This window comes from Myripristis murdjan, chromosome 13 (assembly GCF_902150065.1).
Source record: "Myripristis murdjan chromosome 13, fMyrMur1.1, whole genome shotgun sequence".
Classification (NCBI taxonomy): domain Eukaryota; kingdom Metazoa; phylum Chordata; class Actinopteri; order Holocentriformes; family Holocentridae; genus Myripristis; species Myripristis murdjan.
The window spans coordinates 7,357,204-7,415,779 of NC_043992.1; the positions used below are offsets into that span (position 1 = coordinate 7,357,204).

General features: G+C 41.2%; 1 protein-coding gene across 1 annotated transcript; it reads right to left on the minus strand.

The window, feature by feature from the left end:
* Positions 1-4,183: 4,183 nt before the first annotated feature.
* LOC115370476 (scavenger receptor cysteine-rich type 1 protein M160-like) lies at positions 4,184-51,894 on the minus strand. Its single transcript, XM_030067504.1, has 15 exons — positions 51,825-51,894; positions 44,121-44,153; positions 43,707-44,009; positions 41,611-41,916; positions 32,342-32,647; positions 31,277-31,582; positions 30,876-31,181; positions 27,984-28,289; positions 27,589-27,888; positions 25,430-25,735; positions 25,325-25,334; positions 13,226-13,376; positions 8,591-8,738; positions 8,193-8,495; positions 4,184-4,236 (listed from the first exon to the last, which is right to left on the minus strand). Exons 1-15 carry the CDS (start codon positions 51,865-51,867, stop codon positions 4,184-4,186), a joined length of 3,180 nt encoding a protein of 1,059 aa, XP_029923364.1. The 5' UTR covers positions 51,868-51,894.
* Positions 51,895-58,576: the final 6,682 nt, after the last annotated feature.

Sequence of the window (58,576 nt, forward strand, 5' to 3'; positions counted from 1 at the left end):
TGTTTTGTTTTTTCCTCTCTATTAAAAAGTTTTATTCCTCCTGAAACAACAGTAGGCTACCAGTGCTGCCAGACCTCTGAGGGAAGATCAATAGACGATCAATAGCAGATCAATCAGTGAACTCTGTCTGATCTGCTCCCTCATCAGCTCACATCATTAAAGCAGCACGTCCAGCTGCAGCTTCCCTCTGCAGAAAATTCAAACCGGTGCCTTTGATACACACAGAAAAATAATCCCTCTGAAGTGGCACCTTAAGGGTTCCACGAAGAACCGTCAACTACTGAAGAACAACCAGCTTTATCTGGCGGATGGTTCTTCATATCCACATCCCTTCAAAGAGCTCTACGGGTCTTTTGGTGATTCTCTGAAGAACCATCCATTTCCTCTAACAAATGAGAATTAACGTTCTGTGTACCTTTTCTCGTAAGGACTGTTTTTTTATGGCTGTTTGAAGCAACTTTGAGGTTCTTTTAGGGTGACCATACGTCCGGATTTAGGCCGGACAGTCCGGAATTTAAATGCCTTGTCCGGCGTCCGGCGCAGCCTCAAGCCGGACGCTTATTTGTCCTCCTTTTTGGAGTTGCACTTGAACGCAACGCTGGCCCGGACTATACATCGATATCAGTCATATTTTTCGTCATAGACTTTTAAATTACAATCCAGAAAGTGCATTAATTGGATGCGCGTTAGTTTTTCTCCTCCTGCGCTGCTGTGTGCTCATGCCGGAGTGCGTGTGTGTGGCGCTGTCTGAAGTCTGAAGTCACTGGCTAACAGCAGCACACTGGCTTAGCTTGTCTATTCAGAGAAGAGGTATCACTTCGGCTTATTTTTCAGTCTATGTTATCACATGCATACTACTGCTCATTCATTGGTAGCTGAATTGTTAGGTCTGTTTGATAAGTAATTTACATTTTTAAAATAATAATTTAAAATATTGTTAAATAAAAAAAGCCAACATGATGCAGGTGAAAGACTAAAAGAATATTGACTAAAACTATTGACTAAAACTAGACTAAAATACTTTGGATTTTCTTCGACTAAAACTAGACTAAAATGCCAAGACTTTTCGTCGACTAAAATGTGACTAAACAAATAAGAATTCAAGTTGACTAAATATGACTAAAAGTAAAAAGGGCATTTGACACTAGACTAAGACTAAAACTAAATTGTAAATAGCTGATGAAATTAACACTGGTGGACCTGACTCGACGCACCCCCCACCCCCACGGCCCGCATCGTCACCCCCCAAAGTGTCCTCCTTTTTGGTGTTGTGGAAATGGCCACCCTAGGTTCTTTTGAACCAGTAGCCTAAATGTTCTCCTAAGGCATCACTCTCAAGAGCCATTTCTGGTCCCAGTCTTTAATCTCAGTACTACTACTAGCCCACTAATTTTATTTAATTATGTATTTGTTTATTTTATTATTATTAGCCTATTCGAAGCGAGCGGCGGGAGATTTGAATGAAACGGCTGGTAGGCTATATTTAGTTTAAAACTTCATGATTCAGACATAATGACATGGCGCGGAACTAGCCTACTGTTAATTCATTTTATTTAAAATTTTCAGCTGTAAAGATGTTTGCTAGCTTGTGTTCGGTTTTAACATCAGCCGACATCATTGTAACTTTATGGGCGACAAAAAGCCAAAGAGGACCAGGATGGATGACATCGGGTCATTTTTTAAAGAAGAGTCTAAGTGTGGGCTAAGTATAAGTTTATCTAAGTTAATCATGTTCTGTAATTATAGGTGAGCCAACAGCTTCTTTGATGTTAATAACCTGTAAAGCCTTTATGTTTAGTCAACTAACGTCCCGCCCCCTGCTCTTCTCCGGCTGGAGTTATGTTATTATGGATGTATGGGTCATAATGTTAGGATGGCATGACCAGACGTGTTGTATTTCAGTGTGCAGCCTTTGTTATCCTGTCAATCCCAATTACAGGACGCTATTTGTCTCTTTCCACTAGATGGCAGTCATGCACCATAAAATAACTTTGATAAGGCTACTACTAAATTTAATCTCTGTATTTTGGAAATTAGCCACACCATGCTGATTTGTTTGTTTGTGAGATTAGGGAAATCCTGCAGCAGCAGCTGGACCAGCACAGAAAACCCACAGGCAGGTGGCGCTGCAAGGTCTCAGGTGAGCTATTATGCCACATTGAAAAGGGCCTAACCCTGGAAGGTCATGATTTATTCTGAAATACAAAGTAATAGGGGAAGTTTTGTGACAAAATATTTTAGATTTTAACAAAAATGACAATATTCCCAGTCTACACTTCCCCCCTTATGCCAGTCACTCGGGGTGTGATTTGTATCTGTGATGTTCGGTGTGGGAGACATTTCTGCTTGAAATTTGGGTATTTTGGCCTGTTGGTGGTGCTGTAGTGGGCAGGTCAGTTTCAAAACATCTTTTTGCTCAGAGATTTCTCTTTGTGAAAGGAGCAAAGTCCTGGCACTTCATACCTGGTCACTTCCAGGAGCTGTGTCACAGTTCACCCTTCGCTAAGTCCCACCCCCCTTGGTTACTGTTGCTACACCTGTCAAGCTTTCACACCCAGCATAGCCATCTATGGTGCCTTCAACGGTATCACTGAGAGATAGTCCAAAGGAAATAATAGAAAATTTCTGGAATAATAGTTCTGAAATATCAGAGAGAAGTAGACACAAAGGACTACAATATGAGATTGAGAGCTAAATTCACAATATAATTTGTGGGCGGGGCTTTGTGAATGAAGAGGAAATGAAAATTGAGGGAAAAGCTCACCGGTCCCAAAGCAAACATCAGGTAGCCCGCATCTTGACCATTCATGTCCAGGACAATCATTTACAGGAACAATGTTCTAGCACAGCAGGGAAAGTCCATATATTGTTTTATTTTAAGATAAGGTTTAGTTTATGATTCCCTGTTCATATGTTTTAGACCATCGCTTGAAAAAACTGTATTATCCTGTGCACCAGGATATTGCTCGCACATTGAGGGTTTGATCCATACACTGGATCCCATAAAAGCACAACAGGAATTCCCAAGGACAAAAGCATTCAGTCTGTAAATGTGGTTAAGTTTAGGCAGGGGTTTCCTCAGGTCATACCCCAGAGCTCCCACGGCATCAGAGACCATGTGTCGGCCTTCTTTTAACAGCTTTGTTTAAAATGGTGCAAAAAACAATGAGAACCAGAAGGCAGAGCGGTAAAGACTTTCTTCCTCACTGCAGAAATATAATGGACACTTGACTAATGTCTTCATTGAGTTTATTGAGTAATCAAGGACAAAACTAAGAAATAATCTGCTGTATAACAGTGAGTTCATTGAGAGTGAGGTCGACAGATTTTGGCCCAAGCTCTTTATGCAACTGACAGTGATTTTAAAATGTGTTTCTTGGGTCTGAGGTTCAACCAGATCAGACGAGCAAAATTTCAGTTCAAATTCAACCTTTCAGTGGAAAAAAAATAAAGTAGCATTATGCACTCACAGGTTAAACATGTTAAGCAATAAAATGAATAATAATAAAATAAACATACAGCCATGGCAGCATTTATCCACTGAGCTGTAACAACACCTTTTAATTTCCCAGAATTTAACATAAGCCTGGTTTGAGAAGATGATCATATTAAACCACGTTTGGTGGTCTTAACAGTGGATTACTGAATTATTTTTGTATTCCATTTAAAACAACATACCAAAACAGAAAACTGGTTTACACAAAATACAATCAAAATCCCTCCTGTTTCAAACCTGAATTTGTGGTTGACACACCCGCCATATGATGTTCTTCATCTGTGCCAAACAGTCATCAATATTCATAAACCACAGAATTGATAATGGAAAGCAAACATTTCCCCTGGGACTATTTTCTTCTGGAGGGACTGTTTCACTGGTGGAATACTGGTGTGAAGAAAGTTTGAAGTCTCTGAGTCTCATAGTGGAATGAATGGAAACCAACAGCTGGAGAAAAGGGAGGAAAAATTATATCGGAGTTCTAAAATACGACTGCTTGCTTTGGGAAAAGATTAGCAGCAACGCAAAGTTCATACAATTAGTAGATATTATGCTAAACATGCAGGATCACTGGCAGGGTCCTTTAAATTCTTGACTAAGGTGATTGTTGTGAAAGCTGAGTCATCTGGATGAGAGATGAGCTGCCTCTTCACCCGGCTCACCTTCAGCACCAGAGCCACCAAGGTTTCAGTCCAGCTCAGTGTTTTCTTCCATCTCGCTGTCTTCTGCCCCCTGGTGATCTGCAGAGAAATAGCAGCCATCTTTAAATCACTGTATCACACCTCTCCTCTAGATAAAACAAACTAAGTGTAACTGTAAACTAACTGTGTACTAACTGCTTCATTTAAAGCTACAGTCCCAGACTGATGTGTGCGACATCACTTCTCTGTGCTTGTTTTGTAGATGTGTTGGAAAGGGTGGGAGGACAAAGTGCGACAGTGCCGGCCTCAGGTGAGTGTGTGAATAATTGTTGATGTGTGTGCTGATACAGTGTGTAGTGCAGAGAAGAAATCTTTGCATTACTGTTCCCACCACTGCATCAGAGTCAGCTCAGCAACTGGAGAGCATTAAAAATCTCCAAAGCATTTCCTAGTGATGAGGAGCGAGCTACAGACTTTCTGAAATAGTTTTCATGAATCAAACAGCAAGCAGCACTGAAGCTCCCTTGATGGTTCCTTTATTCAGAGGAAGAGCAGGGAGCAAAACGTCACTTTTTGGATGCTACATGAAGAAAGCATCAAGGGAGCTACAGTGTGTGGACCTTTTCTTTGTTTCCTGTTATGTTTATCTGGGGCCTATTTCACGAAACCTAGATTAGGCTTTAAACCTGAATTTAGCAGCTATCCTGGCTTAATCTAGCCAGGATTAGGGTTTAATGGGTTTCATGAAAGGTGGATTATCTTGCGAGATTAACCTGGCCAGTAAACCTGGCTATAATTAGCCTGAACTCGGTTTCATGAAAGTAATCCCACCTTAATTACCATGGAAACTTAGCCTAAGCCTTAGCCTGCTCCGGACAAGGCTAGAAGTCAAGCTTAAATTAATCCAGTGCCCTGTTGTTCAACTTTGTGAAATTACTATTAGTCAGTGACTCCAATCGTAAACCAATGACTTTGTTAATTCAACACCTGTTAGTATATGGACTAATTATGCTCCATTCAAATAAAACATTAACATTAGCATTAACGTATAATCAATTGAATTATATTACTCTTATAGTGTGTGACCATGAATCATAGTTGTTTCACAATGGCTCATGTAATATAATCATTGTCACTCTCAGTCTCATTATTATGGAAGTACACATTTAAATGGTATTGCCATGCAATCGTGACATTGCACGCCACTGCAGATAGATAGAGTGATACATAGAGTGATAGATAGAGCGCATATAATAGGCCTATAGCATTGGAGATTAGTAGGTTGATAACTGCTTAGCCTATATATTTATGGACTAAATAATAATAATATAAATAATATATATATTTTTGGACGACTTATGCATTAAGTTTGTCGGCAACACTTTGTCACGCTTTCTCCCTTGCTTTAGTTGCCTTTACGTTTTTTTTTTTTTCTTTTCGCTTTTATTTGATCAAAGTCAAGTACATGAATTATAAAGGCAACACACATTTTTCAGTAGAGACATTGCTGTAAATACACTTCAGTATAAAAATAACAATTTTTATACTTTTTTAACAATTTTTAATTTATTAAGAAGGTATAAGATAAACAACTGTGGCATTTTTCATGGTACATAAATCAAAGATATAGGGAAAAAAGGCAAGGAAATATAAAATGAATGTTAGTGCAGAATCCCAAAGTACTTCAGTAAAAGGCAAGAGCAGATTGAATAAAATAAACAGTAAAATAGATAGGCTACACCGAAAAGAAAATGAAAAATAAAATGAATAAATTAATAAATAAAGGAATAAACTAATATAACAAGAGAATATAGATTTCATTGCCTTTACGGTTAATAAGCTCCTTTACTTCCTCATGTGTTTGTATTAGGCGCTGAGTCTCGTCCAGACTGAATGACGCAGCCCTCTGCTTCGCTCTGATTGGTCACGTTCAAGGAATCTACGATCGACCGGCATGGTCTTTGGAAGGGAGGCGTGATCGCGCACCAGCCTGGCTTTCACAATCCAGACTTTTGCTGAGTGTGTTTTTGTTTTGCTGGTACCTCAGCTGGGGCCTATTTCACGAAAGGTGGATTAAATAAGCCAGGATATAAGCCAAATCTAGGCTTGCTAAAGCCTGCCCCGCACAGCCTGGTTTATTCCGTTCCACTAAAGCCAAGTCAGGCTGAGAAGGAGCGACTTTAGCGAGTCTGGATTGTGAAAGCCAAGCTGGTGCGCGATCACATCTCCCTTCCAAAGACCATGCCGGTCGATCGTAGATTCCTTGAACGTGACCAATCAGAGCGAAGCAGAGGGCTGCGTCACTCAGTCTGGACGAGACTCAGCGCCTAATACAAGCATATGAGGAAGTAAACGAGGTTATTAACCGTAAAGGCAATGAAATCTATATTCACTTATTAATATATTTATTTATTTATTTATTCATTCATTCATTCATTTTATTTTTCATTTTCTTTTCGTTGTAGCCTACCTATTTGCTATCTGCTTCAATCTGCTCTTGCCTTTTACTGAAGTACTTTGGGATTCTGCACTAACATTCATTTTATATTTCCTTGCCTTTTTTTCCCTATATCTTTGATTTATGTATGATGGAAAAATGCCACAGTTGTTTATCTTATACCTTCTTAATAAATAAATAAAACTAGCTACAACATAATCTTTATGCATAAACTTTTATTTTTAAAAAAGATTTAAATCACATTTAACTACTGTTTAAAACTCAAAAATCACAAATCAGAAATTACTTAGACATCTCACATTTACAGACCCTGAAGTTTTTTGTTTCTTTTGTTCCTTTCTCCACATTATTTGTTGTTCACTGTAAATCATTGTAATTTCTTTTTTGTTATTTTTATACTTAAGTGTATTTACAGCAACGTCTCTACTGAAAAATGTGTGTTGCCTTTATAATTCATGTACTTGACTTTGATCTAATAAAAGCGAAAAAAAAAAAAAGTAAAGCAAGGGAGAGAGCGTGGCAAAGTGTTGGCGACAAACTTAATGCATAAGTCGTCCAAAAATATATATATTAGCCTATTTATATTTTTATTATTTAGTCCATAAATATACAGGCTAAGCAGTTGTCAACCTACTGATCTCCAATGCTATAGGCCTATTATATGCGCTCTATCTATCACTCTATCTATCTGCAGTGCCGTGCGATGTCACGATTGCATGGCAATACCATTTAAATGTGTACTTCCATAATAATGAGAGACTGAGAGTAACAATGATTATATCACATGAGCCATTGTGAAACAACTATGATTCATGGCCACACACTATTAGAATAATATAATTAAATTGATTATATCTCAATGCTTTTATTTTCATTTTATTTGAATGGAGCATAATTTGAAATTAGTCCATATACTAACAGGTGTTGAATTAACAAAGTCATTGGTTTACGATTGGAGTCACTGACTAATAGTAATTTCACAAAGTTGAACAACAGGGCACTGCATTAATTTAAGCTTGACTTCTAGCCTGGTCCGGAGCAGGCTAAGGCTTAGGCTAAGTTTCCATGGTAATTAAGGTGGGATTACTTTCATGAAACCGAGTTCAGGCTAATTATAGCCAGGATAGCTGCTAAATCCAGGTTTAAAGCCTAATCTAGGTTTCGTGAAATAGGCCCCTGGTCTGTGCCGAGCTGAGCGCAGCACGAGGCTGGCGCTGCCGCCCGTGCGCGCTGTGCCCAAGTTGAAAATTTTTAACTTAACCAGTCCTAGCCCTTACCCAGTGCAGAGCGCGGCCTAAACCGCGAGCTATGTGCAAGCCGCTTTAGTTTTTAAGGGGAGCAGCTCAGGCTAAGTGGTAAACCACCTGCGGTGGAAACACCCGAATAGCCTGGGGACAGAGTCCGGCGTCAGTGCAGGTGCGAGTGGAGGACGACAACAGCAAGTTAGCATATAGGATTTCATATCCAGAAAATGTGACAAGCCACGAAGCGAAGCAATTAACTTAATTGCGGTTGGACTGTGTTATTTGAATGGTGACAGTGCCCTCTAGCGGTTGTATTTTTTGTACGCATTCCCACCCCTAATTGATGAAATTACTTGAGCAGGTGATGTCCAGGCTGTAAGCAGAAGACACAGACCACGTCTCTACACACTCCCTCACTGTAGATCCAGACTGAGGACAGGAAGGTCTGACCTTCCACACAGGTTTTTCTAAGTATCTCTCTCTCCATCCTGCTTCTGTTGAAACAGCAGAGCCACAGTCCAGCTCTCTGCACACTACAGCTGCTGTCTTCAGATTCCAGTCGGACTCCCAGTCATCCACTGGTCTCCACTCTCCCAGGTGTTTCACCTCCAGTCTACCAGAACAGCGGCTGGCTCCTCCCACCAACCTGACAGGCTCTGATCAGAGACAAGACAGTAATTAGTAAAAGCATTAAAGTTCCTTTGAGGTGAACATGAATGAAGTCAGATGGGAGCTGCAGCTCCTCTTCTACCTGAGCAGGTGAGTCCAACAGCTTTGCCTGGTGAGCAGGTGTTTCTAGCTGAGCCTGAGCTTCCACAGTCCAGGAGAGAGGACTCACTGCCTTCACACTGGAACTCTTTGGTCCCCATTGGAGCCTCTGCTTCTCCATAGAGCGCCCCCTGGAGGAGTGAAGGAGGCCCACAGCCAAGCTCCCTACAGACCACCTCTGCATCCTGCTGGTCAAAGTCAGCTTCACACACTGAGGACCACGACTGGTCAGACTTCACCTCCACTCTGCCTGAGCACACACTATTCCCATTCACCAGCCTCACAGACTCTGGAGAGAGAGAGAGAGAGAGAGAGAGAGAGAGAGAGAGAGAGAGAGAGAGAGAGAGAGAGAGAGAGAGAGAGAGAGAGAGAGAGAGAGAGAGAGAGAGAGAGAGAGAGAGAGAGAGAGAGAGAGAGAGAGAGAGAGAGAGAGAGAGAGAGAGAGCAATTTCAATTCAATTTTATTTATTTATATAGCCCAGAATCACAAATTACAAATTTGTCTCAAGGGGCTTTACAGGAATACAACATCCTCTGTCCTTTGACCCTCACATCGGATGAGGAAGAACTCCCTAAAAAAGGGTTAGGGTTAGTTGTCAGCCCTTACAGGCAAATATAGCTGGGTATCATCAGCATAACAATGGAAATTAATTCCATGACTACGAATAATTTGTCCAAGTGGTGAAATGTACAGAAATGACTCAGCCCTGAGGTACACCATATTTGACACTGGAGAATTTAGATGTAATATTGCTGTAGAAGACACACTTTTCTTTCAGATAAGTATGACTTAAGCCATGAGTGAGCCAGGCCAGTGACACCAAAATTATAAGTTAGTCTGTCTAATAGAATGCAGTGATCAACAGTGTCAAAGGCTGCACTGAGGTCCAATAATAGAAGCACAGAGGTGGAGTCACACTGAATAGCCAATAGGAGATCATTGGCCACTCTAGTAAGTGCAGTTTCAGGCCCTGAAAGCCGACTGGAAAGGTTCATATAGATGATTTTCTTCTAATTGAGTGGAGAGTTGTTGAAACACAACTCTCTCAAGCACTTTAGAAATAAACAGAAGACTAGAGACCAGACGATAGCTATTTAAAGAACCTGGGTCAAGGTGCGGTCTCTTCAGTAGTGGTCTGACCACAGCTGTGTTAAAACTGCTGGGAACAATGCCAGTGGTAAGCAATAAATTAACAATATCTAGCATTGTAGAGCCAAGTAAAGGCCAGAATTCCTTATAAAGTTTAACAGGTAACGGGTCAAAAAGGCAAGTGGTTGGTTTAGAGGCTGAAACAAGCTTAGACAAAGTGTCAAGAGAGAAAGCCTCACAAACTGTAATAATAGGGACTGTCTGTGAGTCATTGCATAAAAATGAATTTGAATTTGGTAGGACAGCATCTGCAGGAGAAGCTGGGGATGAAGAAATGATTTTGTGCCTGATCTCATCAACCTTATTTCAGAAAAAGTCCAGAAACTCATTGGCTGTGAACGATGAGCAGGTAGCAGGTTGTTTTTTGGTGAGTTTCGCTACAGTGTCAAAAAAAAGTCTAGTATTATGTTTATTAGCAGTGATTAGGCAGGAGAAATACGCTGCTTTAGCAACAGATAAGGCACGCTTATATTTCATTAAACTATCATGCCGAGATAGTTAAAAAAGCACAAATTTTGATTTTTGCCATTGGTCTCCTGCAGGCCTGCTTCAGAGCAATTGTCTATTCATTAAACCAAAGTGTGGATCTCTTCAGTCACCTCGCTCTGGTAGAGAGAGCCATTAACAGGACAGGCCATTGATGCTTCAAATTTAACGAGAAAATGATCTGACACAGTGGATGTGGCTGGCAAGTCAGTCACATCAGAAACAGCAATCCCTTTAGAAAAGACTTAGGGCCCTATCTTGCGCCAGACTCCCTAAACCCGCTATTTGCGGATTTAGGATTTAGGAAGAGGCGTTCCCCCGTAAAAGTTGCTATCTTGTGCACCTCCCGCTATCCGCAAAACACCTGCGCTACCCGCTATATTATGCATAGGCGTGTTTTGGGTGTTACGCCAGTTAAACCAACCAGTGTGCCAGGTGCCATTGCCTTTAAGGGCAGGATGCGCTATCCTGGCTTAACATATTTGTTGGGACTTTTTAACTGTCCATGCCCAGGGGTCCAATGTGTCATAATCGGTCTATGGATGCAAATGATGTGAATTTCTGTATTGCGAATTATTCAAAAACGCAAAATTCACAACTTTGCACGAGTTGAAATTTTTCAACTTCAGGGAAAAATTTACAGCCGTATTTGTGTGAGCCTGCGATGTGAAAATTAATGTAGCTTTTGGTCTTAACACACCATAAGGGTTTAACCAGGACAGAAATGCCTCACCTCAGGCCTCTTATTCAATCCAGTTAGTTGGATCTGCATTATGGCCCGGTCACCTCTGCATATTGTATCAAGAAAAGAGCTTCGCATTTCACAGGGAAACAGAATATGATGCAATCAATAGGAGGATGGGCGGAGTCAAAAGAACACGTTTTGTTTGATAGTTAGTAGCCACTGGCTGTCTCCAGGTGGCCAGCACAAATGTGCAGGCCAAAGATCAACTGTGTTCAACTTTTTGTGATATGAAACAGCAAAATTGCCTTGCAACTGGAAATGTTTGAATGGGAGTCAGTGACAGACTGGGCAAAGTTTTGCCATTTTAAATGGTAATGTGACTGGGCCTTTACACCAGTGGTGAAAAGGCTGGTTGGTTGGTGTCATCGAGCTGCACAGCCTGTTTTACTCTGCTGAACCAGGTTCAATTTGAAATGTTCAAAGAGATGCACTGTAACTAAAAACAAACAAACAAACAAACAAACTCCTGCCTCTTCTTTCAGATCACATTTGTCTTTCTCCCAAAACAAAGTTTGCTGACATCAGTATGGCGGCACACATCTGCGCAGCGGCTCTACGCTCTACGTTTGGTGCTTTCTGTGTGTGCTTTTGTGTGTTCTTGTCATGTTTGCTTGTTGAAGCAAAGCATGTCTACAGTCACCAAGACTTAATCAATGTCGGATTAAAACACACAATTGTTGTCACAAGCGACTTTCAAGAGACACACAACATACCAGAGGACATCTCCAGAAGAACGAGGTCTCCGTGGATTGTTGGCTGCTCCAGGAGATGCCGCAAGCGGAGAGAGCAGAGAGAGAATGCAGAAACAGGGATGCCGGGCAGGCCCTACAAGTAAGGCTAAAGAAACATCCTCACAGACCACCGCTCCCTAGCATCTTTCTCTCCAAGTCAGATCCATCGTTAACAAAACAGAAGAATTGGAGCTACTAATGGCTGTCAGGGACTACAGCGTGCTAACGATAACTGAGACATGGCTTCACCCACTGATCCCCAACTCTGCACTACAGCTGACCGCCCGTTCCCTTTATCGGTGAAGTAAGGACTCTGGCAAGAGCAAAGGTGGTGGGCTATGCGTTCACTTGGACTGGTGTACAAACAGCAGAGTTATCGATAGCCACTGCTCCCCTGATTTGGAGGCCCTGTCAGTCACGTGTAGACCATTTTATCTGCTGAGAGAGCTGTCAGTAGTGATTAGAACGACAGTCTACATTCCACCAGATGCTAACGCTAACACAGCTCTGCATAGTCCCCCCAATGTCATAAACAAACGGCAGCAAGCCCATCATCCAAAACACCATCATAAAATCGGCTGTTCTCTCCCCTCACTGGAAGAGGTGGCCAACACCCGCTACCTCAGCAGAGCCTCAGCCATCAGCAGTGACTGTACACACCCGGGAAGCCCTCTTTTTGAGTTACTGCCCTCTGGAAAACTTTATAGATCACTGAAAACCAGGACAAACAGACTCAAACACAGCATTTTCCCGATGGCCATAAAGACACTGAACTGCAAATGTACCAAACACACTTAATATACATGTGCAATATTATATTATGCGATGTGCAATAGTGTTTTTTATGTTTGCATCCATTACATTTTATTGGATGTCCAATATTCAACCATGTACTGGACTTAGTTTTGTTCATTTAACACTATAGACATGTTTTTAAATACTACAGCTATTTATTGTTTATTACTTATCTAGGAGTAGCACTCTTAATTTTGTTGTGTTTTATGATATAATGACAACAAAGGCATTCAGTTCAACAGCTGTCAGGTATTTTCAGTTGTCCACCTCTTCAGTTTGCTTGTGTTTTATTACAGTGGTGAACAAGTTGAAACCGTCTGAAATCTATTTCTGTGTCCTGAGATTTGACAACATTCAGCTGCAGGAAGAGTTCATCACACCCTGACACAAAGTCATCAACAACATAGCTGTTTGTTTGTCCACTGGAAACATTTGACATTTGCACTGGTTTTTACTGGAAGCTGACCAGTACAGCTTACTAAAGAGAACCTCAGTACAAGACTTTGTGTGTGTGTGTGTGTGTGTGTGTGTGTGTGTGTGTGTGTGTGTGTGTGTGTGTGTGTATGAATGAGTGAAATTACGTGAGCAGGTGATCTCCAGGTAGTAAACGGGAAACCCAAGGCTCACACACTCCCTCACTGTATATCCAGACTGAAAACAAGAAGAATTGAACATCCACTCAGTGCTGTATGAGGAATGGTGTCTGTTTACGGCTGAAACAACAGAGCCACAGTCCAGCTCTCTGCACACAGCAGCTGCTGCCTTCAGGTTCAATTCAGATACACTTTCACCAACTAGTTTCCACTCTCCCAGGTGTTTCAGCTCCAGTCTACCAGCACAGCGGCTGGCTCCTCCCCCCAGCCTGATATCCAGCTCTGAACAGAGACAAGACAGTAGTTAGTAAAGCATTAAAGTTCCTTTGATGTGAACACGAATGAAGTCAGATGGGAGCTGCAGCTCCTCTTCTACCTGAGCAGGTGAGTCCAACAGCTTTGCCAGGTGAGCAGGTGTTTCTAGCTGAGCCTGAGCTTCCACAGTCCAGGAGAGAGGACTCACTGCCTTCACACTGGAACTCTTTGGTCCACATTGGAGCCTCCGCTTCTCCATAGAGCGCCCCCTGGAGGACTGAAGGAGGCCCACAGCCAAGCTCCCTACAGAGCACCTGTGCATCCTGCTGGTCAAAGTCAGCTTCACACACTGAGGACCACGACTGGTCAGACTTCACCTCCACTCTGCCTGAGCACAGACTATTCCCATTCACCAGCCTCACAGACTCTGGAAGGAGAGAGAGAGAGAGAGAGAGAGAGAGGAGAGAGAGAGAGAGAAGCTAAAAAATCAAGTGAGTTCAAGTTTATTTGAAGCCCACCAAATCCCATGCAAAAATTGGTATCTATAGAAACAAACACAATGGGAGAAATGGTATACCTCTTCGGAAACTCTGAAAATCATCACTTCTGAGCCACTATCAGTGTATGTGTGTGTGTGTGTGTGTGTGTGTGTGTGTGTGTGTGTGTGTGAGTGTGTGTGTGTGTGCAGACACCCTGCTCTCTGCCTGAATTTTCTTGTTTTGCTGAGCTCAAGACTCTGCCGGGCGACGTGCTGGATCATTACCACATCATCCTATTGGAAGCTATGAAAATGAGCACTGATCACAGAAAGAGGTGTAATTCCAAGTGGACAACGCTCATTCCACAACAAGAGTAAATCTTGGCTTGGCTTTCACCCGCTGGTGAGCACTGAAGGAGAAGATGCTGATGAAATATAATCCACTGGGGCTGCATGCTTAGATCCAGGAGGATTACAGTGTTTCCCCGGCACAAAAGTATTTGACATTGTTGAACTGCTTAAACTGGTTTTTGGATTGACGACATCCTGCGCTTTAACAAACAATTGCCAAAGTTCTTAAAATCATTCTTTTACAGAAATAAGGCATGTTTTAGACAGAAATACAGAAAACAAATGTTCAGTGTTCAGTCTACCTTGTGCATTTTGGACATGGTGATGTCATTTAAAAGCACTGTCCCGCTTCCACTCTTAAACCTTTTGAGGCCATTTATCATTCTGCCCTTAGGTTTATAACAGGGGATATAGTCCAGTAATTTTAGGCCAAAATTGGGGTAAACCTAGGACAAATTGCAAGAGAAAAAAACTCAACTGATTTTGTATCCTCAGTTTGTCCTGAGTGAGGGGGAAAAAGTCCTAAGAAATCCCATTGGTGGAAAGTTTTGAAAATCACCTATTTATGACCACATATTACCAAAAAACACTGTTTTTAACACACAGGGGAAAGGGGTTCCAAATTTTACTTTCAGATATTACTATAAAAATTCACAAGATGATTACACACACAAAGACAAGAAAAAAAGTCAATTACAAGTTCTTTGAATTATTCTGTTTACACATGCATATCACACATGATCTGATTTGATATGCGCTAATAAGGAATATAAAGAATAAATGCCAGAAGAGACATTTAAACAGTGAATTAAAAGGTTACTATATATATAGTAACCTTGAATTAAAAGGTTACTATATAACAGTGAATTACAAGGTTACTATATATATAGGATACAAAATCAGTTGAGTTTTTTTCTCTTGCAATTTGTCCTAGGTTTTTTCATAAAATGACTGGACTAATAAGTTTAAAACTCACCACTGTTTACTGTCTCAGAAAGTTGGGGGTCAGTTGGGGGTTTGTCTATGAAGATCTTATTGAAATACTTCCAGAGGATCTCTAATCAATGCTTATGTTTCTACAAATAATTTTATTGTTTTTATTTCTTTATTGTTTTAATAAGATGTTATTTATTAGTATGTTGCATTGCCTGGTACCTTTATTCCATGTTATTGTTTTTATTACATTATTATATTTTGTATTACCATTTTTTTCATACTTTGGTAGTTGGTTATCCTCTAAATAAAGGTGGGATGAAGACGCAGTGTGTGTCTGGTTTCTGTTGGACCTGTAGATGCCTGCTGGTGTTTAGCTTAGCCAGGGAGGAGGGGTTGACTTTGAATGTGGGGTTTACAGACTGTAATGACAAATCCTAATCATTCTGCTTTTAAAGGGAATTGTGTGCAGGTGTGCTTATGAATAGTTTTATTAATCTGATTTTTTTTTGTGTGTGCATGTGTTTGCATACTTGTCCTCATTGGTGCTTACATGACCTTTTATACATGAGGCCCATGAACCCTAATAACAAGCAAGAAAAAATGTCATAAAATCCCAGAAATCTAAAGGGGAAAAAAAAAAAAATCTTGTTCACCTTTTCTAGGATGCAGTGTGTTGTACATGCTGACTAATGTTACTCTGGCTTGCAGTTGGTCACTTTATCTGGTATCAGCTGGCATACACAACACATTGAGTAACGTACATCTGTGGTTTTGGTCTCTCAAGGTTTTTTTTTTTTTTATTTATTATTATTATTTGTGGAACATTTCTGCTGTCATGAGCGAGAGGATCCTGAGTCTGAGGCTGTTATTTAGCCTGTGGCTTTTAGCAAGTAGCTACTGTGAGTACCTGTTAGCTCAGAAGTTATTTAGAGTGGATGTATTTTGGTTAACCAAAAAAAAAAAAAAAAGATGAACTTGTTTGTCCTTGGAGTTTTTAGCAGACAAGAAGCTGTGCTACCCAAATAGTTTTGGATGAAATCATGTATGGACTTCCGGAGGGCTCCTCCTGGTTGGCCAAGTCAAACCCCAGGAAGTGCGTCAGGCCTCAAAGCCAATTTGAAATAGTGGCCAAACTGTAATTACAATTCTGGGGTCCGCCACGTGATGCACAGGGGCCCAAAGAGACAATTTCCCATAGACTTACATTGTGAAAGAGGCATCAATACAACAGCAGCATTTTTTTTTTTTAGGTACATCAACTTGCTAGTACTAAGACTGAAATAGCCCTTGTTTAAATCATTATGTCCAAAAAGTTGTAATGTTAACTAACTCTAGGCATAATGAATGCACATCAGAGCCATGAGACTGCACCTCTCTGCATTCAGTCATGACATTCCTGTTATACTGGCTTCCATCTTGATGTATGTAGCTGCAACAGATTCCATGGGCTGTTCATGGATGTATTGGCTGTAATTCATCACCTTAATTATCTCATAATACATAAATGGGCTGTGTGCTGTTAAGCCTCTATCACAGATGCATTAATGTGTTTGTTCCCAAGCAACCAGCTCCCAAACAACATTAAGTAACATTAGTAGTAGGCTATATAAAATGCACATGGAACAACCTTATATACGTTCATGCACATCCACACGTTTTGATTTGGTTTATTTTTCAGATTCCTGATTATGATGTTGCTGGATTAAGTTGTGGACAGTTGGTTTGTGTGTCTCATTAAGACATCAGTGCTGTGGCTACTAGGCAAGGCTACAATGATCCAGCGAGCTCGGCAACTGTCGTTCATGTGAGTAGTACCTCTACCGTTGCCACTTCACTGGATAACACTACGAACTTGTTCCAGCACTTAAAAAAATACCACAAAACCATAAATGACAGTTGTCTGGCCAAAATGCCGAGCACCAGTGCGCCTGGCAAGCCAAATACCTCAAGACAGGGATCACTGACCGAAATGTTTGAAAGTGTTACCCCGTGAAGTGGCAACGGTAGCACGGCATGTTCTGCAGCACAACACCTGCCGCTGCGCAACATCTTGTTTGAAACCAAAATAATTCCACACCACCGATGTGCTGTTCCTCTTCGAGACTAAAGTCTCACTTATGTCAGTTTCTGACTGCTCCATTGAGCCAGAGGCCATTGCGCAACAGGTGGGCAGGATGAAACGTTGGTGCGTCTGAGAGCTCCACTCGCTGTAGCTCGCGTCTCGTGACCAACTTATAATCGCGCAAGATGCGGTTAGGAAATCGCATTTTATCATATCGCAATATTATCGCAAATGCAATTAATCGTTCAGCCCTACATGTGAGCAAGGCCAACTGACTGAGAGGTTAGAGGCAGGGTTAAAGGAAGAACTGGCTATGGATGGCATCCCACCTCCGACTATGTATCCCGTTCTATTTTACATCTATGAGCCAGGTCCTCCAGGGTCTGACACGGTTGTCGGCTGTATGGAGATGTAGATGCTTGTGCTTAAAGACCAGACTACAACATGAAGAAGCCAGCATGAGGAGAAACACAAGGGCCATTATCTACTGAATAAGCATCTCATCTGACTATCTTGTCCTAAGTAATGCAAGCATTTTATTACTCATCCCTTTCATCATTTTCTGTTTCCACACGAAAAAAGACAAAACACAGAAATAAACTGAACGCTGCACCCGATATACTCGTTTCGCTGTCCTGTTGTGCACCAGATGGGAATGCAATACTAAAAAGCAAACAGGCCCACCATCACATCAACAAGGTGTAAGTAAAATTAAAACTGCAAGCAGCGTTGGACGGGCCCTCGCACCTGTGCCACCGCGTGCCCACTTGTGCCCGGTGGCTGTGGCATTAAGCACACACACACACACACACACACACACAGAGTTGTTACTGCTCTTTCCCAATGAGTGTGTATTGGGAGAAGGCTGCAGGCAGCTACTGTGAGTCAGAGGAGTGGAGGAGGGGAGGGAGAACAGTGCAGAGCAGAGAAACCGGAGTCCCATCTGTTAAACAACTCTTCACAGTGGCCACACACTTTTTCCAGTCCACACCATGATATATAGTTTTGTAGGAATTTTGGTCCTCTTTCCATCGGCATAGGGTTGAAAGCTGTCAGACTTTTACTTTAGTCAGCAGGGGCCTAATTAGCCCCTAGCATGCTGCATAATTCCCACCAGGGTCCATGGGAAAAAGTGGAGGCGCTGGTTGTGGACACTCTGACTTTGCGGCCTTCTGAAATCCAAACCGTTCGACATGTTACTTAACCTTGAAGAACTTTTGTTAAGCACTGTGTGCTCTGTCATATATTAGCTGTTCAAGCAGATAAAATTAACTCCCTGGGAGGAGATACATTTTCTACAAAGCGCAAATTTGGGCGAAAACGTGACTTTCAAACGCAAATTGCGGACTTCCTGTTGGTTTTAGGTGGGGGACGCGAGCACGAAAAATGACGGGCTTGATGAGATCTACGTTTCGGCGCTGGTTTAGACTCTCTATCACATTCCTGTGGGCCGCAGCGGCTGCCTTTGCGTCCCTAGGTGGCGCTACCGAGCCTATTTTTGCACCGGGGGGTTCCGATTTTTGATTTTATTGAATTTTTCGCCAGACCTGGTGTGCGTGCCGAATTTGGTGAGTTTTTGAGCATGTTTAGGGGATCAAATTAAGCCTCAAAGAGACGTAATAATAATAGCGAAGAAAAAAAAAACACTACAAATACAATAGGGCTTCGCACTGGGACAGTGCTCGGGCCCTAATTAATATCCACAACTGCATATTTCAAGAAGGCCTAAAGAGTAAGAATGAATAAATTGTACATAATGGGCCTAATAAGGTTTGATGTGGAACAAATGTGATGTGGTAATGAATTGATTGTTTGAATTGTTTTACTGTTTGGTAACAGCTGCGGTTAAGCACAAGCCCGCTCGCTCTGATAACAGGCATGAGCATCTCCAAATACATGCAACCAGAAGCGTGTCTGGTGATAATACTAAATATGTATTGTTCTGATAATTGTACTGATGACATTGAATCTAAAATAAATGGCTGGCATGCATAGCCCACTAACTTGATGTGAATGCTTATTTCGTCTCATTTATAAAGTATTTAATGTGTACATATTTTTCAATAAGAAAAAGTGATGCGAACAAATTCACTCTAAAGTTTGGGAAATTCTGCTCTAAACAGTTTAACCAGGACAGAAAAGCCTCGGCCTCCCTCACCACAGGCCTCTTGTTGATTCCAGATAGTTGTGTCTGCTTTAAGGCCCGGTCAAGTCTGCATATTCACAAATCAGATATGACACAATTAATAACAGAGCAGGCAAAGTCAAAAGAGCGCATGTCTAGCTTGGTAGCTAGAAGCCATTGGCTGACATCAGACGATAAGCACAAATTTGTCAAAGTTCTTTATCCGAACTGGTTTTTACTGGGAGCTGACCAGAACAACACAGCCACCACTCTATTGTGTGATTTTGTGTGTGTGTGTGTCTGTGTGTGTGTGTGTGTGTGTGTGTGCATGTGTGTGTGTGTGATGTCATTGATGATATTACCTGAGCAGGTGATCTCCACACTGCGAGTAGACAACACAGGCACAGACTTTACACACTCCGTCAGTGTAGATCCAGGGCGAAGACAAGTAGATCTGATGTCCCACGCAGATTTTTCTGGTTCATTCGGGGATCCCTGAATAATTTCTGCTGAAACTGCAGAGCCACAGTCCAGCTCTCTGCATGCTGCAGCTGCTACCTTCTGCTTTAAGTACCTGTCAACCAGTAGTTTCCACTCTCCATGTTGTTTCAGCTCCAGTCTACCAGAGCAACGGCTGGCTCCTCCCACCACTCTGACAACATCAGGCTCTGAACAGAGACAAGACAGTAATTAGTAAAAGCAGTAAAGTTCCTTTGATGTGAACATGAATGAAGTCAGATGGGAGCTGCAGCTCCTCTTCTACCTGAGCAGGTGAGTCCAACAGCTTTGCCAGGTGAGCAGGTGTTTCTAGCTGAGCCTGAGCTTCCACAGTCCAGGAGAGAGGACTCATTGCCTTCACACTGGAACTCTTTGGTCCACATTGGAGCCTCCCCTTCCCCATAGAGCGCCCCCTGGAGGACTGAAGGAGCCCCACAGCCAAGCTCCCTACAGACCACCTCTGCATCCTGCTGGTCAAAGTCAGCTTCACACACTGAGGACCACGACTGGTCAGACTTCACCTCCACTCTGCCTGAGCACAGACTATTCCCATTCACCAGCCTCACAGACTCTGGAGAGAGAGAGAGCGAGAGAGAGATAGAGAGAGATAGAGAGAGAGAGAGTCACACATCATGTAAAACATCAAGGCTCTGGTTTCAAGGCTCTGCTTTCCAAGCAACTTGTGTAGCTTCACTTGCGTCCTGCTTCAAGTGAATGAAAAACCCATAACGGCTGACCACCTCGTCATCTTGGCATCTCTGGCAAAAATTATGGAATCACCAGTCTCAGAGGATGTTCATTCAGTTGTTTAATTTTGTAGAAAAAAAGCAGATCACAGACATGACACAAAACTAAAGTCATTTCAAATGGCACCTTTCTGGCTTTAAGAAATCAAGAAAAAAAAAATCTGGTAGTCAGTAACAGTTACTTTTTTAGACCAAGCAGAGGGAAAAAAATATGGAATCACTCAATTCTGAGGAAAAAATTATGGAATCATGAAAAAAAACCAACAACAATAAAAGAACACTTCAACACACCACTAGTACTTTGTTGCACCACCTCTGGCTTTTATAACAGCTTGCAGTCTCTGAGGTATAGACTTAATGAGTGACATACAGTACTCTTCATCAATCTGGCTCCAACTTTCTCTGATTGCTTTTGCCAGATCAGCTTTGCAGGTTGGAGCCTTATCATGGACCATTTTCTTCAACTTCTACCACAGATTTTCAATTGGATTGAGATCCGGACTATTTGCAGGCCATGGCATTGACCTTATGTGTCTTTCTTCAAGGAATGTTTTCACAGTTTTTGCTCTATGGCAAGATGCATTATCATCTTGAAAAATGATTTCATCACCCCCAAATGTTCTTTCAATTGATGGGATAAGAAAAGTGTCCAAAATGTCAACGTAAACTTGTGTATTTATTGAAGATGTAATGACAGCCATCTCCCCAGTGCCTTTACCTGACATGCAGCCCCATATCATCTCGACTGTGGAAATTTGCATGTTTTCTTCGGGCAGTCGTCTTCATAAATCTCATTGGAACGGCACCAAACAAAAGTTCCAGCATCATCACCTTGCCCAAAGCAGATTCGTGATTCATCTCTGAATATGACTTTCATCCAGTCATCCACAGTCCACGATTGCTTTTCCTTAGCCCATTGTAATCTTGTTCTTTCTGTTTAGGTGTTAATGATGGCTTTCGTTTAGCTTTTCTGTATGTAAATTCCATTTCCTTTAGGCGGTTTCTTACAGTTCGGTCACAGACATTGACTCCATTTTCCTCCCATTTGTTCCTCATTTGTTTTGCTGTGCATTTTCTGTTTTCAAGACATATTGCTTTAAGTTTTCTGTCTTGACGCTTTGATGTCTTCCTTGGTCTACCAGTATGCTTGCCTTTAACAACCCATGTTGTTTGTACTTGGTCCAGATTTTAGACACAGCTGACTGTGAACAACCAACCTCTTTTGCAACATTGTGTGATGATTTACCTTCTTTAAGAAGTTTGATAATCCTCTCCTTTGTTTCAATTGACATCTCTTGTGTTGGAGCCATGATTCATGTCAGTCCACTTGGTGCAACAGCTCTCCAAGGTGTGATCACTCCTGTTTAACTGCAGACTAACAAGCAGATCTAATCTGATGCAGGTGTTAGTTTTGGGAATGAAAATTTACAGGGTGATTCCATAATTTTTTCCTCAGAATTGAGTGATTCCATATTTTTTTCCCTCTGCTTGGTCTAAAAAAGTAACTGTTACTGACTACCAGATTTTTTTTCTTGATTTCTTTTTGTGTTTCTTAAAGCCAGAAAGTTGCCATTTGAAATGACTTTAGTTTTGTGTCATGTCTGTGATCTGCTTTTTTTCTACAAAATTAAACAACTGAATGAACATCCTCTGAGACTGGTGATTCCATAATTTTTGCCAGGGGTTGTAGAACATGATGTCAATAGGAAGTAAGATCAAGCCATATTTAGCGTTCCTCTCATGTGCATTGCCTGCTTTTCCCATCGCCCTCAACCTTACCTTCTTTCTGTCCTGTTCAGGAGCATCAGTGTCCACTGTTGCTGATTGGTGGGAAAAGTGTCAGAGCCCCTTTGTTTGTCTCCCATTTACAGAGCCATGGCTGTGCATGAACAGCAGATGTTTTTTCAGCGTACACACACACGGACAGCTAGCAGACTGTGAGGAGATATTCACTGAATTTCAAATATCATTAATCTTTCTCAATGATTTTTGAAAGTTTACTATGTTGGGATAGACATAAAAATTTAATCATTTATTTATTGTTAGGCAGGGGATTTTGGCTGATGAAAATACTGCTTACTGACTTTGGAAAACCACTATCCACAGTGGTTGGTGACCCAAAATGTAAATGTCAAGCGCTGGCCATGAACTAGATGATCCTGAATGAAGCTGTTAGTAGCTGTTAGTATTTGTTTAGTGTGGATGGAGTTAGGGCACTGAAAACTCTGTATTTTGGCAAGGAAAGTTCATGTTTTGGTTCTTGGAGTTTTTAGCAGCCAAGTAACAGTGCTCCCCAAATGAATGGTCTCGCAGAGAGAAATACTGCTTATACATATGGGCAGGGTTCCTACACATTTTCATTTCAAAATTCTGGACTTCTCTAGACTCTTGGTGGATTTTTTTTTCAAGGTACTGTATGTTTGACTGTTAGCTACATGCTTATAATTCATATGTGAGCTTCGCTTTCTCATTCTGCCTGCTATCCCAAACGTTTCCCAGGAGTCGGGATGGATTTAGCATTTAGGGTAGTATATTTTTAACACTGGGACACATAACCACAGCTGCTCAGAATGAACTGAACTTTGGTCAGATGTTTGCTGCTGCTCAAACTAGAAAACAAGGCTCCATATTAGTGGCCTAGTTGGTCACCTCAAGCCATGGTTGGCAGTTCCAAGCTTAACAGGAATTGAACCATAAACATAAGTATTTTATTGAAACTTACATACAGCCACCCAAAGGGGAAAAGCATCTCGTGAAAGTATCGTGAGCACCCGGTGTCTCATCATTTTTTTGTTCAGCTTTCCAAGGTGAGACTGACAAATGATGAAATGGCCAACACATGTAACAGTTGGAATATTACAACAGCGTAAAGGTGTGTGATGTCATCGATGCTATTACCTGAGCAGGAGATCTCCAGGTTGTAAGAAGACACCTCAGACCACGTCTCGACACATTCCTTAAGTGTAGATCCAGATCGAAGACAAGAGGACCTGATGAGCCATACAGACCTACTATAATACTCTGATCTTTCTGTTGAAACAGCAGAGCCACAGTCCAGCTCTCTGCACACTGCAGCTGCTGCCTTCAGGTTCCAGTCAGAGTCCTGGTCATCCACTGGTTTCCATTCTCCATGTTGTTTCATCTCCAGTGTACCAGAACAGCGGTTGTGTCCCACCAACCTTGACTCTGAATGGAAACAGGACAATAAGTATAAAAAGAAACATTTTTCTCATTTGGAAAAAAATCCTGCTCTTTCTTCTTTTTAATTCTCTCTGCCTGTCTCTTTTCTCTGTTTACCTTGTTCAAACGGGAGTCCTGAAAAAAAAAACAAGCAGAAAACAAATCAGTATGGCAAACATGCCGAAAGAGCATTTGATTTTCCAGCAACTCAGTGGTTTGAGAGCCTAACCATCTCAATAAGAACGCACACACAGTCTCACTAAACTCACTAAGTAATAATATGACTACATCACTGTCAACCATGTTAATCATTTTAATAGTAATTTTAAAAAAGAGAGATTGGATGAACATGTGAACACTGAATGTAAAATTAACATGGTGCTTAATACAACATTAACACAGACGTAAACAGGTAATCAGACAGCATTGGATCACTGCATGGCCAACTGAGGGCAATATCAGACTACTGTGTGTGTGTGTGTGTGTGTGTGTGTGTGTGTGTGTGTGTGTGTGTGTGTGTGTGTGTGTGTGTGTGTGTGTGTGTCTGTGTGTGCCCGTTAATTGGTGATGGCTTGTCCAACTGGGGACAAAAACCATGTCCTCAGTTGGAAAACGTAGATTTCTGGGGGCATTGGTTAGGTGTTATGTTAAGGTAAAAGTTATGTCTATGTAGTGTATGTAATGTCTATGTAATGTCTCCAAAGTGACCCAAGTAAGCAATTACTAAGGTCAAGACTCATTACTTAATTATACTTTTTATTTCATACTCAATTATCTTACAGGCAAGCTCTGTTCATGACTCTGCAGTCCAAGTTCTTTTCCTTCTTGCTTGCTTTTATTCTATCTCTCTCTTTCTTTTTCTCTCTTTCATCTTTTTCATACCAAAGCTGCCTTTCTGGGATGGCACGATCTGTAATCAGGGAGAAGAATTGTCTATGACCTGTGCTGTTAGTAGGGCCGCTGTGAATAAAGAAAGCTCCCCATCTGATACCTGTGTCTCGTCCATCTGATTCCTCGTTGTAATGCCACTTTTCTGCCACGACACCATGAAAAAGCAGCAAATTTGAAATGTAAAAAAACAAAACAAAACAAAACAAACAAACAAACAAAAAAACACTGATACATGCTATAGCTTCCCAACTTTTTAGATGACACTAGGTCATGGCACAGCACTGACCTAGGATATAGCAACATGTTAATATTAAAACAGTAACAGGTAGATAGCAGAAGGGGAAGAGAATTCCAGATGAAACTGTTGGCCGATGTGTTTGTTTGTATGTGTGTGTGAGATGATATTACCTGAGCAGGTGATAATTTGACTGTGAGAATCACTCTGAGGAACCAGTTCTATACACTCCCTCAGTGTAGAGCCAGATTGAGGGCAGGAAGGTGTGATCCTCCACACAGGTCTTCTTGAGTGATGCCATGTCGTTGTTATTGAAGCAGCAGAGCCACAGTCCAGCTCTCTGCATGCTACAGCTGCTGCATTCAGGCCCCAGTCATTAAAAAAGTCATACACTGGTTTCCACTCTCCATGGTATTTCACCTCGAGTATACCAGAACAGGGTGTGTCTCCTCCCACTAACCTGACAGGCTCTGAACAGAGACAAGACAATAATTAGTAAAAGCAGTAAAGTTCCTTTGATGTGAACATGAATGAAGTCAGATGGGAGCTGCAGCTCCTCTTCTACCTGAGCAGGTGAGTCCAACAGCTTTGCCAGGTGAGCAGGTGTTTCTAGCTGAGCCTGAGCTTCCACAGTCCAGGAGAGAGGACTCACTGCCTTCACACTGGAACTCTTTGGTCCACACTGGAGTCTCCACTTCTCCATAGAGTGCCCCCTGGAGGACTGAAGGAGGCCCACAGCCAAGCTCCCTACAGACCACCTCTGCATCGTGCTGGTCAAAGTCAGCTTCACACACTGAGGACCACGACTGGTCGGACTTCACCTCCACTCTGCCTGAGCACAGACTATTCCCGTTCACCAGCCGCACAGACTCTTGAGAGAGAGAGAGAGAGAGAGAGAGAGAGAGAGAGACAAGTAAGTTCAGGTTCAAATTTATTTGAAGCTTTTAATCAGGTATAATATCAAAGGGCTTTACGGGCCCACAGTTTATTGAAAACAACCACACCCCCACAGCCTGAAGTCTCATAGCAGACAAGACAAAAAACACAACACAATAAAACCCAGAAGCCAAAAGGGGGAAAAAATTACAAATTTAACTGTTTTCCTTTTCTGGGATATGGTGGGGCAGCTGCAGCAACATTCTCTTAAAGTTCTCTTATTTTCTGTTATTTTTCTGTTAGTGGTGCCTACAGACTGCAAGATTACAGTAGTTTTACAAGTTTAATGCAAGCTACACTGTGCAATATGGATCTAATAGTTTGACATGTGTAGAGAGTACAATGATCACATCGACTGAATCATATAGGCTATGACGCAAGTCAATATACAATAAAATGTCATCGGCATACACACATCATATAAACAAGGCTTCCTCTGCCACAGCTCAAGATCTTTCTTTGTTGGAATCCAAACATTGTTGTTTTACCTCTCTCATTGGGTTTAGCATCAGAGCTTCATTTTATGCACGGTGTGAGTTTGCACAACAGTTCAAAGAAGAGGAGGATGGGAATGTGGGCCCAATCCTTTTTCCTCCTCATTTCACCTCCATCATTAGGTTTAGCGCCAGTGTTGTGCTGACCTTGGTTATTTTCTGCTGCATTCCTATTAGTTGCACCAACAGAGATGCAGTTCTTTTGTATAAATAATCAAAAATTAATTTATGCATTTAACTATTTTTAGTACCTGGCTGGTCTTTGTTTTTTATTTGCTGTAATTGCAACAAATTCTCAAGTGTCTGCATTCAAATATTGTTATTTTAGTAATGTAATTCCTACACTGTGATTATTAGGTTTTTTCTTTTAATGCATTTTTTTATGTTCTTCAACTCAAAAATGCATGTTTCCATGTGTTGCACAACCAATTTGTGACAATGACCATGACAATGAGACTTTCTGTTGATATTCCTATCCTGGCAAGAGCGCTCTCAACCATTCATAAATGTTTCTCTTACCTCAGAGAAAACCAAAAATAAGCAAACATTTGCGATTTGCAGAAATCAGTAGGTACAAACAAAATTAGAACAGCTCATGGATAGAAACAAAAATAAGAAATTTGTTTGTATATGACCCCCTGCATCTGGCCCAATGTGTTGCACATTTTGACTAATGTTACTCTGATTTGCAATTGGTCACTATTGTCAGATCTAGTTCAATCAAGTTTTCTGGTTATAACATATGACTCATGGCAAAAAGCCACAAATGGCTGACATGCTACTGTGGTGCATTATATTTGAATCATACCGTAGTTTAATTTGTAATTTGAGAGGTGTTCGACGATACAATTAGCTGCTGAGCCTCTCCTGAGTTGTGGTCAGCACCTAGAGTAGGCCTGAGCTGGGTAGCCTATAGTTTGGAGAAGGGGAGATAAGCCTGGTGGAGATCTGCACTATGCTCAGTGACCTCATCCAGTTTTTATTTTCAATGCCAAAATGTTGCTTTCCTGAACCCGAATCCCTGGTTTCCTCTTGAGTTTCAGCTCTCTGAAGCTCAAACTGTCCTCTCAGGGTTTAACCAGGACAGAAATGCCTTGGCCTTTCTCACCACAGGCCTCTTCATGACTCCAGATATTTTTCATTGTCTACCTGTTCAGTTTCCTTGCGTTTAATTGAAGTGGGTTTGTAAACAATTTCTAACCTTCTGAAAACTATTTCTATGTCCTGAGATTTGAGAACGTTTGACTGTAAGGGTGTGTGTGTGGGTGTGTCTGTATTTTACTGACTGTGTTACCTGAGCAGGTGATCTCAAGGCTGAGGGGGGAAGACAAAGATGATGTGCTCACACAGTCCCTCAGGATAGATCCAGACTCAAGACAGGGAGATTGGAACGTCCATAAAGGTCTATTTGAGGACAACCTTTTCAATTTTGCTGAAACAACAGAGCCACAGTCCAGCTCTCTGCACAGAGCAGCTGCTGCCTTCAGGTTCCACTTGTCCCTTTGAGTCACTGGTCTCCACTCTCCTTGTTGTTTTATCTCCAACGTACCATTACAGCGGCTTGCTCCTCCCACCAACCTGATATCATCAGGCTCTGAACAGAGACAAGACAATAATTAGTAAAAGCACTAAAGTTCCTTTGATGTGAACATGAATGAAGTCAGATGGGAGCTGCAGCTCCTCTTCTACCTGAGCAGGTGAGTCCAACAGCTTTGCCAGGTGAGCAGGTGTTTCTAGCTGAGCCTGAGCTTCTACAGTCCAGGAGAGAGGACTCACTGCCTTCACACTGGAACTCTTTGGTCCACATTGGAGCCTCTGCTTCTCCATAGAGCGCCCCCTGGAGGACTGAAGGAGGCCCACAGCCAAGCTCCCTACAGACCACCTCTGCATCCTGCTGGTCAAAGTCAGCTTCACACACTGAGGACCACGACTGGTCAGACTTCACCTCCACTCTGCCTGAGCACAGACTATTCCCATTCACCAGCCTCACAGACTCTGGAGAGAGATAGAGAGCGAGAGAGGGAGAGAGAGAGAGAGAGAGAGAGAGAGAGAGAGAGAGAGAGAGAGAGATGGTGTTTTCGTTTTAAAACACACTTTGTTAAGCAATAAAGGATCCCTCAAAACAACAAACAAATTCAAGGGGTGCAAAGCATATAGAAAAAAATACAAAAGCAAAATCAGATGCACAGTTCAAAAAGAAAGCAACAGTTCTCCTGCCCCCTCAACAAAGTGCAAAAGCCCTTTCACTGCCCAAACGGGTCTGAAAGCATCCAGATTATTCAGTGTGTGATAGTAAGCATGTTCAACCTTTAGACGAGCAGCAACCAGTCCCTTAAGACGTCAACACCATCTGTACATCCTGCACCCTGAAAGTGCTTTTTCCTGGATATCCAGAGAGTGAGTTTAGCCACTGCAAACATAAGGTCAGCATAATACAAACATGCCTTGCCAGGTATTTAGGACCATAGATAAATAAATCTGAAGAAAAACGTTCTCCTAAACCTGTACACTATGCAAACCAGCTAAACTTAGACACCCAGTCCACCAGTGATTCCTCCTGTGAGTAGAACTGACCGCCTTCCCCATGGCTAGGCTCAAGGTGTGCTATGCATCTAAAGCTATCGCTCAATGTATCATCCTCCATTGGAGGTCAGCTGTCCCTCTTATAATGGGCAGCTTCTATGAAGCCCTCTGCGTTGGTGGACTTTGGCAGGAAAGCACAGACCTCCCTCACCAGTCTTTCCAGGCTCCTGATTGACTTAATGTCCAAAGCCGTAGTATAGTCTACCTTTGAAGACCTGCAATTTTCCTTGTCTACATTTTTTCCTTCTGGAATATTTTGTCTTCCCAGCGGAAAAAGAATGCTGTTGCGCCTTATCTGAAGGCTAAAAACACCAGTTTGGCAAATGAAAATGGTGCTGACCTTGTGGTGCTGCTTACTGCTAATGCAGCGGGTTGTAATGATACCACCATCCTACAGGGAATCCAATCTCAAATCAATTGCTGATCACTGTAGATCACTGCGAGATGTGCCTCTCAAATTTTTCACTCTAAATTCCAGACTAAATACAGGGGCACAGATTGGCAGATTCCCAGACGTGCAGTTTGTAGAATCCAAAGTTATTGCAAATAAATGTGGTTGTTATATTGTTCTTCAAGGTTTACTGTAGAATATACAGATTGTGATGGTATTTCTCTATGCCCCCCAACTGGGATAATGCTGATTTCTTCTCATCAACTCATTGTAAGGGCAGGCTTGAACTTTATCCTCCATCATACTCTAGACCAGTGGTCCCCAACCACCAGTCCGCGGACCGGTACCGGGCCATGAGACATTCCAGGCCAGGCAGCGTGGGGAAAAAAAAAAAAAAAAACAACACTCACCTGTGCCAGAATTCAATACAATGAGAAAACTTAACGGGCTACTGTCATTGTTTTATGTGCCGCACAGCCTAGATCACATGTAATTTGGCGCATGCACCCACATGTAGGTAATTGAAAAATGAGAGTGTCTCTGCAGCCTAACCCTACCTCCACCCCCTGCCGGGCCGTGAAAAAACAATCTGAATCAAGGTGGTCCGTGGTGTAGGAAAGGTTGGGGACCGCTGCTCTAGACCACTCTGGTATTTCCTCAAGACCACTGTAGAAGCTGGCTCAAATTGAAGAGATTATAGAGTGGTGGACCCATGGTGATTTAAAAATCCAACATCAAAACATTTTTTTTCAGGGCTCAGCAGTCATGCTCAAGAGTAGATTATTTCCTTTTAGATAAAAAGCTACCCGTGGGCCTTGAATCCACTCAGTGTGATGCATTGTTATTTCAGATCACAGTAGTATTTTTTTTTTTTTTTTTTTTATCTGACCATCTACCCCTGCAACAGGATCAGCCCCCAATTTTAGAGGTATTGAGCGGGGAAGCCATATACATATCATACATATATCTCTGTATGCAGATGATCTCTTACTTTATTGCTTGGATCACCTTAGCTCTTTTACTGGCTTAAGGGTAATATTATTCAAAACATATCTAGAGCTGGGGTGTGTAGCAGGGCTAAGTTATGCAGTGAGTAAGGAACAAATCTGTCATTACAGATATAACTGAGCAATGCAGTTGCTAAATGGATTACCATGGACTGCCAGCCCATCAGCGTTGTTGAAAACAACAAAACGTCATACAGGTTGTGTCAGGGAATCATATAAACCCCCTGGAACAGTAACACTTATTCCCCAAATAGTCTATACAACAGTGAAAGTAACTTATGACTTCTAAATATGTGACTAATCATGATTAATACATGACTACCTGGTGATTAAACACAATTAAAAATGTATCATCTGACACACACAAGCTCCTGGGTTTCATAGGGTTTATACACACACACACACACACACACACACACACACACACACACACACACACACACACACACACACACACTAACTGCTGTCTATACAACAGCAGTTAGACTGTTTACTTAAGGGCACGTCAGCATAAGATTGTGTGTGTGTGTGTGTGTGTGTGTGTGTGTGTATGTATGTGTGTGAGTGTGTGTGCATGTATGATGTCATTGACAATATTACCTGAGCAGGTGACCTCCAGAGTGTAACGGGAATACTCAGCCCTCATTTCTATACACTCCCTCAGTGCGGTTCCAGACAAAGGACAAGAAGACTTTGAAATGAACCAAACAAGGATGGGGGAACCCTGTCTCCTTCCTGCTGAAACAGCAGAGCCACAGTCCAGCTCTCTGCACACTGCAGTAGCTGTCTTCAGGCTGAAGAAGTATAAGGTCTTGTCAACCACTGGTTTCCACTCTCCATGTTGTTTCAGCTCCAGTCTACCAGCACAGCGGCTGCCTCCTCCTACCAGCCTGATATCATCAAGCTCTGAACAGAGACAAGACAGTAATTAGTAAAAGCATTAAAGTTCCTTTGATGTGAATATGAATGAAGTCAGATGGGAGCTGCAGCTCCTCTTCTACCTGAACAGGTGAGTCCAACAGCTTTGCCAGGTGAGCAGGTGTTTCTAGCTGAGCCTGAGCTTCCACAGTCCAGGAGAGAGGACTCACTGCCTTCACACTGGAACTCTTTGGTCCACATTGGAGCCTCTGCTTCTCCATAGAGCGCCCCCTGGAGGACTGAAGGAGCCCCACAGCCAAGCTCCCTACAGACCACCTGTGCATCCTGCTGGTCAAAGTCAGCTTCACACACTGAGGACCACGACTGGTCAGACTTCACCTCCACTCTGCCTGAGCACAGACTATTCCCATTCACCAGCCTCACAGACTCTGGAGAGAGAGAGAGAGAGAGAGAGAGAGGGAGGGGGAGAGAGAGAGAGAGAGAGAGAGAGAGAGAGAGAGAGAGAGAAAGAGAGAGAGAGAGAAAGAGAAAGAGAAAGAGAGAGAGAGAGAGAGAGAGAGAGAGAGAGAGAGAGATGTTTAACACCAATATTTATTCCTAGTTAATTTCTAGTTTGTATAACAAAACGTTAATGAAAAAAGCTAAAATAGCAAATAAAAATATTAAAAATCCAGAACCAACGAGTTCTCTGTGAAAGAACACGGCACATCCTGCACACCCCAAGTGTTCACAAAAACGCACACAAAAAGTCCTTTTTGTCTGTCTGTAAAACATGAACTCCACCCTCAGCCAAGCTGCCAGCTGCCCAGTCAGCATCTGCACCACATCCTCTAACCCCTCACATGGTTTCTCTTTGTCTTTCCAAATAGCTACTTTGGCCAGTCCTGAAATTAAATTCATTACATTTTTTCGTAATAGACAAGTGTGGACCATAGAAAAAAGACAAAAAGTTCTGAAACCATGACTGTAGTCAGCTAAATGGCTTATCCTCCACAGGCTGTCTGTTTGCCCACTGGGAACATTTGCAGTGGTTTTTACTGGGAGCTGACCGGTACAACACCGCACCTCAGTAGGAGACTCTATGTGTGTGTGTGTGTGTGTGTGTGTGTGTGTGTGTGTGTGTGCGTGCCTGTGCGTGTGTGTGTCTGTGTGTGTGCGCACGCACATGACGTCACTGATGATATTACCTGAGCAGGCGATCTCCAGGCTGTAACGAGAGCTTTCACCAAACGACCTCTGCACACACTCCCTCAGTGTAGATCCAGACTGGAGACAAGAGGGTCTGATCTTCCACACATTTCTGTATTCAAATTTTTTTCTCCATTGTGTTGAAACAGCAGAGCCACAGTCCAGCTCTCTGCACACTGCAGCTGTTGCCTGTGGGTTCCAGTTAAAGCTCCAGTCAACCAGTGGTCTCCACTGTCCACTTTGTTTCATCTCCAGTGTACCATTACAGCGGCTGGCTCCTCCCACCAACTTGACATAATCAATCTCTGAATAGAGACAAGGCAGTAATTAGTACAAAAATATTTTTTTTTTCATTTGGAAAAGTCTTCTGGTTCTTTTTTAAATTCTCTATGTCCATTTCGTTTCTCTGTTTTACCTCCTGAAAAGTTTTTTTTCTTTCTATAAGCAGAAAATACATCAACATTACAAAGCAGTTCAAAGCCACTGGGTTATCCAGCTCCTCAGAACCAAACCATCCCAATAAAAATGCTCTCATGCTTTGACTAAACTCACTTAGCATTTATATGACTACTTCATCATGAATCAGATCAATTATTTGAACAGTGATTAGTGATGACATTGGATGAAGATGAGCACAGAACACAAAGCTAACCTGCCAGATGGGGGCAGTATGGGATTAAATAAATCTGGATGGAGCGACTGATGTTATGTGAAATTACATTAATTTAAAATGTATTGTATATTATAGAAAATTAATACCATAATTCTTTGTAATTTAGATAAGATGTACAGCATTTAACAAAGAAGCTTAATAGCAATGTGCTGTTCACTGTTGTAAATCTCAGGTAGTGTTTTTTGTTTGTTTTGTTTTGTTTGTTTGTTTGTTTTTGTTTGTTTTTAAGCTGTACAAAATTACGTTTTGTAGTCATTATGATTATGAGTTCACAGCACTTTCAATATAAGAGGAGAATGAGCATGAGCTTGTCAGATTCCATGGTGGGCCAAATGTGGCCCCAGATTGCGCAGCCCTGGTCTACAGAACATAGCCCTGATGGTGAGTCCTGTGGCAGCTGTCTTAAATTTAAAACATATCTAAGTAAATAAATATACTCAGTTGTACTATCAATTTAATACTCGGTTATTTTAATTATTTACAGACTGTTCGTGACTCCTTACAGTCAAAATTCTTATTCTTTCTTTCTTTCTTTGTTGTTACTAAAACTGCCTTCCTGTGCATGAAAATTCACCAAATTTAAAATATATTTTTTTAAATAATACATTGTACAACTTTTTAGATGACTACTTGCAAAATTTCACAATACTGTGTTTAAAAAAATATGACTAAAATTCCAACAAAAAATAGCTTCATTCAAAACAGCTATGGCAAAATGAATTTCATATGAATCCATGCAGCTAATTACAAGATAAAAACGTTTTGCCTATGTGGAGGTGAAACACAATGTGACCCAGCTGATTTTGGTACTAGAAAAGAGTGCCAATGCCTAACTGGCATTAATAAGTAAAAGCGTTAAAATTGTTTTGATCTGAACCTGAATGAGGCAAAATCAAAGCTGCAGTTCCACCTCTAACTGAACAGGTGAATCCAGCAGCTGCAAAGAGCATATTTATGTTGTCGTATATTAATCACACAAAGGTTTTTCTGAATAAAGTGAGGCCTGCTTGTTGCTTAACCATGCATTATAAATTCATAGTTAACACAGTCAGATATACACTATATTGCCAAAAGTATTAACTCAGCTATCCAAATCATTGAATTCAGGTGTTCCAATCACTTCCATAGCCACAGGTGTATAAAATCAAGCACCTAGGTATGCAGACTACTTCTACAAATATTTGTGAAAGAATGCGTCGCTCTCAGGAGCTCAGTGAATTCCAGCGTGGTGCTGTAATAGTAATGTAATAGGATGCCACCTGTGCAATAAGTCCAGTTGTGAAATTTCCTCGCTACTAAATATTCCACAATCAACTGTTAGTGGTACTATAACAAAGTGGAAGCGGTTGGGAACGACAGCAACTCAACCACAAAGTGGTAGGCCACGTAAAATCACAGAGCGGGGTCAGCGGATGCTGAGGCGCATAGTGTGCAGAGGTCGCCAACTTTCTGCAGAGTCAACAGCTACAGACCTCCAAACTTCATGTGATCTTCAGATTAGCTCAAGAACAGTGCGTATAGAGAGCTTCATGGAAGGGGTTTCCATGGCCGAGCAGCTGCATCCAAGCCTTACATCACCAAGCGTAATGCAAAGCGTCGGATGCAGCGGTGTAAAGCACGCCGCCACTGGACTCTAGAACAGTGGAGACGTGTTCTCTGGAGTGACCAATCACACTTCTCCGTCTGGCAATCTGATGATCTGATGAGTCTGGGTTTGGTGGTTGCCAGGAGAACGGTACTTGTCTGACTGCATTGTGCCAAGTGTAAAGTTTGGTGGAGGGGGAATTATGGTGTGGGGTTGTTTTTCGGAAGCTGGGCTCGGCCCCTTAGTTCCAGTGAAAGGAAATCTTAATGCTTCAGCATACCAAGACATTTTGGACAATTTCATGCTCCCAACTTTGTGGGAACAGTGAGGAAAAACTTGACTGGCCTGCACAGAGTCCTGAACTCAACCCGATAGAACACCTTTGGGATGAATTGGAGTGGAGACTGTGAGCCAGGCCTTCTCGTCCAACATCAGCGTCTGACCTCACAAATGCACTTCTGGAAGAATGGTCCAAAATTCCCATAAACAGACTCCTAAACCTTGTGGACAGCCTTCCTAGAAGAGTTGAAGCTGTTATAGCTGCAAAAGGTGGGCCGACATCATATTAAATCCTATGGTTTAAGAATGGGATGCCACTCACATTCATATGCGTGTGAAGGCAGACGAGCGAATACTTTTGGCAGTATAGTGTAGCTGCTTGATCCAGATTCACATTCTCCCTCCACTTACCTGAGACAGTGATAGAGAGTGGCTGGCTCTCAGAGAAGAAGTAATGAGACAAAACAAAGTTGTGATAAACACAGCTGTAGTTCCCTTGGTGGGCGCGGTCTGCAGCAGGAAACAGGAAGTGTGCAGAGTGATTGACAGCTGGCAGGGTGTAGTTGCGTGTTATGTTGGAGGAGGTGAAGGTGAGGAGGAAGGAGCCTTCTGGAAACTGTGGCCGGATGGAGCAGCTGATGGTGAATTTGAAGCCCCTGAACACCTTACGGCCCTGCTGCTGGTCTTCGGAGTCCTCTTCAGTGTTGGGAGACAGGGAGATGGTTGGCTTAAACAGCATATCTGTGAATGAAGAGGGAGATGATACAGACATGAATAGGCATCAGAAATCCAATGCAACAAGGAGTGCAAATTATCCCCCAAATACGGATTTCCATGTCAAAAATCCTTGGATCCACTGAATTCTGCTGCTGCTTGCCAACCTAAACCATTATTTTACTAACTAAAACGTAACAGTGTGGTGCACATTACATACATCACAGCTTGGTGACCTGTGACCAATGTTGTTTTGCTGTTAAGTTTCAGATCGCATTGATTCTAGTTTGATACTGGGGCATAAAAATACCTGGTTTACAAGTATACATGTGTACAAAATGGTAAAAGTATAAAACAACATAAATTTACGCTTAATGGTGGATTTATTTGTGCAAAAAACCACTTGATTTTCCCGGTGTGTGACATTATTATTGCAGTGAGTCATCAGAGGGAGCCTACTGCCTTTAGCTTATAAAAAATGAGCAAAACTTTTATTTTTCACATACAAATGAATAACCATGTTTTTCTAAATTATCTTGAAGGCTTTGGGAAAACTGCATATATTTCTATCCTTGACATCACTGTTGAGTGTTAGCTGAGCAGATGACCTCCAACCTGAGACCCACATGAACACATAATTCAGTCTATCCTACACACTCTCTCAGAGCAGAGTCAGGCTCATCACAGCAAGATGTAATTCCCATTACAAATTATTTTTGAGAATCCCTCTTCCTTTCCGTTCCTTTCTCAGCTGAGCCCGAGAAAACAGAAACACCGCTACACTGAGTGTGTGCCTGAATGTATAAATATGACTTTTCTTTGGTGTCCCCTGCCTTTCCCGTCTCTTTGCCGTCCAGTGTTGCTATCAAATAAAGTAAATGCCAAAGAGTGACAAAATAATAATAACAATAATAATAACAATAGTAATAGTAACAATACCAATACTACTACTACTACTACTACTACTACTACTAATAGTGTTGCAAAGGGGTGGAAAGTTTCCGGTAAATTTCCCGGAAAGTTTCTGAAAATTCCCATGGGAATTTTTGCTCTGGAATATTGGAAATTTTCAGAAGATTTTTGCTGTCACTTTTTTTCCAATTTTTCCGAAAATTCCCGGGAAAATTTGGCTTCGGAAATTTGGGAATTTTTTTTTTTTTTTTTTTTCTTGTCATCAATTTGAATGAGGTTTTTTAAAAAGTTTCCATGGAAATTTAAGCTTTTAAGAAATTAAGAAATTTCATTTTTGTTGTTGTTAACTTAAGGTGAATGAGGCAAAAATAAACAATAATCAATAAAATGAATGTCAACATCAATATCACCATTTTGGAAATGGAAACCCTAATGTCCTGAACTGAGGACTCACCTCTAACCCAAAGGCCACAATGCCAGCATACTATAAAATCATCATCCCCATACCCAAGTGTGTGAAATAAAACTTAAATATAAAACTTATAATATAAACAGTCAACTTTGCATTTCGGTGCAAACAAATATGTTGCATGATTCAATGCAAATTCAACTGTACATATGCAAATAATTTCGAGCACATTTGATCATCATCAATCAGTTGCCTATACTCCACTAGGCTACAGCACTTCCACTGAGACAGACGATCATCACATCAACATCACGATTCAATTTCCTGCATTTCTATGTATTTTAATGGGTAGTTTGAACCACTTCATATGCACACCTTAACAGTAGAACAGACATAGGATTATTATAAAGAGAAAATTCGTTGCACATGGGTGATACCATTAATATCTTAATGTAGAATATTTACATAAAACGCCCCGATGGATCAGGTTAACTTCATTTGAACAACAGATTTCCCGAACATTTATATGGGCTATGCAAACTTCAATTCACATGATAAAAATTAATCCACAGACCACCAAAGTAACTTTTGACTGATTAATTAAATCAACTTAAAATTGCAAAATTGTTTATTGCACGCAGCGTGATTAACTGCGAATCGCGGCATTGCACAATCAATAATCAGCTGATAATAATAATCAACCAGATCTGGCAGACCTGACCGGGTGGCCATGCACACCATGCGGTGCTGGCCGGCACCAAGCAGGCACCGCAAAGGGGAGCTGTGCTCCCCTTTGCTACCCCTTATTTCGTACACTGATTATGCCAATATTCACGACAGTTTGACTCAGCTGGGGAAAATTCCCGAAAATTCCCTGGAAATTCATTATAATATAACATGTTTGCATGCATATCTGCTTATAACAAACCAAAATGTTTATTATGTATATATGTATATGACCGGGTGAATGCAGTGAATATAAATTCCCGGAAATTCCTGTTAATTCCCGTTAATTTCCGAAAATTACCATGGAAATTTGCCAACTTTGAAAATTCTAGGAATTTTGCAACACTACCTACTACTACTACTACTACTACTAATAACAATAATAATAATTTTCAGGAACCAAAAAAGTACTTTGTATCAATGTGGTAGCAGGCTAATGCATGCAATAATGGCCATAAAATATTAACAAAAAAAGATTTACTGTAAATTGCTACTTTAGAGTAAATCTTTAACTTTGACTGAAGTAAGCTGATGAAGACCAGAATATCAACTGGCCTTGCTTGAAGCAAGAAATCCACTGTATTAGTTGGCGAGCCAGCCAGGAGGGGCAGGGGCCTTGGGCCAGTGTGAGGTCATCTGCTAACCAGAAGCAAGGGGACCACAAAATACAAATAAGCAGAACCTGTTTCTAAAATCTGCTGTTTTTGTTGTTGGCTGGCTTGAGATTGCACCTGCACAGGTCACAGATAAAATTCCAGCCTCTCCCTAAAAGAATCTAGAATGAGTTGAGCTGTTATGGTTTAATACTGCAGCAGGAGGGGCAGGTGTGAGTTTGTGCATCCTGTACTATCCTGTATTATCTTTAACTAACTGTTATGTGTGGTTGCTTAGGAAACATTGAGGAAAAGTGTTAAAATAATGAAAAGAGAGCTGATAGAGTACTGCTGTTTTGTTAAGTCCAAGTGCATGTGTTTCAGTTAAACTAAATTTTGTGTGGCGGTGGCCAATACACTAGTGTTTTGAAAACAATTGGCAAAATTCAAAATTTATAAATATGTGGCAACAACGTTGATCCTAGGCAGAATAACTGCCCATATATATGTCCTCTGTGTCTGTTGATAGTTAAAGTAATACTGCTGGCAAAAGGAGTACCCATGTACCTTAAGGTCAAGAAGTTTGTAAATTTAGTTAGTCAAAAGCCTGACAGGCTTCGGAAGTTAAAAGGCTTCAGTTAGATAATACATATACATGCAGGCGTGTGTACATGGTATGATAAATCAGATTTACTTACTTATTTAGTTTTTTGTGGTGTACATACTTTTCCTGTTCTTACTAAAGGACACCTCAGGAGAAAAGTGGGTTTGCATGCATGTGTGCATATGTGCGCATGTGAATACGTGCATATGTGTGTGTGATGTCATTAATGATGTTACCCGAGCAGGCAATGTCCAGGCTGTGAGCAGAAGACTCATACCACGTCAGCGCTACACACTCCCTCAGTCTAGCTCCAGACTCAAGACAGGAAGATCTAAACTTCCACACAGATTTTTCTTTGTGGACGAGTTGTAAGGAGCCTGGAAAAGTGTGAAAAGGTATGGAAATATATGAACAAAGGAAAGTATGTCAGAGGATATCATTTCCCAACTATTGTTTCTATGTACACTTTTTTGAACATGTGTAATTTATTAATTCACAATAAAGGAAAAAAAAAAGATTTTTGTTTTGAAGTGGCTATGCTTTGCACTGAGAGAATGCAGATGAATAAAATTCGAATGCATTCCTTTGATTGTTTGGGGATTCTGTGCTTTGTGAACAACAACAGTGGCTGCTCTCTCCAACCGAGCTCTAGTCACCCTGTGGCCACAAGATGGATGACTGCACATTTTTAGATAAGTGGAAGCAAAGCCACCAGCATGATCACTGTACTATTACAATCAAATGCCTTAAGGAAAGCAACAAAACAAAACAAAACAAAACAAAACAAAACAAAACAAAACAAAACAAACACTGGACACTGGAGTCAGAACACTGGAGTCAGAAACTGTTATGGTATGAGAATTGTGAAGTCAGTCTGAAAGCAGAAGAAGGCCCTAAAACAAGCATTATGCAGTGGTTGAGTCAGAATATGCATTTCCTATCCTATGATTTATGATGTCACAAATCAGCATCCATTTGTTTGATCATCATTTGATTAAATCACTTGACTGATTACAGGAAGTAGTGATTTTCACTGTCTTGTTTCTTTTGTTTTTGTAGAAATGTCACAGAAGGGTGTACAAATATATTGACTGTTTGACCTTCTGTTCTTTCCTGACTTGCAGTTTTTTCTAAAAACCTTTTTTGTATTTGGTTTGTATTTTGTACATTGATTTATGAAAATGAAGCAAATTATCTTGAGATTTTGCAACATTGTAACAGAATCTAACAGCTGACTCACAAAGACTCCGCCCTTGACTGGACTCTTTGGGCAATGGATTGCTCCAATCAAATGCATGGACTCAGGCTCAGGCTTGGGCCGATTGACAATTGAATAAACCCGGACCTGCTGTACAAACGATGACACAAGCCTAATGTACGTAGCTGGCCAATCATGGTGTGCTTACTGAGTGTAGGTACACAGTACATAAGGCCATCGACATTGTTCTCTCCTCAGCAAATTGTGAGACAACAACTGCTCTCTTAGCCGTTGTTGTCTCACCATCTCTTAGATGAATATCCGTTCCAAAGGATTGGTGTCAATGCCCATCATGCCCCATCTGCAACTGACTTTGAGTGTCTCGGCCAGGATCACACCAAGATGGCGCTGCTTAGACTGCCGGGCACTTCCCAACATCAGACATCAGAAGTGATGGGACCATTTCTGGCTCTTTGATGACAAGATGTCACTCCATTGTGACAACAGCGAGCTACAAAGCCTTGACGTCAACCTGGAAGTGACCCCTCCATAGCCAGCCAGCAGGTCTCTGCTGCCACAGCTGCCATGCCTCATGGATGTGGAGCAGCTGGTAATTCAGGAGAAGGGCAACATCTCCCCTTTGTCCAGAGCCTAACTGATGTCCTCCCTGTCCTCCCTGACCACCAACCTCGGTCAGGGAGGACTACCCAGTGGTGACAGGATGGAAGCCAAATGTATATAACATACAGCAAAGGGTCTGGACCACCCAAGCTGCTGTGGCTTAGCCTTGGTATTACATGGTACAAATGCAACACCAGGCACTCAGTAGTAAGGTTGTTGTCTGATAATACTTTTGTGTCAGGGTATTTAGTCATTTGGCTCCTCCCTCTGTACCAAAGAGACCAGTGGAGGGCCAAACCTGTGTGAGACAGAACAAAGATTATGATGTGGACCCAACTGCTCCTATAACATTCGTGTTGGCGGATGACAGCGGCCGGGGACATGGCCTTCTATACCGTGAGTTATGCCCGCACTCAGTTAGCACATCTTGATTGGCGAGTTACATACATGCAAATTTCAGTGAGCAAGTCAGTGTTGAGAGGCCAGTCCCTGTCCTTGTGGAACTAGGGTTACAATATTGCAACCTACGTTTCAGGCCAAAATCATTTTCAGGTCTGATAACATTTACCTATCAGCTGTCTGATTTAGCCAAAAAAAAAAAAAAAAAATCCAAGAAAGGGGGGTCTGGAATTATGGAATTTTGAAATGGAAAATGTGTAGAAACCTTGTTTTGTAAAAAACTTTTTCCATTCTGCTATAACAGCGGAGCCACAGTCCAGCTCTCTGCACACTGAAGCTGCAGCCTTCAGGCTTCTATCAGAGAACCAGTTAATTGCTGGCTTCCACTCTCCATGTTGTTTCAGCTCCAGTCTACCAGCACAGCGGCTGGCTCCTCCCACCAACCTGATATCAACAGGCTCTGATCAGAGACAAGACAGTAATTAGTAAAAGCATTAAAGTTCCTTTGATGTGAACAAGAATGAAGTCAGATGGGAGCTGCTGCTCCTTTTCTACCTGAGCAGGTGAGTCCAACAGCTTTGCCAGGTGAGCTGGTGTTTCTAGCTGAGCCTGAGCTTCCACAGTCCAGGAGAGAGGACTCAAAGCCATCACACTGGAATTCTTTGGTCCATGTTGGAGCCTCCCCTTCTCCATAGAGCGCCCCCTGGTGAACTGAAGGAGGCCCACAGCCAAGCTCCCTACAGACCACTTCTGCATCGTAATAATCAAAGTCATCTTCATACACTGAGGACCACGACTGGTCAGACCTCACCTCCACTCTGCCTTGGCACAGACTATTCCCATTCACCAGCCTCACAGACTCTGGAGAGAAAGTGGGGGGTGGGTGTTATCACAAGTCATGTAAGCCAAGTATCTTTAGTAGCCTTAATCACAGTGACAATCTCAGGGTATGTTAACATGACAGCAGTTTTCCTTTTTGCATCCACATTACAATACTGTGAGAAAAATCCTGATGCACCAATCTGCAAAAAGGATTTAAACACTTCTGTTATTTCAAATACTGGCTGGAATCAGACATTATTTTTGCTTCTAGTGCAGGTTTAGAATGCATGAAGTTATACTGTGTTGTCACAGTTTTGAAAAAAATTACACATTGCCTGTCTACATGATGACGGAAAGGCATTACCAAAATATTACATTCAGGAACCCAGTTTCAAAGGTTTGCATTTTCAGGCCTCCCAAACGCCAGTGTCAAAAAAAGTGGGGGAAAAAAATGGAAAAAACGTTCTTTTTCTGGGATACAATTTGTTGAGCATTTTGACTGAAGTCACTCTGATTTGTCTCTGGGAGTAGTGCACATGGGCAGTGCTCCAGTGTTGCTGGGAGAACCCCAAGATTTGGGGTAGAAAGAGCAAAGCAACCCCAAGAGTTTGTTATAAAAACTAATAAATACATAAATTTCAAAAATGTTAATTATTTAAAAATTGTTTTTCTTCTGTTGGTAATGCGTTTTTAATTCCAAACACAATAAACAAAAACAAAAACAAAAAAATCTAAATACAGTCTTCTCAAACAAAGCTTCACGTGGGTTAGGGTAAGCTGTTGCAGTTGCAGAAATGTTATAGGCGACATCGTGAATGTGTGCTCATTTCAGAAGCCTCTGGGTTTTTAATTTATTTTAAATCTGTTATTTCTGATGCATCAGAACCACAACGGTGGAAGAGACCCCACCCACCTGCACAGTCACACATTCAAGTTGAAAATCAGGTTTATTTATTCACTTCAGCGAAGAACCCGACCCTCTCAAACCTGCTGGAATAATTAATTGGGTCCAGCCTGCAATAATTTACATATGTGAAATACTTTTTTAAGTAATTTTGAAGTAACTGACAACAGATTAAAATGAGGCTGGAGTGAGCAAGGATGTCTCCTTTTGTTAAATGCCTGTTGCATGTTAAATGCCATTTTTACTCTTACTTATTTCTTTTTTGGATGGAAGGAGGACTAGCAAAGTAGGAATTTCATTGTATGGTGTGTATATATTTCTGTGTATATGACAAGAAATCACCAAACTGCCCAGTCTTTTTCATGCTGACGAAACAGATTCCATATAAAATGTTAGAGGAGAGACAATGTTGTAACTTGGTAGAGATAAAACCACTGGTAGAGTGTGTACCACTTGTTAATACTGAGTCCAGAGAAATGCCTGTCCTGAGAAATGCCATCTTGAAAAATCTTGAATCCAATTTAAAAAAACAAAACAAAAAAAAAAACACTTTCATTTGGAAACACACAGCGGTATGTGGCATCTTCTTACAGATTGTATCTGTCTGATAGCTGTCAGATATTTTCAGTTGTCTACAAGTTCAGTTTGTTTGTCATTACATTACAGCAGCTTGTAAATGAGTTGGAGCCTTCTGGAATCTATTTCCATGCCTTAAAATTTGACAACATTCAGCTGCAGGACGAGTTCACACCCTGACACAAAGTCATCAACAACATGGCTGTCTGTTTCCCCGCTGGAAACATTTACATTGTTTTTTACTGGGAGCTGACCAGTACAACACAATCTACTACAGCAGTGGGGCTGGTTATTAAAGGACACCTCAGTAGAAGTGTGTGTGTGTGTGTGTCACTGCTGATGATATTACCGGAGCAGGTGATCTCCAGACTGTGAGAATGAAACACAGACCACGTCTCTCCACACTCCCTCAGTGTATATCCAGACTGAAGACAAGAAGATCTGATCCTCCACACAGATCTTTCTGTGGAAGCGTTTTTCCTTTCTGTTGAAACAAGAGAGCCACAGTCCAGGTGTCTGCACACTGCAGCTGCTGCCTTCACGGTCCAGTCAGAGTTGAAGTCCACCACTGGTCTCCACTCTCCTAGGTGTTTCAGCTCCAGTCTCCCAGCACAGCGGCTGGCTCCTCCCACCAACCTGACATCATCAGGCTCTGAACAGAGGCAACGCAACAATTAATACAAAAAGAATATTTTTCCTCACTTGGAAAAGACTGCTGCTTCTCCTTTTTAATTCTCTGCGTCCATTTCTTTTTTGTATTTACCTACTGAAACGTGTTTCTCTTCAGCCTGGAGTCCTGAGGAGAACAAGCAGGAAATAAATATTATAAACACTGTAAAAGTGTATTTGATTTTCCAGCACCTCAGAGGTTTGAGAATTAAATCATCTCATTATAAATGCACAAACAGTTTCACTAAACTCACTTACTGATAATATGACTACTGCACTGTAAATTATAGTATTAATTTGAAAAGTAAATATATGAGGAACACAGGACACAGCGAGTTCATGATGTGAGAAGCTGTTGTGATGGTCATGTTGGGAGATTGAAGCCAAATTGCTCTGCTTGCGTTCTTCTCTGCCACGCATGTGGAATGAAATCTTTAAGATGTTCCTTTACAAAGTTGTGTCAACTTTGTGGTCAACTTCCACAGTTTCACACTCAGAGAGTTTCTATATCACCTTTGATAAGTCCCACATTTTTGAGATTCAAATGACAATCTCATTTATAAGCTAAAATGCTACAGGCCACGCCCCCTGGAAGTTATTATGACTAAATTTGGAACATAGCATTTTGTGCATTACGAGCATTATGGGTATCACATCTGCCAAGTTTCATTAGGACTGGTCAAGCCAATCCTGAGATATAAACTCTTGGTGTTTGTGCCGCCCCCTATGGGTATGTTTGTGCTCACAAGCTAAGGGACCTGATTTTAACATTCTCATGAAGTCTTATCTCAATCAAACAAAGTTTCATGAATGTATGACAATTTAAATCTGATTCTGGTTCCTGTCAAACAGTGTTTAAATTGGACAAGGTGGCAAGGTTTTGGAAAAAATCCAATAATATCCAATAAATGACCTCATGGTTTCTATTTGCAAAATTGTTCATTATGACCCAAGGAATATGAAGACCACCCACATAGCAAAATTGGTCTGGCCCAATTCTGGCCCACATAATGCACTTACACTCGGCCGACATACCGCAAAGAATGACGGCCCTTTGGTGGCCCAGATCTCATTTGCCAGAGCTGGCCCATACATGGGCCAGCACAAAGCCAGCTGCGGACACACTGCTGGTCCTGTTCTGGCCCCGAACAGTTTCTGCACTGGCACCAGATGTCAGCCTCAAGTATACCTTAATCAAGCCATGTAATAACCACACATGCCCTATTTGGCCCAGATTAAAAATGACTCAACAACGGTGGTACAATTATACAAATGACTTGTATTTATTTTGATATGGAACATGTTCTAAATAACAAGCAATTCATATTAAATGAGAATTCAGTATGAATTGAACATTCAACATTCAACATTCCACATATGAATGAACACTGACTGCCTATGGCATCACTCCATGTACAAGGTAAACAGAATTTCAACATACAGGGTAGCAACACTATGTAACTTTGACCGCTAACCCTGGCTTCCAGACTTAAGGATGCACATTCATACTTGCATAAAACAGCAATTTTAGTAAAACCGGGTCATATTTTACAGAGAAAATGTCCTTTGGTTTTCCCTCTGATGTCGTGCGACTGTTCTGCCTCAACTCTGTGGTTCACGGAGGTTCCTACAAGCTGCATGTCCGCTTCCTGCCAACTGAAGCAGCAGCTACAGCATCGGGACGACCGCGGGTCGGTTGCTGGTGACAGAACCCACAGAATACTGTTACAAGACATAACAGCTTGCAGGGATATGCACTGTGTGTTAAGTCACAAAGTTATTCCTTAATCAACAATATTAAGAAACTGTACAAGTGGATATAATAAGACCGTAAACATACCTCCTCTTTTCTCTCTTTTGCTCAAAGTAGCGCGCTCCAAAGTAAACATTCAATTCTGTGCGCGGGATTTACAACAGGAAGTAGCTAAAGCCAATGAGAGCACAGGAAACGGAGTCACATGTTGAGAGTTGGCCAATGAGAGCGAAGGACACAGCCTGACACGTTCAGTGGCGACCAAGCGGTGGTTTTATTGGTTGGCTGTCAGGGAAACATCACGACCAATCAGCGGACAGTCTTTCAGGAATCAGGCAGTGAACGTTTTCTTTTAATATAAATAATACATTTAATATATGATATTTCTCAACACAAAAACACGAACTTGTCCTTGATAACTCAACAATAAGGTTAAGGCCATCAGTTTTAATTATTAGGCTACTCATTCGATTCTGAGAAATAAAGTTTTTTTTTTTTTTTTTTTTTTGTCAGTTTTGAAGCTCATTATTGTGTTGTGGATTTGTTTATCATTTTAAATTCACTTATTACTGTAAACTCTGAAAGACTCAACTGATTTAGGAGTGTATATGTATTTTGGGGTGGTGATGTGTGAGACAAGGTAGAAAAACATTTGAAAGGTAAGACTTAACAGTTCTTTATTTTTACAGAACCTATGTGCGTCAGTTAATATAAGACAGATCTGGGCCACATAAACCCAACCACAATCGGCCCACATGTGGCATGCCGTCACATAAACAGTGCCATCAATTCCAGACCTGGCCCACATCCGGTTAACATACCACTTGCCATGCCAGCAGTAGCCCAGCAGTGCCGCCTTAATACCGGATCCGGGCCAGACCCATCTGCTATGTGGGCAGGTTCCATAAATGTCACTCAACCGTGGCAGCTGCGAAAGATATTTATCATAAATTTCAACATTAATTTATAACACACCAAGCAGTAGTATAGCTCTGGGGGTCAGTGATTTGGCAATAACATGCTCACCTTACAAGATTGTGAAGTTTGGGAAGCAGGTTAAAAATGAGCTCAAATTGCCAAAAACAAAAACAGAACAAACAAACAAACAAACAAACAAACAGGGTGCACAGTAACTCCAGGGTTTGGCCTCCTAATTTATAAATAGGCTAGATGAACACAAACCGAGCGAACCTGCTGCTTAATACAACATGAACACAGCTAACAGGTAATCAGACTGCACTGGATCACTGCATGTATTTCTGCCTGTGGCCAAGTGGGGGCAGTATGAGACTACTGTGTGTGTGTGTGTGTATGTGTGTGCGTGTGTGTGTGCATGCGAAGGTGTCTAGGGCAAATAACCATAATGGTGCGTGCTATCGCAGTGATCTTAAGTTTAATAAGTCTTAATCTACTTCAACACCCTTTATTGTAGTATTGACTTAATACCCAACTATTTTCTTACAGGCCAACTTCTTTCATGGATGCTTGAAGTCAAAGTTCTTTTTCTTTTCTTTCTTTCTTTCTTTCTTTCTTTCTTTTTAGTAACATTACAAGGCTGTACACACAAAAAATGTGAAGAGTTGCAATGAGTGCAGACGTTTCACTACATGCTGGGCTTTCCTCAGTGCAGAGCAATGCATAATTAGTCCAGCATATGAACCCCTACACATGGGTTACTCACACAAGTGCAGGTAGTCAGTGTGAGTAACCCTCTGCTCTGTTTGCACTGAGGAAAGTCCAACATGGAGTGAAATGTCTGCACTTCTGTACCCTGTTCATGTCTGCCCACGTTTTGTCTGCACTGCCCTGTAATTTAACTAAAATATCTAAAATCTGGATTCCAGACTGTATTTGTATTTTTCAAATTTTTCAATTTTTCAAGTCCTTTCTTGTTACTGTAAAATGTATCAGTGCAAATTACACAGGACTTTGCCCAAGTGACAGTAATATATTGGCAGAATATTGTTCACCAAGTTGTTATTCAAACTGTACTGCTGACATGGTCGCAGCTACTATAGTCCTTGCTGTTTGTATAGCAGTGCTGTGTTTACCTGTGTGTTGGGGGCTGCCAACACAGAGCTAACCCTCTCCAAGCAGAAAACAAAACTTCAGCCTGACTCCTTTAGTGATGCACTGCTGTCCTAATGTCCTACCTGACTGAAGACAGCAAGACTAAGTGCAGCTTCAGTTGTCTTACATGACAAGTATAGAGAAAAATGCATTAGTAGTCATATTGCGTAGTTGAGTGTTTTAAATTTGTAAGAAATTTCTGCTTAAGGTAGGGTGTCAGAAAACTAAGAGTTGATCTGTAACTCAGCAAGAGGCAGTTTTCTGGGTTGGTTTATAGAGTTTTGTTGCAGCAAAGGCAGACTTGGTGCCTTGATAGATCTCAACATTGCAGAAAACAGTGGTCGGCTCACAGTCCCCTCAACTGTGAGGCCTCCAAAATAATGCACACATAACGAAGTATGACAGGGCTCAAAGAGAATTAAACCAGCTATTAAATTCAGCTTCTGTAAAAACAAATGGCTATCAGCTGTGTTGGTGTAGTCATGAAACCTCAACAGGAGCTTCCAGAGCTTTAATTGCCTTGGATTCATGATTTTGTTTCTTCTTTATTTTTCTCTCCAGTAAATCATCCACACTGGCCCCAGATCTGCTGCAGCCTGCCAATCTGACTTGTGCACTGTACAGCGGAGAGCACTCCTGTAACTGTCCACTACACCTGGAACAACACTGTGCTTGCAGAAACAAAAAGGAAAAAAATTATTATATTAAACCCCCAGCAAAACGTTTTGTTTCCTGAGTTGGGGGTGAGATTTCTGGCCGGTCTGCAAAGTTTGGTGGGTTTACATCACAGATATACTCTTTATTGTACTGCAGGAAATTTGGTTTCACCACTGGCACACACACAGAAACATATAAATAACTGTACTGCAACATACAGATATGCACACAGACAACCTTGAGTCCTCCCAGTGTCCCAAAACATACACATGTATCACACACAATGATAAGCCTGGCTCTATACTGGGTCAGTGGGACAGTTTGTTCAGTGCTGCTCTGGTAGATAGGACAAAACCTGCCGAAGGAAGCTCCTTTCCATTTCAGAGTGCTGTATCTGCGGCCTGAAGGCAGGAATGTGGCATGTGGGTAGAGGCGGTGATCGGGGTCATTCACTATGTGTGTGTGAAGTGGGGCAGTGTGCTTCCCCTTTCCAGCCTCACTGAAAACAAGAATCAAACTCGGGTCGAGTGCATGAAGAGCATGTGACTTCTGCGTTCGCCATCCACCTCCGCCACCTCAAACACCTCCACCACCTGAAACACCTCCGCCACATCCACCACCTTAAACACCTCAACTACCTCCGCCACCTCAACCATCTCAACCACCTCAACCAGCTCAACCTCAACATCACTACCCTCTGCGTCTCAGACTGACACCAGAAGGTGGCTTTGGTGTAAAGTAAAAAGTAGCTCAAAAGTAACTACATTTACAAATAACTTTGTTAGATGAGACTTTTTCAATCCAATTCTATAGAAGTAAAAGTGGAAACTAGACCCTTTTAATTGTAAATTAGGAAATTATAAGTAAAAATTCCACTGACAAAATGAAACCAGTTTACTCTTCTCACTTTTGCCGATTCACTGATCTCTGTGGCAGACCCGTGTTCAAAGGCGGACTTTAAGGGGCTGTGCCCGCCCTGATCATCAGCTGGGCCTGCCCTGAACGAAAAGCGACGAAAAGCTTTTTTTTTTTTTTTTTCTTTTTCGACACGAAACGTTGTACTACTGTCTCTTTATGTTAAATATTCTCTCTCTCTCTCTCTCTCTCTCTCTCTCTCTCTCTTTAATTTAAATCTTCATCACATTAAATCTCTGTGATGACTCCCAGGCTATTCTGCATCTTATTGGCTTACCTGATGTTACTTTAACCAATCGAACTCCTCTTGCCTGAAACCTGACCAATCCCAACCAAGCAACGCACCGTTCATGTTCGCGTGCCGCGCGAGGGAGGGGAGTGAGTGAGGGAGAGAGACTTAACGTTAGTCTGTTAAAAAACTTGATCGGAGTGAATTAATTACAAATATGGATGCACTAGAATATCCGCTGGAAAAAGATATTTTTTTCATGGACTGATAGTTATACTTCACTTATACTTGTTAGTTTTAACTTAACAGGTGCTGTGACAACGACTCACCAACCCAGCTGATCTTTATCTACAACTTATATTAACAGTTATATTTAAATATAGGCTACTGTTTTCCAGTGTCTATGCCACAACAAACATCTGTCTTTTCATAAACTCACCGGCAGATGTTTTATTTCAGCTGGGGGTGTGTCACTCCAATTTAACGTCAGCTCCGATTAATGTGGCTAAGCAGCAACAGTAACAAAAGTAACCAGTAACATTAAGGCTGAACAGAGTTATATAATTTCAACCCCACCTTTCAGGGGCTTTTGCTAATCACCTTTTCAGGCTATTATCAATTTATCTCTGAAATAAAGATGACAGTTTTCACAGATGTGTTGATTTATTCAATGTTCATTACAATGTACAGATGCAAACAAATTGGTAAATTAATTAAATCAATGGCCTAGGAAACTCATAAAGACTAAACAAATTAATAACGATTAATAGGCTAATTAATAACTGATAACATTACCACATTAATAACAAGAACAAAGTTATAGCAGCACATCTCCGTGGAAAATCTTACAGGTACTGTCCATGGTGCTGAACCTGCCTCGGCAGGTACTGTCCGTGGTGCTGACTCTGCCTCTGCCGGTACTGTCCGTGGTGCTGACTCCGCACTTCATTCTCTTTATTATAGAAAGTAAAGCTCCATAAAATTCACGGATGATCTTGTTTAGCTCTTCTTTCCTTACAGATGAGAAATCAGCTGTTTGCCCGGTGTTTGTCAGGTAGTCTTGTAGACGTTTGACGGCCCAAGACATTGACCGGACCGTACCGGCTTCATTTCCTGACCTCTTGAGCTGATCCAGCTCTTCACTCGTCAAGCTCACGTGTCTCAGCTTTTCTCTTCTGTCTTGTCTTCCTCGTTCAGCCATTTATCCAAACTTAGGTCGCCAAATAAATAAAAACTGACAAAACGGCCCATTTTGCAGGCTAACAAAGTTGACAGCGGCTTTTGATGCGGGTTTCAGTGAAACGTTTCGTGTTGCCATGGAAACCACACAGACTTGGGCACTAAAATATAGGCGGAGTAATATTTTCAGTGATGAGGTATTTTTCATTAGAGTAAGGCTAGCCGTGCTGTCATGCTCATTTGAGCACATTCTAAACGTCTGATTGACCAATCAGATTGCTCAGTCGGATCTACGTGTTGTATAATAGATATTTCATATGCATGCGCTATGCAATTTGAATTCTGCTACGTTAATTGACTATTGGCCATGCCAAGGACCCCACCGCACGTTACTGTCTGTCTGTCTGTCTGTCTGTACAGACAGACAGGCAGACAGAGAGACACAGAGAAACAGGCAGACAGAGACACAGACAGACAGAAAGACAGACAGACAGACATACAGACACACAGACACACAGACAGATAGATAGATAGATTGATAGATAGACAGATATATAGATAGATAGATAGATAGATAGATAGATAGATAGATAGATAGATAGATAGATAGATAGATTTATGTCAAAAACACAGAGGTAGGTGTGGTGAGAACTTAGAATGACAATGATTAGAATGAGAATGAGAATGAGAAATGAGATATTCCTCTCAATCTGGCTGAAAAAAATGGCTTAAAATTTTTTTACCAGCGCGGGCACTGCCCCCCCTGGGATCTTTAGTGCCCCCCCTGTCATTTCTTTCTGGATACTTTCACCCCTGATTTATAATATCCTCTTACACAATTAAATCACTTACTTATACTTATGTACTTACTTACACACTTTATCATACTAATTTATGTAGCTACTTACTTTAAACTTACTTGCCTATTCTTAATTATTCTGTTTCAGGCTCGCCTTCTAGTTGTTATTGGTGTTGGTATGAGATGAGAGTGGTACCTGAGCTGCAGAGCAGCAGCAGCAGCATCAACATGTGATCCATATCCAGTCTGTTTGTCGTCTGAACTCGGTGTCTCTCTTCTTTATGTTGGACACTCAGCTCTCCTCTGCTGCTCAGACTTGCTGCTTCCTGTCCATCTAGTTCCTCATCAGATGGGGAGTCACGCTAACATGTTATTATTATACCAACTGTATAGACTAAGAAATTAAAATCATACAATAATATTACAGTTTTTCTCCATTGGTTTGGCTCATTTCTTGAAACAGAAATTACATTCTCAAAACTTCACTCATGTGTCAAAATGAAGTTTCCTTCTCATATAAATAGTCAGTGCCCCCAAAATGCATCGTCCCTTTGGCACTGTGTAAGCACTGCAAGTCAAAATGTTTAGATGCTTTGTCACTATGGCAGAGGACCATTGAAATATCCCTCATGTCCACCTCTCAGTCTTAGCCCAGTCCTTCACTGACAGTGGTTACTGTACTATTTTTTGTCTAGCTAACAGAATACAATTGTGTATAAAACTGAAAAAAAAAAAAAAAAAAAAAAAAGGATTTTACGGTAAGAGTAACCTCCAAGGTTTGACATCACACGTTGCACTCATACTAGGAAATAGGAAATTGTAACAATTACAATTTTTTTTTCAATCGCTTTACCTCCTCTGTCAACTCAGAAACCCTGGTATCAAAACAGTAAATCCATTGGCCTAATGAGAGGCGCTCTTCCCAAAATAACACATTTTGTTTGCAAAAGGCTCTTACCATGACAAAACATTTCAAACATGCAGCAAAAGCACATTTTGTCACCACCCAATACAACTTGCAGTCAGGTGAGTAAATCCAGCCACTCACTCACTTCATACTCAACACCAAAATGCAACACACCCTTTTCAGTCTGAGCAGGTTCCACTTTACTTTTTCCTGTGTGTATTCCAGTCATATTTTTTTGACAATTTCCATAGTTACATATTGTAAAGCAAGTAGCAAAAGCCAATATTTCCCTCAAACAACTCAACTTCTGCCCAAATGAGTAGATTCCTTCAATCAGCTCTACTGTACTGTAACACAGCTGACAGCAGAATACAAAATACAGACATCAGTTTGAACAAGGTTCTCCTGTGTGCTGCACATTCAAATGTGAACTTACAGTAAAGAACTGCATCCAAAGTCAGAAAGACTTTGAGGTGAAATTTTACTGTATTGATGGAAAAACTGAAATACTATAATTCACATACAGTATTACACAGAAAAACTCAAAGGAGCTGAAAAAAAAATACAGAATACAATTTATAGGCCCCTTTTTTTGTAGGTGCATCCTGATTGGTGATTGGTGATTTGTGGAAAGGGTAGTGATGCAGGTGCACTAGTGATTTCACAGTGATGCAGCTCATTTCTATCAGCTGTGAGCAGATGTTTTGCTTTTGACTACCATAGTGAAGTCAATGGAGTCAGGGCCATGTAAATGACACATGTGAGAAGTGTTGTGCAAAAGAGCGTGAAAAATGTGTGAATCCAATGAAAAGGTATGAGCATATTTGCAAAAGAAAACTTCTGCTGTGGTTTGGAAGTGAAGATGACGACAAAGTGGATCCCAGTTTCATTATACTGAAAAAAAAAATGATTGAAAAAAACTGTAAACAATTTATCAAATGTTCCAAGAGATTCATGGTATTATGTTCTAATTCTGACAATTGAACAGACTATTGTGCATGTGATGACTTATACAATGAAATGATGCTGACATGTTTTGGAGAGAACAACCATTAGACTGAGAACCCAACAGTCAGTTTAGATCAACAAGATCTATTCACTGGGAAATTGTGCTAACTGTACTTAATCATTTGCAAAGATGTACTGAGATATTGAGACATGTACTAAGACATTTGCAATTTCATGAAATGAATGAGAAGTTCCAGTATGTTTTGACCAATTGCCAAGAGGTTTGGAGTTTTGTCCATGTTATTTTGAGAATGTCATTTCTGTTTCAAGAAATGAGCCAAACTAATGGAGAAAAACTGTAATAATAATAATAAATAACATCTTTTACCTCACTGCCTCTGTCTGTTGCAGGCAAATGACAAAGTTGTACAAGAGAAGAACAATTCCATGCAACTCTGCTCTCCAGGCTGCTGCCTCCTCACCTGCTCCCCTCAAAGGTTTAAATCATTAGCTCAGTGCTCTCCTCTCTCCTTGCTTTCTGCCCCCTGGTGGCCGGAAGAGACATGGCAGCAACCGTCTCTTACTGGATCAAACATGTACTGAGGTTAAAGAGCTACAATAAGTCCTCCATTAAACCCCTCAGTTACAGTTTTTCTCCGTTGGTTTGGCTCATTTCTTGAAACAGAAATTACATTCTCAAAACTTCAAGATCATTCGGCAAAACAGTCTTACAGTTCAGCACAACACCATAGCTCACTTGCAAAAGCTCATATCTCTCCCAAAACTGTTCACTCATGCTTCAAAACTAAATTCCTTTCCCATATAAATAGTCAGTGCCTCCAAAATGAGGAAGATCCTTCTCAGTTGCTTTGGCTCATTTCTTGAAACAGACCAGACGTTCTCAACACTTTTGGTGCTTTTGCCAAAATAACCTGGATGGTTCAGCACAACACCATGGTTCACCTGCAAAAGCTCATATCTCTCCCAAAACAGTTCACTCATGTGTCAAAACGAAATTCCTTTCTCATATCAATAGTCAGTGCCCCCAAAATGCATTGTCCCTTTGGCATTGTGTAAGCACTGCAAGTCAAAATGTTTAGATGTTTTGTCACTATGGCAGAGGACCATTGAAAGATCCCTCATGTCCACCTCTCAGTCTTAGCCCAGTCCTTCACTGACAATGGTTACTGTACTATTTTTTTTTTTTTGTCTAGCTAACAGAATACAATTGTGTATAAAACTGAAATAAATAAATAAATAAATAAATATATAGGATTTTACAGTAAGAGTAGCCTCCAAGGTTTGACATCACACATTGCACTCATACTGAAATTGTAACCATTACAGTTTTTTTCAATCGCTTTACCTCCTCTGTCAACTCAGAAACCCTGGTATCAAAACAGCTAATACATAGGCCTAATGAGAGGGGCTCTTCCCAAAATAACACATTTTGTTTGCAAAAGGCTCTTACCATGACAAAACATTTCAAACATGCAGCAAAAGCACATTTTGTCACCGCCTAATACAACTTGCAGTCAGGTGAGTAAATCCAGCCGCTCACTCACTTCATACTCAACACCAAAATGCAACACATCCTTTTCAGTCTGAGCAGGTTCAACCTTACTTTTTCCTGTGTATTGCAGTCATATTTTTTTTTTGACAATTTCCATAGTTACATATTGTAAAGCAAGTAGCAAAAGCCAATATTTCCCTCAAACAACTCAACTTCTGCCCAAATGAGTAGATTCCTTCAATCAGCTCTACTGTACAGTAACACAGCTGACAACAGAATACAAAATACAGCTGTCAGTTTGAACAAGGTTCTCCTGTGTGCTACACATTCAAATGTGAACTTACAGTAAAGAACTGCATCCAAACTCAGAAAGACTTTGAAGTGAAATTTTACTCTATGGCAAAAACTGAAATACTGTAATTCACATACAGTATTACACAGAAAAACTCAAAGGAGTTGGAAAAAATATAGAATACAATTTATAGGCCCTTTTTTGTAGGTTCATACTGATTGTTTGGTGAATGGTGATTTGTGGAAAGGGTAGTGATACAGGTGCACTAGTGATTTCACAGTGATGCAGCTCATTTCTATCAGCTGTGAGCAGATGTTTTGCTTTTGACTACCGTAGTGAAGTCAATGGAGTCAGGGCCATGTAAATGACACGTGAGAGGTGTTGTGCAAAAGAGCGTGAAAAATGTGTGAATCCAATGAAAAGGTATGAACACATTTGCAAAAGAAAACTTCTGCTGTGGTTTGGAGGTGAAGATGATGATAAAGTGGATCCCAGTTTCATTTTATACTGAAAAAAAAAATGATTGAAAAAAACTGTAAACAATTTATCAAATGTTCCAAGAGATTCATATATGGTATTATTCATGGTATTATGTTCTTGACTAATTTTGACAATTGAACAGACTATTGTGCATGTGATGACTTATACAATGAAATGATGCTGACATGTTTTGGAGAGAACAACCATTAGACTGAGAACCCAACAGTCAGTTTAGATCAACAAGAACTATTCACTGGAAAATTGTGCTAACTGTAGGCTAACTGTACTAAATCATTTGCAAAGATGTACTGAGATATTGAGACATGTACTAAGACATTTGCAATTTCATGAAATGAATGAGAAGTTCCAGTATGTTGTGAACAATTGCCAAGTGGTTTGGAGTTTTGTCCATGTTATTTTGAGAATGTAATTTCTGTTGCAAGAAATGAGCCAAACCAATGGAGAAAAACTGTAAATAAAGATGTGTGCAGGACCTTGAAGCAGAACTAGAGGGCAGAGATAAAAAAAAAACACAGTCACTGTCAGGACAACCAGCCTGATGACTAGAGCTGCTGGAGAGGCTGAAACACTTTTACAATCAGCACATCAGCTGTCAGGATCTGGAAATAAGTCAGATCACTGCTGTGTTATTACAGCGGTCAGACAAAGAGGAGCAAACATGGCATTTTATAAAATATACATTATATGCTGTTGATTCAAGTAATATGTCTATCTGTTACCAAACTTAACTGTCATGCTGATGGTCAGGGATATTGTGTTTGCTCTGTTTTTGCTTCTTTTTCTCTTCTTTCTCTTTGTTTTTTTCAGTATTGCTGCCATGTTTCAACCACTAATCTGTTTACTGGATTCTTGTCTGGCTTCATCATAGTGGATAAACATCCTTGCTCGACGACCATGGCAGCGGATTTAAAACACGAACACACACATTTCACACCTTCAGGAAACCTGGAGGGAAAACTGGATATAAAATGTGTTTTATCAAACTTAAATTTAGAATTTTTATTTAACTTATTATAGCATAGCCTAATTATTTTAGTAATTATGCATGACTGATATTTTTTAAATTAGACAAACAACAACAAAAAACTAATGTACACCCTGCAGTACTCCAGTGTACCTCTAGGGGTATGCATATCCCCATTTGAGAACCACCAGTTTACTCCAACGTTCTCAAAGCATCTGCCTCTTAATGTCTTATTCTATTGCCAGTGCAAATTTGGTAAAAATTTCATTGCACCATCCCATCTCAGACCAAAATCCAAAAACATTATTTTGGAATGAAAATCTTTCCAGTGTGACTGTAATTGTCCCTCTACATACTGTTCAGTGTACATAACAGAACTGCACAGCTCATGGGAAATTTGAAGTTCCATGATGCTTTTCAAATAAATTTATTTTAGTTAAAAGCTTGAACTAGTTGAATGAATGATAAAACTATTACCTCACACCACTGGACTCTGATTGGTCAACGGCAGCTATATGTTATCTGCGTTTTTCTCCTGCCCATCATTTTCCCTTAACAAACATGATGTTACTGTAATCACAATGGACAGGCATGTTCTGCCAATACACCAAACAGTAGGCTCAGCCAGGGGGTCAAGTTACTATAGTCATAAATCTGTAATAAACATTGTGTTTTGGTTAGGTGTGGCTGTAGTTTTATGAAGCTGTGATTAACCTAGGTCATTTTGTACAGTGATGTCAAGTTTGAAAAAAATGGTCTGACTACAATGAAATTACCACTAACATCATCTGTTTTCCAGTTAAACCCAATTTATGCAACTCCAAGACTGTTTAGGCCCCAGTCTGCACAAACACACCATTTTACAACAGGCCACAAGAACACATGTGGACTGCAGGGTTTGTGGCCCAAACTGCATGGGATTCGCAGAAGGTGGGCATGTCTGCAAAGGGGAGAGCCGTGGCTGCCCAGAGAACCCATTTTCAGAGATCTGGAGGTCAGAGGTCAAGGGATCCTGCTGAAAATGGCTACGCCAAGTTTTCTCTCATGATAATTTAGCTTTGAAGCAATACACTCCTGATCAAAATCTTAAGACCAGTTGAGAAATTGCAAGAATTTACATTTTGCACTGTTGGATCTTAACAAGGTTCTAAGTAGAGCTTCAAAATGCAAAAAGAAGAAATGGGAGTGAGACAAAAAAAAAAAAAAAAAATTGAGTAAGCAATTTATTGCAAACAACCATTAAACTGAAATAGGCTGTTCATCAGCTGATCAAAAGTTTAAGACCACAGCCTTTAAAAGCCCAAATCTTCGCAAAAATGTGGATTCAGTGTCTGTCAGGTATCCACACTGGTATTCTGTCAGGTATCCACACTGTCATGACCAGCAGCTAGCCATGCAGTCTGCCTTTACAAACATTTGTGAAAGAATGGCTCATTCTAAAGAGCTCACTGAGTTCCAGCGTGGTGCTGGAGTGGTGCTGAGGCTCATAGTGCGTAAAAGTGGCCGACGCTCTGCTGACTCAGTAACTGCAGAGCTCCAAACCTCCTTTGGCATCAACATCAGCACAGAAACTGAGCACCGGGAGCTTTATGGCCGAGCGGCCGCACGCAAGCCTCACATCACCGAGCACAACGCTGAGCGTTGGCTGGAGCGGTGTAAAGCACGCCACCACTGGACTCTGGAGCGGTGGAAATGTGTTCTATGGAGCAACCAATAAGGCTTCTCTATGTGGCGGTCTGATGGACAAGTCTGGGTTTGGTGAATGCCAGGAGAACGTTCCCTGCCTGACTGCATTGTGCCGACTGTGCAGTTTGCTGGAGGAG

What these genes read in the sequence shown, in the direction of transcription:
- LOC115370476 (XM_030067504.1), bottom strand. Translation starts at nt 51,867, where the DNA reads ATGGATCACATGTTGATGCTGCTGCTGCTGCTCTGCAGCTCAG. An exon ending in TGTTGGACTCACCTGCTCAG is followed by an intron (nt 32,648 to 41,610) that starts GTAGAAAAGGAG and finishes GTCTCTATTCAG; the next exon opens with AGATTGATTATGTCAAGTTG. An exon ending in TCTGGAGGTCACCTGCTCAG is followed by an intron (nt 28,290 to 30,875) that starts GTAATATTGTCA and finishes ATCTCTCTCCAG; the next exon opens with AGTCTGTGAGGCTGGTGAAT.